The sequence below is a fragment of the Hyperoodon ampullatus genome, assembly GCF_949752795.1.
Source record: "Hyperoodon ampullatus genome assembly, chromosome: 7".
NCBI classification, from domain to species: Eukaryota; Metazoa; Chordata; class Mammalia; order Artiodactyla; family Ziphiidae; genus Hyperoodon; species Hyperoodon ampullatus.
This window is the reverse complement of record NC_136920.1, coordinates 25,583,777-25,655,125: the sequence shown is the minus strand read 5'-3', so window position 1 is coordinate 25,655,125 and position 71,349 is coordinate 25,583,777. Positions and strand designations below refer to the sequence as shown.

The 71,349-nt window shown below is 48.2% G+C and overlaps 1 protein-coding gene across 1 annotated transcript; it reads left to right on the top strand.

The window, feature by feature from the left end:
* Positions 1-17,472: 17,472 nt before the first annotated feature.
* On the top strand, positions 17,473-69,072 carry PRR5L (proline rich 5 like; the record flags this gene model as incomplete). The annotated part of the gene is made up of 8 exons (XM_079708360.1): positions 17,473-17,636; positions 19,537-19,617; positions 34,367-34,415; positions 46,323-46,380; positions 51,840-51,931; positions 55,621-55,761; positions 59,936-60,062; positions 68,678-69,072. The coding sequence occupies 8 exons, from the start codon at positions 17,473-17,475 to the stop codon at positions 69,070-69,072; spliced, it is 1,107 nt and encodes a 368-aa protein (XP_079564486.1).
* Positions 69,073-71,349: the final 2,277 nt, after the last annotated feature.

Sequence of the window (71,349 nt, the reverse complement as noted above, 5' to 3'; positions counted from 1 at the left end):
CTTGTAGTGCCAGCCCGTTCTGGAGATGTCTTTCCTTTCAGGGCCTCAGTTGTTAATTAGATCATCTTATAGTTGATTAACTTGGTGGCTTTTTTCTTTAAATGTCACATAATATCACAGAGTGGCTCAATAACTGAAAAAAATAATCCCAGTCTTGTCTTTAGAAAACTATCACACTGCTATCTGAAAATTTCATGCTGGAAATCCAGAGCTAATGTCATAATCTTCAATTCGTTCATCGACAATGTATGTGCAACATTTAGACCATTCATCTGTAGAAAATTGAAATCAGTAAGGGCTTTGTGGATTTCTTAATGATTTCTCTATCTTAGGGAATTTGTAGGTGTGCATGTGTATAATCCGCTGTGGTCATTCCTTTTGTATTGCCCTTGTACAAGGTAAAATATACTGAAATCTTTCTTGAATTGTAGCCTTTTTCATGTTCATCTTTTTTGCAGAGCTAGACCAATACAGAATTGATTTGAGAAATAGAGTGTGAGGCCCTATGAAAGATCCCTACTGTGTTTAGCATTCATCATTGAAAGTTTATTCCCTAGAGTTGCCTCTGTATGTGCAAAATGTAAATGCTTGCTAAAAGCAATGCTTATAGAAAGTATCATTTGTGAACAAGTCAGTGGGAATTAATATTTCAGTTGCTGAAAGTTGGGAATAAAATATTTTGTGGGCTTTGTATGGGGAATGAGGTTAGTAATTTTGGAACAGAGACAGTGGTACCCCGTTAAGCAGAAGGTACTGTTTTACAAGGGAAGATTCCCCTTTGGAGCTAAGAAGGAGGTTGGGAGCATAGATGATACAAAGCAATAATGCGGCATCAGAGGTGAACTTGAGTTATTTACGCTTTTGTCAGGGGCTGAAGATCCAAGGCAAGGTTTACCTTGAAACTGGTACAGTTAAACGAGCCAACTTATTTACTGAGCAATAACTGTAAGCCAGGTCCAGCCATGGTAATGTTATTTGAACCTCCCAGCAACTGTGCAGGTAACTATTCTTTTCTCTATTTTAAGATGCGAAAATAAAGGCTCAGAGAGGTTAATTACTTTCCTGATGTCACACAGCTATTAACTAAAGCCCCTTGTTCTTTCTAGTTCATTTTGATATTTGCCCTTGAAGGCCTTCCATGAAGAACCCAGGGTCCCAAGTACTCAAGAAGGTCCTACTTGTTCACATGGAAGTTTCTGGAAGTTTCTGGATCAGAGCAGTGTGGTAGCACTACAATGAGGGCACAGGAGTTGGGTGAACAATGGAGGAACTAAAGGGACAGTCTGGATAATTCTGACAGTAGTTATCCCATGGAAGAAGGAAAGAGGCCCAGAAGGTATTGTGAATATAAGAATTACTGGCATTGGTCTGGCAGGGGATGGCTGTCACATTGCTGGGCAAGACCTGGCGATTAGCCTGCCCGACAAGGTGCTGACGGGGGAAAATGGGGGAGGAAGTACTGCCACCTCCCTTGGCATGGCTTCTGTTGTGAAGAGGCCTTGTTAGAAACCCCAGGTTATAGTCGATATAAATTAGGGAGTCCATGAGACCTGTTTCCATTTTAATTGGACTTGGCTCTTTGAGGTAACAGTCTCCCAATCTCTCTCTTTATTTTTTTCTTACGTTTTGCCAGTTTATGGCCTTTGTAGATCAATCCTTGGATTTCATTTAGAGGCGAGAGAGAGAAAGAGGAAGAAAAAAAAAAGCAAAGGTTATTGATTATCTAAATTGGATTAAGCTCTGCCTAGCAGCCGTTTAAAGAAATACTACTTGCTCTCTAATAACCATCAACTAGGAATTTAAACGGTCTATTAAATTTAAGCTGACTTTCTTTCTTTCTCTTTTTTTTTTTGGCCCTCTGATAGTTGCAGCTTTAACATATTCTGGAAGTTTGGGGGCTTTTTATATATTCTTCAAATGTGTGGAGGACATTCTCTGCCTCCTCCCTTTAAAAAATATTACATTTCGGGGCTTCCCTGGTGGCGCAGTGGTTGAGAGTCTGCCTGCCGATTCAGGGGACACGGGTTCGTGCCCCAGTCCGGGAAGATCCCACATGCCGCGGAGCGGCTGGGCCCGTGAGCCATGGTCGCTGAGCCTGCGCGTCCGGAGCCTGTGCTCCGCAGCGGGAGAGGCCACAACAGTGAGAGGCCCGCGTACCGCAAAAAAAAAAAAAAAAAAATTACATTTCTGTAACAGGATAATAAATGATATTATTATATACTGGCTTGGTTAAAAAGCAGAAGCTCATAGCCAGGTTCAGCCAGCTCTGGCTGGCTGGAGAGCGAGTCAGTTAACCGAGTTCTTTGTCAGAAATGTAGAGACACCTATGTTAGGCTTTCAGGGTGGAGTATGGCTCGCTTATTTTTTCTCTGTAGTAAAAAGTTAGGCTTAGAATCAAAATCAGCCACCTTTACTCTGTGTGGAAGCTTTGAGTCAAAAATATGAGTGTTCTTTATCAAAGTGGGTGGTGTGTGTGCTTTGGGGCTGGGACTAAGGTGAGGCGAGTGAGGCACCGAGAGCGGGGCCGTGAGAGAGATGCCTCCCTCGCCTCCCCCTCTTCCCAGCCCTGCTGTGCTTATGGTGGCCTGTGCCCAGAAGGGTTCTGGAGAGCAGTGGAACTCACCAAAAGATCTCTCTCCCTCTTGACCATGGCCTATGGAAAAGCCAGGTCAACAGCTACCCCTGCCACTGCCCAAACAGCCTCTCATAATTATTTGTACAATTTATTTTGCATATAATCATACGTTACAAAAAGCATGTATTTACCTCTAAGCTTTCATTCTCTTTCCCTCACCTCAATTTTAGGGTGTAAATATGAGATTTCTCTCAGGCACTCATCAGTGTTCTGGTTTCACTTTAGCTGATCACCAAACACGAGCAGCACCTCCAATTTCTTGCTTCTCTCATTTCTTACAGAACTTCCTTCAACTTTGCTGGTTCTTTTGGACACAGGCTGAGTTCTGTGTTTTTTTTTTTTTTTTTTTTTTTTGTGTGGTGCGCGGGCCTCTCACTGCTGTGGCCTCTTCCATTGCGGAGCATAGGCTCCGGACGCGCAGGCTCAGCGGCCATGGATCACGGGCCCAGCTGCTCCGCAGCATGTGGGATCTTCCCGGACTGGGGCACGAACCCGCATCCCCTGCATCGGCAGGCGGACTCTCAACCACTGCGCCACCAGGGAAGCCCTGAGTTCTGTGTTTTGTTGAAGGCATCTGTGACAGTGGTTAGGTTTCTAGCAAATACTAGGATTAAGGGGACACTTAGGGGCTCCCTTGGCCATTCAGGAACTAGAGTATATGTCCGTTTAAGCTGAGCCTGGGAGAATACTTGAAGGAATTTGTTTTCCTCTTCTTCCCAAGGACTGGGGGCAAAAATCCAGTAAGGGCTCTGATGTGTGTCTGTATTATTCTGAACTAAGCTGCCTCAAACCCTGTTACAACCTGCTCGTGACCTCAGCTGCGTAAATCCTCCGTGTAAACCCTTTTACGCTTGCTGTTGAACTCTAAATACTCCTCTGGAACGGGTTCAGCATCATTCCCCAGATGTCTTTGGGGGAGACCACGTCAGCTGCTACTGTCATTTTGGAGAACTCCACTACAGCTTGCTGGCCACTGGAGTCCACCACTGTGCAGCTGTATGGCCACTTTCATTGTAAAACAAACATGGTAATCCTTTGCAGTGTTCTGAGATAATTAAAAAAAAAAAAATTTGACCAGCAGGATAATCGATTCCTTTCACGCTTCAGAAAAGCCCCCAAGACACCTCCAAAGGTTGGAATCAAGTCTGCAGAGGGGAGAGTTTTTCAGAGAGGGCATGCATTGGTCCTAACTGGCATCTTGGAGACAACACAGGTCAGGGATTTGAGATCTGGAATCTGATCCCGACTCTGCTGTGGGCAAGCTGTCTGACCCTGGGCCAGTTGCTCAGTGTTCCTCTCTACAAAATAATGAGATTGGTCTCCTGTGAAGGTTCCTTCCTATTCTAAAATTCTGTGATGGCCAAGGAAGTGTGGTTTAGAGCAGTGCTTCTCCAAGTGCATACGAACCACCCGGGGATCTTGTTAAGCCACAGAACTTTATTCAGTGGGTCTGGGATGGGGCCTGAATGACTAACAAGCTCCCAGGTGATGCTGATTCTGCTGATTCTCAGGTTGCTGGTTAAGTAGCCAGGCACTAGAGTCTGGACCAAGGTCTCTCAACCTTGGCCCTATTGACACTTGGGGATGGACAATTCTTTGTTGTGGGAAGCTGTCCTGTGCATTGTAGGAAGTTTAACAGCATCCCTGACCTCGACCTGCTAGATGCCTGTGGTACCCTTCACACCTCCCCAGTATGGCAGCCAAAAAAGACCTCTAGACATTGCTGAATGTCTCCTGCAGGAGGAGAGGAGGGCAAAATCACCCCTGGTTGAGAACATTTGTTCTCCCTAGAACAGTGTTATCAATCCTGGCTGTACATCAGAATCACCTGGAAGATGTCTAGAAAATACAATAGTCTGGAGTTCTTCTCTTAAATTCTAGAAAAGTACTAGTCCCAGACTTGAGTCGTGGTGCTCTTATCCTTCTATAGCTGTGGGACCAGTTGTTCCTCTGCCCTCCGAACCAGAAACTCTTCACTTCTAAAATAGAGGTCATAATGATGCCTACTTCCGAGGGTTGCTGGGAAGATCAACTGAGATGACATGAAAATGAGCTTTAGAAACTACAGTCATCCCTCAGTATCTGCAGGGCACTGGTTCCAGGACCTCTCCCCGCTTCCCTATACCGAAATCCAAGGATGCTCAAGTTCGGCCCTCTGTGCCCGAGGGCTCAGACCCCGCAGATATGTAAGGCTGAGTGTATAAAGTGCTGTGCAGATGTCAGTGGTGAGTGTTATACCACAGGCCCCTGGAGTTTTATTTTATTTGTTCAATTACTTTATTTATTTTTCCCAGGACTGGATTCATCTTCCCACAGGTCTGCCTAAGTGACCTCCACACTTTTTCCTCATTATTCCTCCAGCGCTGGCAGTTAGGAGCTGTGCGTGTTTTCCTGCAGTCAAAAACTGGCAGCCCAGGAGCCAAACTTTGGCATCAGAAATGTCTTGTTTGGTTTGAGTCATGTTTTGAAAAAAAAAAGATTCTTTTTTCCAGTATTTAAAAATTGGGAGATTTGACATATAAACACAGGTTTCCAGCTTTTCTTTAAAAATACAAAAAGAAGACTGAATGTTCTCTTTAGTTTGGTGTGGTCCCCACCTGGCCTTCTAAGCGTGGTTGTGTTTTCTGCCTTGGCCCCTGTAGGCACTGAGTTTGCCATCTCAGCTTTAGGCCTTCCGGTGTTTTTCTTTCATCGTGACCAAATTACTATTCCTTTTTTCTCTTTCCTTTATTACTGGTAGGACAACATCTGGCTCATCTTTGCATCCTGGGTAGTGGGTGCTCACTAGCTATTTATTAAAATGCGATATTTTGTCCCATCCTTTTCTGTCACAGATGAAAAAAAAAAGGATACTCGTTGAGCTTTACCTATGAAAGCTTGTTTTTCCTTCCCCAAATTTCCTTTCCAGTGTCCAGCGCCCATATTCTTTAAAGAAACACAAGAAAATGGAGAGCATGTATTTTCGGTTGACCTTTCATTAACTTTACTTTGTAACTGGAGAAGGTGATTTAACCTTTCTGCGTCAATCTTGTCTCAACTGTCCATCTTCAGTTACAGCCCTCAGTGTTGACTTGCATTTATAGCATTACTTCTGAGTATTTCCTGTGAGCCCCTGAGCCCCTTGGGGGCAGATACTTTATTCTTTGCCCCATATGGCTTCCTCTACTTAGATCCTGGCACACAGCGGACCTTCTAACATGTGGTGGTTGCATGAACTTGAATCGAACTCATGACCTCCCTGAAATGATCAGATCCCCAGAGCCCCTTCAGGCTTCTGACTCTCTATCCAGTGCTGTTTACACTTGGCCCCATGACATAGGAAGAAGTGCCCTTTCCCTTCATCTCCTTTTCTTACGAAAAGGCACTCCATCCTGTTTCTGCAACAGGAGAGTGAAGCTAATTTTTAATAAATCGCACATGTTAATCTAGAGCACATTTCCCCACACTGAAAACTCTTGTTGGCTGCCAGACAGTAGCTTTTGACCGCCCTGTCACCCCCCAGGGGTTTATGTATGTTCCATGTCAGCAATGTAATTGCTGACATCACGGTCGGTCTCGGCTACTGCTGGTGTCTAGCCTTTTGGTTTATCATCTGGGAGGCACTGCAGAATTGCTCTAGATGGCATTTATAGGCCACACCCAAACAACTTGCACTCCAAGAAACTCCCTCCTCAAAGTGGGGCTTATAGAGGAGTAGATAAGATGTGTGGTTATTCCCCACAGTTTTGCTTGACTTGTATCACAGGAGGGGATTTTTCTGGTGATTATACTGTGGTTTGCAGGCCTGGGTGATGATGATGATGGGATGAAATAATTACTTCTAGATGGATCTGAATTGCCAGTGCTCTGAGTCCTGTGGACATTTAGCCAACACTTTGAAACAGGGAGAAACATGCGCCTGCATCCTGTTTGTGCCCATATTTACTCTTGCACAAATTCAGACACCCAGACTCTTCTGTCTGCGCTTGGTTTCCAGTGGAGTGCTGAGAAAGTTGCCTCATTCTTCCTGTTGAGCCTTTTCCATAGTCCAGACTTGACCCTTAACATTTTCTTGTTTGTGGGAGTGTCTGTCTCTCGGCTGTCTTTTGTCTCCTCAAAGTTGCGAAGTTTGGTCCTTAATCCCAACAAGTGTGCTGTGCTCTGCAGCAGTCACCTTCCTCTGCTGTGTTTGTAGGATCCACTGACCAGCATGCAGACCCAGGACTCTGTGCCCGCGTGACCCAAGTCCAATAATGCTTAGGCGGACCCCAGTTCAGGCAGAAGGAAGGGCATTTTTCTGGTCCCCCAGAAATGGGAGGGCTGCTCTTTCTGCTGGCTTGGAAGTCCACATTTCATCCCATCATTCAAAATGATTTACTGGGCACCTTTTATGTGCCCAGCACTGTGCTCATAGCGGGATACAGCAGTGAACGAGACAAGCAAGGTCTTACAGGTCTTTAAGGAACTTACGGGCTCTCAGGGCCAGTTAGACAGTGAACAAGTAAACACAATGACTTCAGCTCGCTCGAAGGTACCATGAAGAAACGAAGCTTCCTTCCTGTAAGGGACAGAGCATACAGGCTGCCTGAACCTGGTAAGAAGCTGTTGGTGATGGTTGAGAAGGGAAGGCATGGGTGGTGACTATATGGCAGACGGGAATGTTGTTAAAACAGAGGGTTGGGAGTTCAGGCCCTGGAATCAGGTAGGATTTGACTTTTGGTCCCACTTAGTAGTCTTCTGACCTTGGGCAAGTTAATTTCCAGGCTTCAGTTTCTTCCTCTGCAAAATGGGAATAACAAAACCTACTTCCTGTAGGTTGGTTTAGGGTGGAAATGAACTAAGGTGATAGATGCCCGTAGAGGCTCGGCACCATCCCACCGTCATGACCAGCCTCTGATGATGGTTAGTATATTCTTAGCAACAACAGTAGTAAAATCGGCACGGTAGGCAATTGATTTGCAAAATGGTCCCACTGCTCTTAAAAACCTACTTCTGACTTGGTTTCCATCCCATGGGCGGAGGCTGGGTAGTTCAAATCTGGTTTACTAGGTTGGCTTAGAGGGTTCTGTTTGGTGTGTGTTTCTTTTAGTGAAATCCCAGGTGCTGCTGGCTCTCCTTGGTGAGAGTATACCTGAGTGTGTATGTGATATGGGGGTGGGGGGTTGCTTGTGGCTCTACCGAGGAATCGATGATGGGGTAAGAGTGAGATAAGAGAGAGAACTGGTTGGTTAAAGAGGCTGGTCAACTAGATGATGTGGCAGGTGGGAGTTGATACATCGGCTGAGGGCTGGTTCTGTGTCAGGATCTGATCCCCCTCCAAGTCTGTCAAAGGCACCCAGTTTTGTGTGGCTTACAGGGTAGGTACTGAATGCATGGCTGGTGATGCTGAGAGGTTATCATGGCCATCAGCAAAGCCAAACTCTTAATTAGCTGAGAAGCCAATAGATTTAGGGAAGGGAAGTGACTTACCCAAGGCCACAGTGGCTGGGTAGTGCTGGCTTATGTTACACCCCCATTAGGCTCTGGGTAAAAGGTGAGAAGGTTTGGTGGTCATAGCTATGATGGGATAAAATAAAGGTCACCAACCTATATGTGAGGCCCCCAAAGTGTTAGCCGGCCTGGTGAATTAGTTGCCAATGCTTATATATCAAGTGATTTCAACATTTTAAAAAGTCTGGATTCGGGACTTCTCTTCGAAAATTCAGATCTGGGACTGCTGGGCTTTTATACTGAGATGGCAAAAACCAGACTGGATTGAGCAATGGCTGGCTCCTTTAGCCTGGGTTGGTCCTGCCCAGTCTCTGGGATGTTCCAGGCTCAGCCCTTTGGGCTTGTTTGTGATGCATGATGCAAAGACGGAAAGAAATTGGTTCTTCCTTTCATCTTCTTTTCTTACCAGGGTGTATTTTCTGGCCCATGTATCCCTAACAAGGCAGCTCCTTTTAAGAGTAAGTGTGCTGAATAAATAAATTTGCGTTGAATGAATGAGTGAATGGATAGTTATGGATAGAGGACTGCACTGGGGTCCGGGAGCCAAGTTTGAATCCTGACTTCCCCCTGATAGCTGAGTGACTTTGAACAAATCATATAACCTCTACTGGTTTTTACTTTTGGAGGAGGGAGGGAAGTAGGAGGCGGTCACTGTTGTTTTTACTTATTAATTTGAATAAGTAATACATCTTCATGTTTCAAAATTCAAAAGGTACAAAAGGGTTTATAGAGAAAAGTGTTCCCCTCTGTATCCCTACCACCCAGCTCCTTTCCTGGGGAAAACCTGTGTCACCAGTTCCTGGTTTGTCCTTTCAGAGATACTTTATGCTCATGCAATGAAATATACAAATACTCTTTTTCATCTTTTTTATGTAGATGGGAGCCTAATATACAAATGATTCTATGTTTAGCTTTTCAACACGCTTCACTCAGAGTGTCCCCTGGAGAGCATCGCTGTCTCGCCCCTTCTTTCTTAGATTCCAGAGTATGGGATACCATAGTTGACATAGTCAGTCCTCTGTTGCTGAGCAGTTAAGGTCTTCCCAAACCATTGCTGTTATGAAGAAGGCTGTAGTAAAAACCCTGGTTCCATAAGCTACTTGACATGCCTGGAATAACATTACTGGGAGTAGACTTGCTGTGTCTGAGGGTACAGCCGTTGTTATTTTGGTAGACCATGTCAAGTTTCCCTCCATAGCAGTTGCCCCAGACTGCTGTCCCTCCAGCAGGGCGTGAGAGTGCCTGTTGCCCCACACCATGGCTGGGTGTCACCTTTTGGGACCTATGAGGGCTTCGTGAAAACCAGTGTTCTATAAAAATTTTAATACTAGCTACAATTTGGGGGACCCCTACTGTGGGCCAGGCCATGGTCTGGGCTGTCTCATTTAATGTTAACAACATCGAGGTGAGTATCACAGTCATTTGACAGATGAGGAAACTGAGATTCAGAGAGGTTGAGCCATTTATCCAGGTCACCCAGTTAATAAATTGTAGAGGCCGGATTTGAACCCAGGTTTGTCAAATTTCAATACCAGGATGTTTTCATACAGTAAAGCCGTATGTAATTTGAGGTGTCGGTATCCTCAGCTGACACTTGCTTATAGTTTCTGGGTCTCCCAGCAATAGTACCTCTCAGGGGGCTGGTTCATTTGCTCATTTATCAAATATCTGTGGAATTCCTGCACTATACTAAGCTCTGGGTATGCACCTGAGAACAAGATAGACATAGTCCCTGACCTTATGGACCTCATAAAAACAATAAGAAATAATTCTGTAGTGATTTATTGAGGTAGATTGTGATACGACAACAAAGGAGGTGAGGAGGGTGCTCTATGGGATGATGTGACCTGATCATGGGGGAGGGGGAGGGGGGGCCTTTCTGAGCAAAGGAAGTTTAGACAATAAAGGGTGTGCAGGTTTGGGCCTGGAGAAGTGAGTGGGAAGTATTTCACACAGAGGGCACAGCATGTGCAAAGGTCCTGGGGCAGGAAAGAGTGGGTGGTATTAGAGGAAATGAAGGAAAGTCAGTGAGCTGGCATGCAGAGTGAAGGGAGGTGAGAGTGTGAGGTTGGGGTTTGGGGATTTATTCTAAGACCTGTGGGGAGCCTTTGAAGTCATTGAAGCAACATCGGCCATAAGCATCACAGGCGCTGGGCTGTTGGGTTCTTGTCCTAAGCAGCACCTCCATTTCCTTCTCTGTAAGATGGGGATGGCGATGGCACACAGGGATTTCCAAACATTTTGAATGTTACAGACAGTAGGAAATACTGGTACATTTAGACTCAGCACGAGTACACGTGTAATATACACATTTCTCCCAAATGCAGTGCACTCTGATATTTTCTGTTCTTATCTATATCATTAAAGGTTTTTGGTCAAGATCCCCTAAATTTATTTTAGACACACCGAGATAATACATGTCAAGTGCCTTCACCTTACTTCACCCTCAGCGAACGTGCTATCATTCTCCGCTCTCATCGTTATAAAGACCTCTCTGGCCACAGTTAGGGAATGGATGGGTGAAGTTGAACGACAGTATCTAAATCCTGATGCTGCTTAAGGACGTTGCCTCTTCATTTCTGTGTTTGTGTCCCAGGGAAGGAGCTCCACGCTGGGCTTCCTGCCTGCAGGGTCTCCTGGGGGCGGGCGGGGTGGTGGGACGTGTCAGATGGGCTTTCTGTCTGGTTTCCCTGGGAACTGGTTTCTCCTCGTTTTCCATTTTCTGGGCGGCCACATCAGAGTGAGTACCCAGTTTTCTTTGACTTCTTTGTTATTTACATTCAGAATGGCTTTTTCCTGGAAGCCTCAGAGTCATCATAAGCCACCCACTTCTTTATTTTAAGTTGTGCCATGGTCCTACTTCCCTTTTCAGAGTCGAGGGTTGGAGCCTTAGTAGAATTCATTTGCATTTTCCACTGAGTGTACCACCTTCTTCTGCCCACTGCCCGTAGGCTGCACCCCCTCCCCGTGCCCTGGCCCTGGAAACTGGGAGGAGAAGGCAAGAAACCACATTCTTTTTCTCCAAGAAACACATTCTGGATCGTGAGTGCAGAGGTTTCCAAAGAGACCCCTGTGCAGTGAGCCTGGGAGAGCAAGGCCAGTGACAGCACCCAGTAACCCTCTAACTGCCTCACGCTTCATGGACACAGGACCCCGGCTTTCCAGATTACTGAAGTGAACGCTTCCAGCACCCAAAACTTAACCCCTTAAACCATCTTAGAAGCACATTTTTCTAAATGTTAATAACCTCATCGGTCCTTCACAAGGGAATATCTACTGAGACGCTGTGGCTTCTGTAACTCAGAGACTTTAGGCAAAGAAGGTTTTGTGGTGGTGACAATGAAGATGGTGGTGGTGGTAGCTGAAGTGTGTCCCCGCCAAATTCATATGTTGAGACCTAGCCCCTAGTACCTTCGAATGTGACTGTATTTGGATAGGGCCTTTACAGAGGTGACTGAGTTAAAACGAGCTTGTTAGGGTGGGCCCTGATCCAATCTGACTGGTGTCCTCATAAGAAGAGAAGATTTGGACACACAAAGAGACACCAGGGGATGCACATACACAGAGGAAAGGCCACATGAGGACACAGGGAGAAGGTGGCCATCGGCAAGCCAAGGAGAGAGGCCTCAGGAGAAACCAACCTTGCTGACACCTTGATCTTGAACTTGTATCTCCTGAACTGCAAGAAAATAAATTCCTGTTGCTTTAACCATCCCATCTGTGGTATTTGGTTATAGCAGACTGAGCAGGCTAATAACAACAGTGATGGTGGCAGTAATAAAAATAAACAATAGGTAGCATATATCAAGCACTTGCTGCATACCAAGACTATTTTAAGCCTTACTCGAATCATCTCATCCAGCCCCCCACCAATCCTAAATCGCCTGCCTTGGCTGGAAGTGGTGACATGGGGCCTGGCTCTGGCCCCTTTGCTCTGAACTGCCACTGCACCTGTGGTAGCACCTGCATAGTTCCAGGAACCATGCCAAGCACCTCGTAGATAATCTTTCTCATTGGCACCACAACTCTCCAAGTTCCTGTGTTTTAGATGTAGAGACTGCAGTTTAGAGTGGTCCAGGGACACAGAGTGAGTATATTCTCTTTCTGTTGGCTGCAATAACAAATTCCCACAACCTTGGTGGCTTAAAACATCAGAAATGTATTCTCTCACAGTTCTGGAGTCAAAAGTCCAGAATCAATGTGTCACAGGGTCACACTCCTTCCAGAGGCTCTAGGGGTGAATCTCTTTTTCTTTTTTTCACAGTATACCAACTTCTAGCTGCATTGGGAGAATCTCTTTCCTCTCTCAGCTTCCTCTGGTGGCTGCCAGCATTCCTTGGCTTGTGGCTGTATCTCTCCAGTCTCTGACTCTATCTTCATATCTTCTCTGTATGTATCTGTGTCTTCTCCTCTTCTGTCTCCAATCTCCTGCATTCCTCTTTTTATTTATTTATTATTTTTTTTGCGGGACGCGGGCCTCTCACTGTTGTGGCCTCTCCCGTTGCAGAGCACAGGCTCCCGGATGCGCAGGCTCAGTGGCCATGGCTCACGGGCCTAGCCGCTCCACGGCACGTGGGATCCTCCCGGACTGGGGCACGAACCCGTGTGCCCTGCATCGGCAGGCGGACTCTCAACCACTGCGCCACCAGGGAAGCCCTCCTGCATCCCTCTTATCAGGATACATGTCATTGTATTTAGGGGCCCACCTGGATAATACAGGCTAAGCTCCTTCTCTCAAGATCCTTGACCTAATCACATCTTTTGCCACCGGAGGTAATATTCACAGGTTCTAAGAACTAAAAACTGACTCTATCTTTGGGGGCCAGTTTTTCTGCCTCATACAGTCAGTGGGTGGCAGAATGAGCATTGACGCCAGGGTTTGTCTGATTCCAAAGCTTCTAGTGACCACGCCTCCTTCAGAACTACAGGCATTCGCATTAATTTTAATGGTATGTTAACTCTTCCATTTAGGGGGTACCATACTTGATTTAACCTCTCCCCTTTGGGTGGATATTTCGGGAGTTTCCAGTTTTTCGTTACTGCAAAGAATGAGCACATCTGCCAGTCTTTGGGGACACGTGACCATGTCTGTAGGGTGCATTCTTAGAAGTGGAACTGCTGGGCCAAAGGGCTGGTAATTCTTAGCTTGCTTCACTCTGTGACCAACACCCACCCCCGCTGCAGCCCAGAAAGAACGCTGCAGGAAAGGAGTTGAGAGGCATCCTGCCTCAATAAATAACATTGTGAGTTACCAAAGACCCTAATGCACTGTGACCACCATGGGAGCTCAGAAGCCTGGCCTGCTCCCAAGTGGAGTATTTTCCAGATGTTTGTGAGGTCGCCATAAGCTAGAGGAAGTGTTGCTCTGTGTCTACGGCTGTCATTGCTTGGAGATTTAGAAATAACAACAAGTTATTTTATTTATTTAACAAGCACTTATGAGGCATTTGCTCTTTGCCATGCGCTGTTCTATCTAAGGGCTTTACAAATATGTACTCATTTTACCTGCATTCAACCCTGAGGTTGTCATGCTAGCAAGCTTATCTCTCGCAGGGGGAAATGGAGCCTCAGAGACGTCAAGAAACTTGCCAAGGTCACACAGGTAGTAAGGGGTGGGGTGTCTAAGTAAGGCAGTCGTGCTTTCTCTTTTCATTTTCTCTCCTTGTGCTCCTCTTGTCCGCATCAAACGTGGTCTTAGAGCTCCTTATGCCTGTTTATCTTCTGGGCATGAGATTTGAATTTTGGTAAGAAATCTTGTGACTAGATGTTCCTGACTAACTCGGTAGCCTCGATGCTGATTTTCTGGCTGCGTTTGGTAGCCTGGCAAAGGCAAAGTGGGGAAGGGCTGTAGAATTAGGCCATTTGTCAGTCAGTGATTTGCCGCTTATTAGCTGTGTGACTTAACTGGCAGGTTACTTAACTTCTCTGATCTTCAGATGGCTTGTGGCTGTATCTCTCCAGTCTCTGACTCCATCTTCATACCTTCTCTGTGTGTATCTGTGTCTTCTCCTCTTCTGTCTCCAATCTCCTGCATCCCTCTTATCAGGATACATGTCATTGTATTTAGGGGCCCACCTGGATAATCCAGGTTAAGCTCCTTCTCTCGAGATCCTCGACCTAATCACATCTTTTGCCACCTGAGGTAATAGTCACAGGTTCTAAGAACTAAAATGTGACTCTATCTTTGGGGGCCGGTTTTTCTGCCTCATACAGTCAGTGGGTGGCAGAAAGAGCATTGAGGCCAGGGTTTCCCTACTGAGTAAGTTTCCCTACTGGGACAGAGCTCGTCTTCACGTCAGGCAGGCAGTGGTGCCTTATTAGTTGCTGTCCTTTCCTTCATTTTTATCTTGAGCACTGCGCTTAGGCTTGAGGTAACAGAGGTGAGTAAGTCCCGATGCCCATCTTCAAGGAATTTACAAATGGCCTAGGTGGGAGTCAGGGAACCTGAGTTCTAGCCAGTCCTGGCTCTCTCCTACCTCAGACACATTGGACGTTTCCCTGCTCCTCTGGGCCTCACTGTTGTCACCTGTAAATGGGGGCCTGGACTGGCCTCACCCCAAAGCCCCATCTGTCTTGTCACTTTCTGATTTGTCCTATTTAGGTCAGGACAAACCCATGTCCGAGGAGGCGGCGCCGTAGCAGGTGGATGCAGGGCGTGTCAGCTTTTCCCTTTAGACCACTCTTGTCAGCACGCCCAGCAGCTTCCTCTGCGTGCTCTGGGGAGTCCTCCTGGCTCCGTCCAGAAGTGAGAATGGTAGAGACCCAGACAGCTTTGGATTGTCTGGATCTGAGGGTGGCAGGTTTTGCCGGGGACAAATGAGTCAGAGGTGCTCCTGGTTGTGTGTTATTGTGGGGCTAATGCAAGGCCAAGGAGGCTGTGGTCATCATCCCTTTGGCTGAAAATTACCCTTAGTTAAAAAGGCCACGTGTGTGCATGGGTCTGCCCATGCGTCTTGCTGGATGCACACATGGCTTGGAGCAGGCGGCCTGGTGGGAGGCGTTAACTGAGAAGTCGGGCGGGGCCGGGGTGGGGACAGGAGCCCACCATGGGACCCTCAGTGTCGCCCAGCCTCCTGGAGAAGTGGTGTTTCAGCAGGAAGCCGGAAGCTGAACCCCATGATCGATCCGTTCTGCTCACCTTTCTACTTCCCTGTACAAGTGCCCCTGAGTGGGAGGCAACTGCATCACCTGGAGTTTAGGATGCTCATAAAAGGAGTTAATAGCCCGTAATTACACAGATGAATTGCACTTAGCAGGCCCATTTAAAGAAGTGCAGTGAAACAGAGCCTCTCTTAATGGTGTGACCTTTACCGGACAAATCAAATCCCAAAGCCGGCTAGTTTCAAGGCTTCCGAAGGGGCTTCTGTGGTTGTATTACTTCTTTGCCTCACTCACTGATTTGCACAGATCTTTCCACCTTCCAGGGGCACTTGGGGAAGTACTGAGACCCTCTGAAACTGAGCGGGCTTGTTACAACTTCCCCAGCATTTACTGGTAAAGTTTAGTCACTATTTGCTCAGTCTGAGAATGGGTCGGAGGGCAGGAGATTGTCAAAGAAAATGGGACACAAGTCTGCTTTCCTTTAAAACAATGTAAGAGGTGGGCCGAGTCATTCCTTTTTTGGCCCTTGATTTTACAAGTTCACTGTCACTGTGCCCATTGTCTGCAGACAGTGCTAGCACCGCCCACACCCTCTGGACAGACGGCCTCCGTGCCCATCTAGCAGCCTCACGCCCCTTCTGACCAGAGCAGCGTGTTTCATTAGAAGGAGGCACCTCGGTTCTGACGCTGCAGTTGGACCTGCAGAACCTACCCCTCCTGCCAACCTGAAAGTTGGCATGTATGGCTGGAATGTCTTTTTCTTTCAGCATTGTTTTCGGGGTCATAGCAGAGTAAGCTGGTGAGAGAGGTGCCAGTGAGAATACTTCTGGGCTGAACCTTAAAGCCTTGGAAGGAAAAAGTAACTATGACCTTGGTGGTTTCCTTCTGTCCGTCACTCTGACCAGTTTCAAAACTCACTTTAAGTCGTCCGTTTGGACTTGAGAATCACTAAAGGTGAAAAGACTGAAATGACAGGTTCACAAGGGCCGAGGAAAGAAGGAGATGAGTCTGAACAGAAGCAGCTGATGCTTGAGAGCCTTGGGTCTGCTGTTCTGCTGGGCATGTCACACCATCTCATTTCCTCTCTCATCAGTCCTGGGAAGTTGGCAGTGCTAACAGGTCTGGACTCTCAGACTTAATGAGTCCAAAGTCACACAGCTTGGGAGCGGCCTTGTTAAGACTCAAACCCAGATTCACTCAAAGTCACTGCCATTAACCATGAAGCCTTAAAGGTTTCCAGGAGACAGTATCCTTGAACCCAACCCTTCAGGGTAAATTAGATTTAGACAAGCAGAGAGGAAGAGGGAGGGGGCTCTGGGCAAGGGAAACGGGAGATACAATCAAAAGCCTGGGAGGGAGTCAGCCTGGCATGGAGCATTGCCTGCCAGTTGTAAGCTCCATGGGGCAGGGACCACATTCTCCAGGGCCACCATTGTATCCCCAGTACCTGAGTGCCTGGAGCATAGTAGGTGCTCAATAAATATTTATTGTGTGAACAAATACATGACCAGTCATCTTCCCATACACCATGAGCCTCTGGAAGGCAGGGACTAGGTCTTAGAAATCTTTGGATGCTCCACAGCTCACATGGTTAATAAATAGTAACCAATAAATATGTTCTGATGGAATGAATGAATGAATGAACAGCAGATAAGAGAGGGTGAGGAGATGAGCCTGAGTGAAGAGGCACTGATGCTTTGGGAAATACTGAGCGATACACGTGGGCAGCTGTGGTCAGGGCATGTCATGGACGGTCTTCAGTGCCAGGACAAGGAACTCTTGTGTTCTCCAGTTTTTAAAAGGCCATCTCTTAACGCGCAGCATCGTGGGGTCTACAGAAACCCAGCCAGCACGCAAACTCTGATGAGCGTGCATGGGAACCACCATCAAGTACAGCTTAGAAATCACTTTTCTGTAGGACTGGCCTCAACCCACTGTCGCTGGCTTCCCATTTTGGGAAGCGACCAAAACTAACAAGAGGCCTGTAAACACTTGTGAATGGGACCCTGCAGGGTATAGATAGTGCTGTGGGGTCCTGGAATTGTTTTTAGGATAGTTTGGCCAGGAAGCCCCAGCCAACTTCCTCCAAGATGGGGTCTGCTCAGCCTAGGCGTTTTCAACAAAAGCTGCCCTCTCTTTTCAGGTGTTGGCTAACGTTGTGGTTTTGAGAAAGCCTGAGGGCCAGAAAGCAGTCCTGGGAGAAGCCCTCTGGGTGGGCAGTCGGAACCTTCAGATCCAGAGGAGAAGCTGTCCCCTCACCTGGACTTATGACCCGCGGCTTCGCCCCCAGCCTGCCTGTCGAGTTCCCCAAGATGGGCTCTTTCCGCAGGCCCAGACCGCGCTTCATGAGCTCCCCGGCGCTCAGCGACCTGCCCCGCTTCCAGGCAGCCCGCCAGGCTCTGCAGCTGAGCTCCAACTCGGCCTGGAACAGGTACAGGAGGCACGGGCGGGCAGAGGGGCACTGCCAGCACCAGAGCAGGGCCAGGGGCTGGCTGAGCTTCAGCATCTCCTGAGATCTCAGCTCCAGAAGGTTGTGAGTATACGGGTGATTGATGAAGAGAGTGCTTTTCCCTACCTCAACTCTATCCATTAGCTTTCCTTTCTTTAAAAATATTTTTTTCTTTTTTTATTGAAGTATAGTTGATTTACAATGTTGTGTTAGTTTCAGGTGCACAGCATAGTGATTCAGTTATTTTTTTCAGATCGTGTTCCATTATAGGTTATTCCAAGATATTGAATATTATTCCCTGTGCTATACAGTAAATCCTTGTTGCTTATTTATTTTATGTATAGGAGTTTGTGAATCCCATACTCCTAATTTGTCCCTCTCCCGCTCCGTCTCCCCAGCTTGCCTTGTTTTAGTAGAGGGAAAGCGGACCACTGGGGGCCTCTGGGCTCCCAGAGTCAGTTAACCAGCCCGGGACAGTTGGATCAGAACTTACAGTTACCGTTCATGCCCATTAGTCACACGCCAATTGTAAGAGGACCTGGGGGTGGGAACATATAAGTAACCTCAAGTCACCTGTTACCCCTTTGGAGAGCTAAGACAGTACCTGTGAAAAGCTAACTAAGCAGCGTAAACCATGGGTGATCCATACCTGGGAGCCACAGGTGGCTGGGAGAGGAGACACTTAGCCTTTGTAAGGCGTCCAGCTGAACTTTTGTGCACCCAGCACTGAGTAGAGACTGAATCCGTTCTATGTCTCACCCTTCTCTGAGCTGTTTTTCAAATCTGTGTGGTTCCTTTTTGGACAAATCAATGCATCATTATTTTAAAGCATTATGGAATTCTTTGTCATTTAGATTATTATGGATTTTTTCAGTGAACGCCCAACCCTTATGATGGGGAGAGAGGAGGTGTCTGAAATGTTTTGACGTTAAATGGAGGCTTGTTCATTTAAAAAGGCCTGGAACCCTTGGTAAAGACAAGCTTGTGATCAGCTCCTTGCTGAAATGTTGGGCTGGGGTCCAGAGAACGTGGAGTCAAGACTTACCTGGGCCCCTCAACGGATTAACTCTTCTGCCTAGACAGTGGCAGGAGTGGGAGTGGAAGGGGAAGTGAGGCCAGCCCCTCTGGGGTTCTCCCCAGAGGGTACCATTAAAAGGCAAGGACAGGGCTTCCCTGGTGGCGCAGTGGTTGAGAGTCTGCCTGCCGATGCAGGGGACATGGGTTCGTGCCCCGGTCCAGGAAGATCCCACATGCTGCGGAGCGTCTGGGCCCGTGAGCCATGGCCACTGAGCCTGCGCGTCCGGAGCCTGTGCTCTGCAACGGGAGAGGCCACAACAGTGAGAGGCCTGTGTCCCGCAAAAAAAAAAAAAAAAGGCAAGGACAATTAAAATCCATATTTGAAATTTTTTTTAAATTAAAAATTAAAAAAGGCAAGGACTTATCCTTTCCTATTGGCCCTGGGTCTCCAGGCTGCCCTGTGAAGACAGGTCTCCTAAGTGAAAGAAGCCCAGACCTGGGTCGGCTCCTGCTTGCAATTAATGCCACTGGGGATTCTTTCAGGCCCAGCGGTGGTGGCCACGCAGTTTCCTGAGAGTAGATCCTACTGCCTGCCCTTCATTAAGGCTGCTCCCCAGCGAGGCTGCCAGCCTGCGAGAAAGTGCGGCGGGGGAGAGGGCCTACTTTTGGGTCCTCCTGGCCTCAGTCTCCCTTCCTCTCCAAGGACCCTCAGATGGAAGTGACGGATTCCAGGGATAGAAAACGTGGCCGTGTTTGTGCCACAGGCTTCCCGGCCCTTCCACCCACCTTCAGCTCGGAGCTCCTTGTGGAAATGGCCCCGGGGAGACAGATCCACTCACCAGGGGTCGTTTCTATTTCCCTGCAGTGTCCAGACTGCCGTGATCAATGTCTTTAAAGGGGGCGGCTTGCAAAGCAATGAGCTCTACACACTGAATGAAAACATCAGGTATGTGGCTGGCCAGGCCGGGACCCTCCCACCGTGGGCCTGAGCTGGGGTGGAAGGAGCTACCCCACCCCCAGGAGCTTTACCTTAAGTTCTGTTTTCTGCTTGGTTCCTATTGCTGCTTCTGTTGGCTTTAATGAGACTCTTGTAATTGTTAAGTTCTGAGGCCCTTATCTGTCTAGACTTCTGCTCCAGAGAGGGCTCGTCCATTTGTCCATGTACATAATGTATGTTTGGGTCACTGGGGTGCAGGGGGTAGAGGGTTGACATCTGGTAGCTGCCATTTATTCTGTAAACATTTCTTGTGCCCTGCTTGATTTTTAGGTGCCATATTAGGCCAGGATGGCCTAGCAGTTGGTATCAGACTGCTTGGGATTTTATTACTATTCTTCCTTTTACTAAGTAGCTTGCCAACTTCTTTGTGCCTTGGTTTCCTCTTCTGTGAAACAGAGATAGGAAATGCACCTACTTCCAATGCACAAGATTCTTGTGAGTTATTGAGTTACTACATAAATAGTCTGTAAGAACAGGGTTGGAACACACCAAGTATTTGGTACTTGGAACTCTTATCATCATCGTTACTGTCATTGCTGTTAGGTTTTGGTGATGAAACCCTCAATAAGACATGGTTCTTGAGTTTAATGTCTTCGAGAATCTTCCCAGTAGTGTCCACTATGTGTTCATTCATTCGTCGAATATATGAGTGCCTCCCTATTAGCCAGGCACTGGAAAGACAACAATGAGCGAAGACAGATGTGGCCCCTGCTCTCCTGGAATTTATATTCAGTTGAGGAGATAATCATTAGTCAACTGATCACACATGTAAAATGTAATAATGCACCTGTGACGGCTACTACAACACAGCTGTTGTGATGAAAGTGTATGTTAGTAGGATCTTGATCTTGCCAAGGAGGCCAGGAATGGCGATGTGATACTGTGCTGTCATCCGAAGGATCGGTGGGAATTAACTAGATGAAGAGGGCTCCAGGTGGGGGCAACTGCACTTGCAAAGGTCCAGTGGTAGCAATGAGCAAGGAACTGAAAGAAGGACCACGTGTGCAGAGTACTGGAGGTTGGGTGGTGGTGCGGTTGGGTTTGTGTTTTGGTGAAATGAGGGTAGAGAGGCAAGCAGGGACCCAGAGCCCCGAGGTCTCCCCGGACAGGAGGTTGAACATCAGGTCTTTTAATGCCCTGGTGTTCATTCCTCTTGGGTGTGTCAAGTGCAGAACATCAAGGGTGAAGACCTTAACCCTGAAATGGGCAGAACATTAAAAAAGGCCATTATTCAGGTCTTGTTTACATTTAGTTAAGACCTGTGTTAAGGGTCAGTGAGGTGTTTTAAGAGCTCTGCTTTCATTAAAACATTTAGAACTTGGAAGCAAACAGAGTTGTGTTAAATATCTAGCCAGGCACTTGAATTTCACCTAATAATTACACAAATATGGAAAGAGACAAGAGAGATCATTTCACCCAAGCCCTCCTTTTACAGAGGAGGAAACTGAGGCCATGAGATGTTGAGTGACAAGGGCAAAGCTGGGTCAGCCAACCCCCCAGCTTGCAAAAGCTGAATTTTACTCCAAGAACTAAGATCTCGATCTTTTCCGTGAAGTTCCTTAGCTCACAATAGACGTATAAATAAATAAAACGGTGACTCAGGAACATGCTAATTGTTCCTCACATCAGGGGACTGATCCTGAAATTGTACTTAAAACCTTTGTGGGCAGCTAGGAAAAATACGGGCCACGCTAGATTTCAACAGCCCTGTTAACCCCGGTCTGCTCACTCAGAAGGCCACAGGTACCCAGCAGGTCTAAGTGGGTGAAGCCGGCCTGGAGAGTGGAGGTGAGAGCTCACCCTCTGTCCAAGGGGATCCCCCACTGCCCAGAACAGTGCAGGTCCAGTGACATACCATCTTATTTCTCAAGAAGAACCAGAAATTGAGATTTTTATGTGAAATTTTCTGTCCTTTAAATGTTGATAAGTAATCCAAATGTCCCCAAACATTGGTACAGGCCAAACAAAACACATCTGTGGGCTGAATTTGACCAACAGGCTGCCCATTTATGAGATCGGCCATAGCGTACATGGGGCGGCACTGCTGATGGGGTGTTGTGTCCCAGATTCTAACACTAAGGACACCCAAGTGGGGGAGAAGGGAACTGACGTGGATGGAGTTGCCAGGAAAAGTGCCAGGCACCTTTCACATACATCATATTCCGCCCTCCGCACAGCCCAGAGAGACAATCATTGTTTTCAGTGCATAGTTTATCCACAAAATGATGGGCAAGAGAAACAAAATAGCTTGTCCAAGGTCACGCAGCTATGAACGATAGAGTCAGGATGTGAACCCCTGTCTGACGTAGGCACCTATATTAGTTTGCTCAGGCTGCCGAATGGTTTTTGTAACCATAGACTGGGAGGCTTAAATGATAGATGTTTATTTCTCACTGTTCTGGAAACTGGGAAGTCCAAGGTCAAGGTGCTGGCAGATTGGGTTCCTGGTGAGAGCTCTCTTCCTGGCCGCCATCTTGCTGTGTCCTCGCACGGCCTCTTTGTGTACACGATGGGGAGAGAGCAAGCCCTCTGGTGTCCCTTCTTATAAGGATGCTAATCCCAACATGAGTGTTGAGGGTCCTACCTTCATGGCCTCATCAGAACCTAATTACTTCCCAAAGGCCCCATCTCCAAATAGTGTCACATTGTGGGTGTAGGGCTTCAACCTATGAATTTGGGGGGTGAGGGGACACAATTCAGTCCCCAGTGGAATCTGTGCTCTTTGCACTATATCGTAGTGTCAGAGAGAGAGTTTCCAGGCTGGAAGAAGTGTTAAGCCAATGGTCTTGATCTTTCTTTCTGCCACTGTTCCTTTCCCAAGGCCTCCGGGACTCCATCTCTACTATGTGCTGTGATTCTTAACACCCCTCCAAGGATCACAGCACTCCTCCAACACTCCTTTCCAGTATTGGGTTTAGCGGGGGCTGTTAGATGTTCCTCTCTCTGTTTTGATCAATTTTCAGGCTAGTGAGAAACACATATGGTTGGGGTTTGAAACTAATTGCCTGGATGTGAACTGAGCCCAGAATAACTCAAAGCTGTCAAAAACCAGAGCTTCGATGACCATGTCCTGGACCGTCTCCCCTCTGTCCTTCTTTAGGATGGTGGTTAGAACGGAGATGGGCTTTCCCAGTGCAGACACTCAGAGTATAACTGAGAACATGAAACACATCCCAGGCATATGTATGACCTGGTCATCCCAAGTTAAATAAAGTGAACCCACGTCTGCAAGAGCCAACATGGGAATAAACACAGCTGCCTTTATTTCAGTAACTAAAACGCCAAAACAGACATACTACTCTCTGGTTACATTTAAATAGACAGGTTTTGGGTTTTCTTCACTCTCTTTTTTCTGTGAAAAGACCTGTTTGCAGAACACAGCGGCAAACTCGCCAGCATTGAGGCCCGACCAGGTGGGGTGAGGAGCAGAGGCGGTAAGGATGAGGGAAGAAGATGCCAAAGGAGAGAAGGCTGTTAATCTCAAGCCCATTTTTCAATCAATTATGACAGTTCTATGTGCAAGAAGATCCCTGCCAGATTCAAGAGAATTGTTTAACTTGTTAGGAGAGTAGCTTTTGGATTCAGAGAGACTAGGGGTCAAGATTAGACCAGCTGTGTGACATGGGCAACTTACTTCATTTATCAATCTCTGTTTTTTCTTTTATGAAACAGGGATAATAATAACACGAACATCATAGTGGTTGGGAGGTCTGAGATAATGCTAAAAATGTCATTATTACAAGGTCTGGTGCCAAATAGATGTCAGCCATTATTATTCCTATTATGAAAATTGAGCAATAATAAAGTGATAAATGCTGGCTGAGTACCATGCGTGAGAACACAGGGCAGTGTGATGAATTGCCCCATAAACAGTACTGTATACAAAGTTCTCTAGCTGTTTGGATGAGGTGAGCTGACTTTGAACTAGAGAGGTCTAGGACAGGCCCTTCCAAGAATGTGCTGGCCTGGAAGTGTGGGTGAGGCTAAGTTCTTACAAGGAGAGCCAGCTGTTTCTCCTTTCTGCAGAGGAAAGAACAAGAGGAAATGACTCTCTCAGTTCTTCATTCTACTCCAGCCAAACAGTAATAAACTTTGATGGATTATCCAAGTCCAATGTCAAAGCCTAAATCAGCTTTCCCGGGTCACCCCAGCCAGCCCTGGCCATCTTTCTAACTGTAGAGTTAGTGTGTTCCCTGGGAAACGTGAATTCATGTAAATATTAGCCAATGCAATGGATGACCAGGGAGGTAAGTTTTCTATAACTGGGTTCTGAAATGCAGTCGTTACAAACAATTGATCTTTTCTTCTAAGACGTGTCTCCATGTCTTAAAAATGAACTTCCGTTTAAACTTAAGCAGATAGACTTTGGGGTATCTCTGAGGAGGAACTCTGAACTAAGGATGTTCAACTTCTAAAACACATTACTAGATCAAGAGAAGGGTGCGGAGACCTTTTTTTTTTTTTTGAAAAAAAGACTGGAAAGTGTCCAGCCATAGTTTGCATTTTTATTGAAATGAAAATTATTGGAGGTACAGAGATAATGCCTTTCCATGCACTTGTGTCCACATTAATTAGCAACTTAAAGGATACAATATGCTTGTGTATATTATGTGTTTTAGAAAACAAGAAGACTCCTTATATAGTGTTCCTCAAGCTAACAATGGAAATGTGGTTCTCACGCTACCCGTTATTATTGCCAAGAACAGATATGCTTCTGAACATAACCCTGGAAGTGGTGGTCTAATCTCACTGGTATATTTATATAGCTGTTGAAAGAACATAACAGAATATGCTATTGATACATTGTCCACACCCTATGGATGGAGCTAAGAGTCCTTCACTATTGCCTTTGCTGTTAATTGCACATATTTCTGGATCACCAAATTTACTCAAAGATTTTTTACAAAAAGGATAAATTAAACAGGTTAAAAAAATAAGGACATTTATGATAACATGCATGGTAATTATGGTAAAATTAGCAGTCTGAAATTTCATGCTTTTTCTTAAATATTAATTTAAAAACAACTTTTGCTCACAGTGAGCCAGTTTACCTCCTGATGCAGAAGCCAGGATATAGGATTTTTGTCATCTAACTCCACATGATCTTAACCCCATTTCTCATTAGCATTTATTTTCTCATTAGTTTTTTGTGGGTTTTTTTGAATTTTATTTATTTTTTTATACAGCAGATTCTCATTAGTCATCCATTTTATCCACATCAGTGTATACATGTCAATCCCAATTGTCCAGTTCATCACACCACCACCACCACCCCCTGCCGCTTTCCCTGCTTGGTGTCCATACGTTTGTTCTCTACATCTGTGTCTCAATTTCTGCCCTGCAAACTGGTTCATCTCTACCATTTTTCTAGGTTCCACGTATATGCGTTAATACACAATATTTGTTTTTCTCTTTCTGACTTACTTCACTCTGTATGACAGTCTCTAGATCCATCCACATCTCAACAAATGACACAATTTCGTTCCTTTTTATGGCTGAGTAATATTCCATTGTATACATGTACCACATCTTGTTTATCCATTTGTCGGTCGTTGGGCATTTAGGTTGCTTCCATGACCTGGCTATTGTAAATAGTGCTGCAGTGAACATTGGGGTGCATGTGTCTTTTTGAATTATGGTTTTCTCTGGGTATATGCCCAGTAGTGGGATTGCTGGATCATATGGTAATTCTATTTTTAGTTTTTTAAGGAACCGCCATACTGTTTTCCATAATGGCTGTATCAATTTACATTTCCACCAACAGTGCAAGAGGGTTCCCTTTTCTCCACACCCCCTCCAGCATATGTTATTTGTAGATTTTCTGATGATGCCCATTCTAACTGGTGTGAGGTGATACCTCATTGTAGTTTTGATTTGCATTTCTCTAATAATTAGTGATGTTGAGCAGCTTTTCATGTGCTTCTTGGCCATCTGTATGTCTTCTTTGGAGAAATGTCTATTTAGGTGCAGAGACCTTTTAAGAACAAATTCATCAGAAATGTCACACCTCAATCAAGTGGCCAATTTTCCCCAAATTAAAGTCAGGGCTTATGGTCTGTCAATATGAAGACCATAAATCAGAATCTTTTCTATTGAAAATGACCCCTCAGAATAGACATATTCTAGTGAAATCCCTCGTCATCACAATCTATAATTCTGCCTGCCCCCAGTGTCCGTCTGCACTGGTGTGGGCTGGACCTGAGTGTCTTCTTGGTTTAAATTCTCTATGGGGCATCGACGTGGTTTTGAACGCCCCTCTCCAGCCTCAATTCTAATGTGGCTGCATTTTGGCAGTGGGCACAAGTCTCTGTTAGAGGTTTGGGTTTCATGAGCTTTCCCAGGAACAAGAGCGGCCAAACTCTGACACAGAAGCATCCTCTTGCTAAACATGCCTTTCGGCAACTATTCCACTGATGATAGAAGGTTCGGAAAGCGTGAGAAAGCCATGATTTATTTGTACTGGTTCTTATAAGAACCTATGCAAGTAGTTTCTTAAAAGTGCTTTCACTTTTTGGTTGGCTGGTGGGAGTGGGAGGGTACGTGTAGAGGGAGGGGTCATTGATGCTTTTCCTCATTTAATCAGTGAATGTTTGTGGACTCTGCCAGGTACTGGGCCAGGTTCTGGGGCAGCCATTGAGGTGGGTTGTTCTTGCCCTTGGGGGACTTACGGCAGAGTGAGAGTGGGGAACTGAACAGGCAGTTATCATATGATGTTCTAAGTGGGGTGGTGGCTGGGGAATGTGAGGGGCTGGGCACATGATTAAATTTGGGAGAAAGCCATGCCCCCTTTGACATCTGCAGGATGAACAGGTGGGAATCAGGTAGAAAGGGCAAGTGAGGATATAAAGATCTTGCCTCTCCATACCCTTTCACCCCTCCTTCTTTCTGGGGGGGGGATTTTTTTTTTTTTTCTCAGCAGAAATAAATGCTCAGAGATGAAGTTTCCGGAAACCAGAGATGAGTTATCTGCAGCTGGCCTGAGGCAGGAAACTCACATTTTCCTTCTCTCTCCAACCACCCTGCTTCTGTTCTTGTTGGGAGGGAAGTGTCATGAAGGAAACCCCAGAGATTTTCAAGGAAAGAGGAGCTTCCAAGAATTGAGCTCGGTCTCTTGACAGGTCGGAGCTGAAACGTCCTGGTTCTGAGTCAGTTGGCTGTCTGAGGCCCGGAAGGGAGCTCCACCTCAGATGCTTCCAGCTCTGTGAGGGAGTCTGTTGACTGTACTGGGACCCACAGCTGTGGGCAGAGCTGGGAGGGGAGGAGAGGAGAGGCCGGATGGAGCCCACAGGCTGGCAGAAGGGACCAGTCTGAGTCAAGATTCTGTGCGGTAATGATAACAGTAGACGTCAGCAGAACATTTATTTAGTGCGTGCCAGGCTCTGTGTGTTAACTCTTGTAAAACTCACCACACCCCTGTGGGCCGGGTGCCACTGTATCCCTGTCTTACAGATGAGGAAATAGAGGCACACAGGACTGGAATAACTTGCCCAGAGTCGCAGAGCTAGTTAGTAGCTGACCTGGGACTTGAACTTGAGCCTCCCACGTTCCTCAACACCCAGTAAGTGGGCGGCAAGAGGCACATGCCTGGCATTGTCCGGATTTAGGCCTGATGCCCCTGGATGTAGATTCATGAACAGATCATCAAATGAGTGGGGCATTGTCTTCTGAGGACCCGCGTTTGGGAGGCCTGCAGGCGAGATCTTCTCTTTTTGGCCCAGGTCGCTCTGCCTGGCCGTGTGTTGATACCTTGTGTCTGCTCTAGTTGAGAAACAGACTCATCTCTGGGGACAGGAAGAATCGTTGAAGGGAAGTAGCGAATCAGAGACCTCTGGAGTTGGCCCATGAAGTGGTCGGCCTGCACAGTGTTTGGAAATCTGGACATCCCACCTAAAGATCCAGGCCTCTCTGGAAAGTCTACATCGGGCAACGCTGCATCTGGAACTGGTCAGTGGGAGCAAGGCCTGGCTGCTGGCTTCAGTGGAGTTTGCTGCAGCCCCGCTGTCTGTGCCCGTCTGCTTCCCTCACTCACCTTACCTGCCTGCCCCTGTGGGGATGGGGGTACCACTGCCTGATGTTCAGGTGGGCCTCTGTTTGAGTTGGGATCTGCCAGTGTATGGCCTCAGGGAAGGCTCTGAGCAACAGTCGCCTCATCTGCAAAATAAATTCCTACCTTAGAGGCTATTGGAGAATTCAAGATGCTTTGTGCCATCTGCTTAGCACAGTACATGTGACATAATTAGGAGCTCTGGAAATGCTTTTTGTTGGTTTTCTCCATCTTTTTCACTGTCCCCACTGCCACCCACTGGGGTGCAGAAAACAGAGAGGTGTGAGAATCCTAGAATTTTATCTGAGTTATGCACACAACCTTTGATGGGTCCCCATAGAATGGGCCAGCAGAGGAAAGGGATGTTTCCCTGTGTTACTGCTTAAAAGACACCACCTCCTTGAAACGTGTCCTATTGCAGAAGCGAGGTGGGTGATCTCAGGAGGATTTAATGATCATGTTGGACAGGCACTGGCTGATGAGCTCTAGCGTCAGGCACAGGACCCTGAGGCCCCCTGCTGTTCCTAGACTATGAGGACGTCTGGCTAGATCCCCCCAAAAGGCCTGGGTACTTGCGGCAGCCCCTGATTGCCAAATGGCACAGAAATACTTCACAACTGTTATGGTTTCCCCACTTGTGCTGGCTAAACTTTAGCCCTGTGGCACCTGTCTCCAAGCTGTTGCATTATCCTTTGGGATTTTGCTGCCTTGGGGCTTTCCCTGTGCACAAGACAGATCATGGCTCGCATCTAAGGTAATTCTCTACACCATTTCTGCCACTCCATATGCCCTGCCTGCCACCTGGTCCTCCCTGTACCTCGTGACCAGCTAGAATCCAGCTTGGGCTGTGCCTCGTTTACCTTCAAGCCCACAGAAGTGGGAAGTTGAGCTGACAAGATGGTGCGGGGTGAGATGATGGTCTGTGTAATAACAGGAAATCCTGTCATCTGGGGTGGTGTCTCACCCAGTCAGCCTGGAGGAAAAGGGGGTGAGATAGTACAGATCAGTGTGTGAGTGGTTCCTCATTTCTCCTTATTACTGTCCTTTTGGCTTCTGACTGAACTTCATGCCCCATTTCCCTTTTGAGTCCCACATAAGCATTCACTTCCCATTACTCTCAGGTCCCCACTTCCTTCTCTTTCTAGCTCAATGGCTGATGGTGGTGACGGTGATGATGATGGTGCTGGTGGTGATGGTGATGGTGGTGATCATGGTGGTGGTGATGGTGGTGGTGGTGATGATGGTGATGATGGTGATGGTGGTGGTGGTGTTGATGGTGATGGTGGTGGTGGTGATGGTGATGGTGGTGGTGGTGGTGGTGGTGGTGGTGATGGTGGTGGTGGTGGTGATGGTGGTGGTGGTGGTGGTGGTGGTGGTGGTGGTGGTGGTGGTGGTGATGGTGGTGGTGGTGGTGATGGTGATGGTGGTGGTGGTGGTAGTGGTGATGGTGGTGGTGATGATGGTGGTGGTGATAGTGGTGATGGTGGTGGTGGTGATCATGGTCATGATGGTGGTGATGATGGTGGTGGTGACACTTGCCGAGCCTTGCTGTATGCCAGGCACTGTTCTAGGAACTCACCGTTCAAGGATTAATTCGTTTAGCCCTTGCAATAATCCTGTGGAGTGGCTACCCTTACTATCCCCAAATTCCAGTTGAGGAACAGGTACAAGGGACTAAACTGTACAGTTAACGTGCAAAGTTACTGCTGACCACAGGCTTCAGACCCAGGCAGCTGCCTCCAGACCCTCACATTCAGTGAGACGTCTCTCCTCTCCATCCTGAGCTTGCTGCATGCCCTCCTCAGTAACCTCTGCGGTTCCATTTTCTTGTGTATAAAAAGCGGTTTTGTTTTACGCTTAAATGAGGAAATACATATACATTGTTGACAATGGTGCCTGGCACTTAGTAAGTACTCAGTAAACTTTAATTGGGAAAAAAAAGCTAGGCTCCATCCTAGGAGCAATTTGTTTTTGTTTATTATTATTATTTGCTCCAATATGTAATTACTTTCCTGTTTCCTGGGAAGAGACCCTAGGAAAGGATGGAAAAAGTGGAAGGAAGGCTGCCGGGTTCTGTGCCTCTGTGCCCAGGAGGAACATCTGTCCTAGGTTTTGGGAATCAGGATTTCCATCTCTTCCGTATCTAGGGAACCACAAGGCACAGGCTCTTCGATTCTGTTGTCTTTCTTCTGCTTTTCTCTTCTTTCTCGTGCTTTACAAGCTAAACTGGCAAATGTAGTGAGGAAGGATATAGGGTGAGTGGTCCCTCTGTGAATTTAGATCTGTGCATCCCTAATGCCTTGACACTTTCCATTCTTTGGACGAGATGGTACCCCTGCCTCCTGAGAGAGGGGTCCCGATGGGCAGGAGTCATTGTCTGAGCTCTTGCATCCTTCTCTCCTAGCACCTCACACCACATCTGACACAGAGCAGGTTTTCAGTAGACGTTTGTGATTCGATGAATTAACTCATGGGGTCCCGATGTTCTATCAGTCACCTGTTCCTGTTTTGGAGGGAAGCTACTGATGAGTGCCCCCTGGAGATGGTACCTCAAGGTAGAGGGACAGAAGATCCCTTTCTCTCAGTTCAGCTAAGACCAGGGTAGAGTTTTTGAGAAGTACCCTTTCCTTGTAAACCAAGTGCAAGCAGAGTAAACACAGAATATAGACATAGATGGTGGATCCCGCACTGTGACTCAGCGGCAGACTGTCCTCAGCTTGGCTGAGCCAGCTCGGTCCTCTCCTCACCCCCCTCTCTCTGCATTAAGTTCTCGGGTTACCAGCCTGGGGTGGGTTTGCATTGGCAGATTCTCAGGACTTGTGGGATTCTCTGTTCCCCTAGGACAGTCTGCTTCCTGATATTGTGCCCTTGATGTGGGAATGCACTCCCACAATTCCTTCTTGGCCTCAAGCCATCTGTTGGTAACCCTGATGGTGGTTATTGTTAATTCAAAAAAATTTTTTTAATGTTTTTGAGTAGGATGTGTTCACAGTGTACTAAAAATTTACATATACAACAAGATATACATTGAAGAATCTCCCTCCCTTGTACTCCAGAAACCCAGATCCTACTCCCCTGCCAAAGATAACTTTTATCACAGTAGTTTATTGGTTATTCTTCCAGAGGTTCTTTACGCATATATGAGGAATATTTGTGGAAAATCAGCTGGGGATACTTGACACTTTATACGAGGTCCACAGACTGGGGTCTAACGAGGTGGTTTGGTGTCTCTAGCACAGCGTTTCCCAACTTCAGGGGATAAAGTTTGCTAAAGTGTTTTGCTGCCCTACTTAATTTCCAGTAACAGCTTCAACCTTCTCCAGCCTCCTACTTGGGAACATGGAGAGGAGGAGACACAACCCAGTGCATTTATATATAATTTTGAAAATGCATGTGTGTTTTGTGTGTTTAAAAATTAAGATACCGAAAAAAAAAATCAAGGTACTGTATATTTCAGTTCAAAGGGCCTCTTGGAAACCAAATCATAGCTATGACAGAACAGCAAGTTAGAACAGATTTGACAAGTGAATTTGTTGCTCTCGTGTAAATAAAAAATACATATATTTTCTCTTCCCTTCTCACAAGGTAGCACATTATACACACTGTTCTTCATCTTGCTTCTTTCTGACTTAACGTAATGTAGATATTTTCATATCATTACTTAAGAGCACTTCCTTATTCCCTTTTGTTTTTTTATGGCTACTTAGAACTTCACTGTATGAATGAACCAGGTTTTTATGAGCACTTTATTGGTGCACATTTACGTTGATTCCATATTTCACTGCAGCGGAAGTGCTGTACATGTATGTATTGACCTTGTCTAACTCGTAACATGTGCAGACAGAAATAAGACAGGATTTTGTAAGGAACAGGGTAGCTTACTAATTTACCCACCCAGGACAATAGAATGTTGACTTAAATGATCAGCTAGGGTCTATTCTGTTCTGATAATTCTGTACAACAATACCTAGTAGAGAGGGTTTTGAACATGGAATTCTCTTACAATACCTGGTTATAGTCTATTACATTTAACATATATAAAGCAGATTGCCACACCTGTGTCTGGTTCCGCTTCAGTAAAGGACTGAGGACCACTCTTAATCAGTGTGGTGGAAACACCTCTTCGTATCCTGCTTCTTTATTCTTATCCATCACCATCTTGCTACCCCTGGTATGGCTGCTGCTAGCTTCTGGGTCCTTTTTGCTATGCCTTTGTCTTGGCAGTTGCAACAAGTTCAGTCCTTTATCAGCTGATTTCTACCTCAAGCTTTGTCTTCCTGTAATGCTCTGCAGAATTCTGGCCTTGGCCGGGGCTTGCTGCAGTTCCGGCTGTAACATAAGGGTGATGTACCGTTCTTGTCACTGCAGTCTGCAGCCTTTCTGCCCTCCCTGATAGGTAGAGGAGGAGATCTCTTGGATTCCTCAGTTGTGTAGCATCACGACGCTCCCAGGGTACCACCTGTCTAATCACATCCAGCCCCAGTTCACGATTGTTACTTCTCTACCTTGCTCCCAGTGGGTTTCCATAGCTCTTGACCCTGAAGGCTTACCTGTACTGACGACCTCTGTCTCTCTTTCCATTTTACCTGAAGCGTCTACATGAACACAGCGTCCTCCCAGCATGGCTTCCTCGGGACACCAATTCCATAGCCTGCATTTTAGTCTCAGAACCGTGTTGACCCCTTAACATTGTAAGTGCCCAAGATAATGCTTAAGAAACTTTGTTAGTAGTAGCCCATTATGACTTGTTTTTCCACTTTTTTTTTTTTTGCGGTATGCGGGCCTCTCACTGTTGTGGCCTCTCCCGTTGCGGAGCACAGGCTCCGGACGTGCAGGCTCAGCGGCCATGGCTCACGGGCCCAGCTGCTCAGCAGCATGTGGGATCTTCCCTGACCGGGGCACGAACCCACGTCCCCTGCATCGGCAGGCGGATTCTCAAGCACTGCGCCACCAGGGAAGCCCTGCTTTTCCACTTTCTGATGAAGCTTGGCTTCTTCACTTATGGTTTTGAGACTTCCCAGTGGCCATGAAGACTTTGTTGGGAGGTGCTTCTCTTTCCGGCAGCCAGAAGCAGCCTCCCTACCTCTTCCTGTTTCAGGGCCTCCCTCTGGGGCTGCCCACTTGATTTCTGTGTCCCGTCTGAGCGACGCCTCTGGCCTCGAAGACCAGCCATGACCCACCTGCTCTTGGCCCAGTGACCGATGAAGGCTTCCCTGTCTCTGTCAGACCCACCCACATCTGGGTGAACGCCTGGGTTCTGTGGATGGGATGGCCTTCTGAGAGCCTGCCATTCGCTTGGATCTCAAAATGCAGTGTCCACCACAGATACATTTTCTGTCCTGGGAAAAGGAAGGTATCTTCCTTGCTCAGCATGAGTGTTCAACTTTCCAGGGCTCTTTCTGGTGCAGAAATTTAGATCATGGGTGTTTCTTCTTGTGACTCAGTCTTATTGTGTCTACCTTCTGCACCTTGTGACATCTTGTTGTAACTTCCTGTTTATCCTACAGCGACACGTGAGAATGCATTTTTTGAGGAGTTAAAACCCAGCAGGTGTTGTCAGAAGCTTGAGTGTTTGCTCTTCTGTAACCGGGTCCGGTGGGATGCGTAAATGAAATTATTGGAAGTCCTGAAGACTTTTTTCCCCTGGATTCTTGGTTTTAGCTTCCTCAGCTTATTTGGATCAAATTAAAGAAAGAGCAGTAGGGATAGTCCCATGATTTCTCTCAGGGAGAAGGAGGTCTGGTGCCAATACCGCCATTTTTTATTTTTATTTTTTAAGCACTTAAGACTCTTTGCACTTACCTCGGGAGTGTATCGATTAACCTGCTAGCTCTCCACACCCCTCCCCCCAAGGATGTAAGCTTCTTGAGAGCAGAGACCTCGCCTGCCTTGTTCACTTCTGCAAGCCTGGTGCTAGAACAACGTCTGGCTCATAAAGAACAGCTGAATAAATGTTTGTGCTGGATAAGTAAAGTCGATCTGTTCTCCTTTGAAGGACTCTTAAGTCCCTTTGGGATGGGCAGTAAGGCCACCGAAACCATGGCACCGAGTTCAATGTCTCCGATGGATTTGGAGGCGAGACTGGGTAGGGTTATGCAGAGAGATGTTGAATTTGCAGAAGGTCTGGGTTTGAATCTTAACTCTGCCACTGACTTATTTGGGAGACCTCTCTGAGCCTCAATTTCTTTATCTATACATGAGAGATAATAACTGCTCCCCAACACACACACACACACTTTATAATCCTTGGATGAAGAATGTATGAAAAATGCATTTTAAACCGTAAAGCCTGCACATGAGGGGGAATTAAAAAACCATGGCCTTTCTCTTCCTTATTTTTTGCTGCACGTGAAGCCAGGTGCCCCTGCCTGCCTCCACCTCTGTTAGAATTGGGATCTCCTGTGGCTGCCCTCTTGAGATGCTTTATCTGTAAAAGTGAACTAAGGAGCAGATGCCTTCTAGGAGTTCCATCCGCCCCATTCCCTAATGACCTTGGTGGGGGTGGGGTATTACTGGGGCCTAGGAAAGCACACTTCCGGCTCAGGCCTGGCCTCAGCCCCTGTGCCACTGGTGAGCACAGCAATTCACCACGCATCTGTGAACTCCAGGAGCTGTAGCATCAAGGGCTGCTTGACAGTTTTTCTCTCTTTCCAGGCGGCTGCTGAAGAGTGAACTTGGATCGTTCATTACAGACTATTTTCAGGTAAGCTGTGTGGGTCTGAGCATGTATTATATTGTGCACATGGGTACATGTACCTAAAGGGGTGACCGATACTGTACACCTGGACATGCCTTCAACATCCAAAATTATGTATCCTGAGTTCCTACTACGTGCTGGGCATTGCAGTGCAGCCCTACTACGTGGTGGGCACTGCAGTGCAGTGGCAGTGGAAGCATACAGGGCAAGTGTGGTCCCTGCTCTTATGGAGACTGTAGCCTCAGACAGCGGTTCTCAGGCTTTTTGGTCTCAAGGACCCCTTTACGCTCTTAAAAATGATCATTTATTTGGGTTATCTCTATGTATTTTCACCGTATTAGAAATTAAGCCTGAGAAAATTTACTGTGTGCCTTAATTCATTCAAATAATAAACCTACTACATGTTAGCATAAACGGCATTTTTATGAAAAATAACTTTCTGAAAATAAAAAGATAGGAGAGTGGTATTGTTTTATATGTCTGCAAATCTCTGCCTGCAGACTGGATCCTCATATCTGCTTCATAGTCAGTCTATTGTGATGTTGCCCGTCTGGAAAATATTGCACCTAGTCTCTGGAAAATTCGACAGTACACTCACGGAGGATGCAAGGCAAATAACAGCTTAGTGTTGTTAAGGAAATCGTTTTGACCATGTGGAAAAGGTCTGGGTGATCCCTAAGGGGACCCCAAACCACACTTTGAGAACTGGTTTCCTAGTGCCATTCCCTCCCACTCCGTGTATGGTACCTAATTGAGTGTAATGCTATGTCCCTTTAGCCAAGTTCTTTCTTGTCACTAAGCCTCTCTGTTCTGTTAAAGATAGAATTGAATCAGATAAGCTAACATCCCTCCTGCCTAGACACTGTTGTTATGCAGCTAATGAGTTCAAGATTCCAGGTGCAGTCAGGATGGTTTCTAATCCACTGACACGAGATGCCTTCCTGACTCCATCCAAAGACACGTGGTGGGAAGTCCCCACACAGATTTTTTCAATAGTCAATACTATAGTACTGCAGGATCCATGGTTGGTTGAATCTGTGGATACAAAACAACCTCAGATACGGAGGGTCAACTATAAATTATATGCAGATTCTCGACTACACGGAGGGTTGGTGCCCCTAACCCCTCGCGTTGTTCAAGGGTCAACTGTGTACATATTTGTTATTCTAAAGTGTAATCCATCCCTTTTAATGGGAAGGTGACATAAAAGTCCATACTAAATTGGTTTCAGGTTGGTGATATTATTCTGTATCCCAGGTGAGCATACTTTTAAGACAGTTTAAAGAGTTTTTAGCTTTTAAAAACAACACAGGCATCCTTCCATTTTCTTTCCATAAATCAGGAAGCTTAAACTTTTATGTGCACTTTAAAAGAATGACAAGTGTCAGTTGTTTCTCTCTCACATGCACACACACACCCACACACCCCAGAAAATGACCACTTGGCCACTCTAAATCTGGACAAAGCAAGACCCAGCAGAAGGCTGGAATTCAATCAGGTCAAATGTCTCAGCTGCTTGAAAGAAAACCCCTGTCCAGGGAGAGACAAACAAAGATTAAAAAAGAGATAATTAGTCACAAATGTGAATCATTTCAGTTGCCCTTGACTCAAAGGTCAGTCTTGTCCTCACTCTCTTCTCTTGCTGTCTCTAGTGATTGAGTTTTAAATCCAACTACAGAGAAGTGGTTTTTCAATCCCTCCTGGTGAAACCTGCCAGCCCAGCTGCCTTCCTCATTGACATTTAAAATAGACAGGGTTCTGTGTGGTTTCGGTCAAGTTTGAAATGTCAGTCATGTCTTGGCTTTGGGGGCTACCCCTCGGATGGGTGGGGAAGGGCATTTGGGTGGCGATTTATTTATCTGGAAAGCCCTGAGGTTTTGGGGGCAGTTAAGTGCTGCTTACAAAGTATGCCAGACACTTAACAGCCGGTAACCACATGTCATTTTTTATCGAGTGCTTAATCAGAGAAACTGCTTGGTGAATATTGAGTCTCTTTCTGGGGGTGTGGGGTATGAACTGGTTTTCACAGTTTTGAATCTGGGTTTTTCCTTAGTTTAAGGTGTTAGACTGGAGAAAAGCCTATCCTAGACACTGTTTATTAAACTGTAGGTTTTAAGTCTCATGTGGGCACAGAGCCTTTTTTAAAATGTGTTTGGTTCTCCAGTCCCTAGAAATTACCTAGCACATAGTAGATGCTCAATAAACTTTATTGGGAGAGAGGGAGGGGTTGTCCACCACAGATACATGAGAGATTTTAGGAGTTGCGCACAATGGTATTAAATAACATTCGCCTTTGTGGTGTTTCCTTTCCTTATTTTCCTTTAGCACTTCTGATCGTGCCAGAGAGAGTCTTGGTTTGTGCCCTTGTGTCTGTTAAACTTCTGCAAGGCTTGGTGATCTCTTATTTAAGGAAGAGAGAGCAGGTTTCAAAATTAGTGTCTTCAGCTAGAAGCAATGTCTAATTAGGATTACATAACATCATTTTGTTGACACTGAGTTGATCCTTGAGTTGCATTCTATTTATGGTAAATGGTGTTGCTCTGGTTTCTTTTATAAACATATTTATGTTTTTAAAAAGTGGATTGATTGAAGAAAAATAGTATACAAAGAATAATAGTGTATGTGGCCCTGGCTGTGACCAAGTGGTGAAGGTGGTTCAAGAGAGACTCAGGTTTGGAAAGTCCTTCCCTAAGCACCCTTGAAAATGGGCTGGTTTCAAAGCCACACTAAGAAGAGCTTTTCAGATGAAGAGGGAAATCCAGGAGGCAAGGCTGATAGAGGTGACCTCAGCCTTCACACTCAACTATCGGATGTAGTTTCAAGAGGGAAAGTCACAATGGGCTCCAGAAAGAACATTCCTCCAGCAAGGAGGAGGGAGGAAGGTCTGGGGACAAGTGAGGAACAGAACCACGGTGGGGGGGACAGGTAAGACCCAAATGCCATGGACGTGGCTGTTGGGGAAGGTGATGAGTGGGTTCCTCCGTGTGAAGGATGAGATGGCCACCCCCCGCTCCCCGCCTGGACATCTGGACTCAGCAATGAGGTCTGTCTCCTGGGACCCAGACCCTCCACCCCAGAGATTACTACTTGTAAAAGCCATCACCGGGCTTCCCTGGTGGCGCAGTGGTTGAGAGTCCGCCTGCCGATGCAGAGGACATGGGTTCGTGCCCCGGTCCGGGAAGATCCCACATGCCGCGGAGCGGCTAGACCCGTGAGCCATGGCCGCTGAGCCTGCGCGTCCGGAGCCTGTGCTCCGCAACGGGAGAGGCCACAACAGTGAGAGGCCTGCGTACCGCAAAAAAAAAAAAAAAAAAAAAAAAAAGCCATCACCGTGGCTCCGCTTTTGAAAGTGAACATTCTCATTTTGCAGCTTTGAAGAAAGACTCACAGAAAGATTGTCTTCAGTGAAGAGTAATGAAAATGACCCGAGGTGAGGGCAGGAACAGAGCAGGCGGCAAGATGGTGCTTATCTTGTGTCTCTGCACACAGAGGAGACAGGCTGTTTGACTGACAAAAGCACAGATAGATTTCCATAAGACAGCGGCCAGAAAAATCGTTGATATTTCCAGTATTGATTTTCCTTTTTCCTCCATCTGTTTTGAATTGCACCCGGAAGGAAAATTGGGGTTTCCCACAGGAACTCTATATCCTAGAGACAGCTCTGCGGGGATAATTGGTTCCTTTTATCTTTGGAAATGGTTGACAGGAAATGCTCTGCATTTTTCTCTTACCTGATTAGGTGCCTTGGTGGTCTGGGGCCTGGGGATGGGAGAGGTGGCAGATCATACTTTCTGTGCTTCTGCATCTGCTGGTTGTGTTGTGTCTATCGAAAGCTTTTCCCCAAGCCCAGAAAGTTAAATTATTTTTGGTGGGACTAGAGTTTCGCTTGATACAGAGACTCAGTGTGTAGTCAGTGGCTTTGAATAAGATAGTACCTAAGGGGAAATTTGGCCACCATACTTGTCAGTAGGGCACGGATAATGTAAAGTTTGATGTAAAGGTTTCCATCTACTGCTCATATCTGTGGCAGTCACAAGAGGCCACTTTCCCCTTAGCTCATCATTATCAGAGAAGATTCATTAAGGGCGTGTGGCACGTGGCAGGGAGCTGAAGGGGAGACCCACGGAAGCATCCTGGTCACCATGGAGTTTGAAATTGGAGTGCAGGGAGGTAGATGCATCCGTATAGGGAACACACGGCATCGTGTTAACCGAAACCCTGAGTGGATGGTAAAGGCTTAAAAACAGGCCCAGTATAATCTTTACTATTCTTTAAGATTATTAATCTTTATTATTAATAATAATCTTATTATTTAAGATTAATAATAATCTTCTTTAATCCACCTGGGAAGGCTTCTAAAACAAACGGGATTCCCAAAAGGGGAAAAGAGATGATTAGGTGAGCAGAAGGTAGTAAGACACAATTCCCATATACTCTGCTTTGAAGGTAAAATTGGGGCCAGTATATAGAGGGGCTTTGAACAAGAGGACCTGGGCTCCAGTGAGAAGACAAGCAAGAGGGGAGAGTCTTTAGGTGAGAAGATCGTTAGAAGTTGCATCTTGGATTTGGCCAGTACTTGGAAGAGAGGCCTTGGGGAGTCTGTGAACATTGGGGTAGCTTAAAGCTCCCCTTGTCTGTTGAGAGGGGAGAAAAAAGGTGCTAGTCTGGGGGCTGCCAGGAGGACCCCTGGATGCTTCAGGCTGCCCTCTTTGCCATACTTAAGCTCCTCGGCAATTACTTGAATTTTATGCAATTATTTGAATATATTTATTGGACTTTCCTGCAATTTTATGAAGATAAATGGAAAATGAGTCTTGAAATTGATAACCACAGATCTTAATATAATTGAGAGAAGGATGGAAATCAATGGGTATGCTGAAATGGCAACTCTTCAGCCTCATTGGACCGAGGTTATTACACATTCAGTTGTTAAGGAGGGAACATGTAGGTACCAAATGCTGCAAATATATCACCTGAAGACTAGCTCTGAAAATGAGGTGTACCTAGGGATTTTATCATCCTTTTTGGCTCTGTGGGAACAGAACTCCCCCTGATATCATGTAAGTGTCTAGGTCCACATGGGTATGTGTTTTCAGGAACCCACTCTGGATGAAATTGGGTGACTTCCAAGTAGACTAGGCCAGAAATGGCAGGAGACAGGTTTAGGGAACCATTGGGGGAAGGGATGGAAGGCAGGGGTAGATGCTGGAAAAGTGGAAACATCCAAATACATGGAAACATCCAGCAACTCAGTGACCATAAGACGTAAAGACCGAGGTGGGAGGTCTGAGAAATACTTGTTAGACTTGGAAAGCAACAGGCGACCTTTCTTGGAGGCTGTTTCACAGCTATAAGGAAGACAAAAACAACCATCATTGTAACAACAGCTAATATTTTCAAGCATTTATGTGCCAGGCATTGTTCAACAGTTCTGAGCGGTTGGTTCTCAAAGTGTGGTCCCTGGACCTGCATCTTCAGCATCACCTGAGAATGTGCCAGAAAAGCAAATTCTCAGGCCCCACCTCAGATGAACTGAGTCAGAAACTGAGGGGACTGCGGCCCAGCAGCCTGTGTTTTAGCAAGTCCCCTGTAATTCTCATGTGTGCTCAAATCTGAGAACTGCTCTAAGCATCCTTCCTGCACTAAGTCATGTATTCCTCCTGACAGCTGATGAGGAAAATTTCATTATTACCGTTTAGCACATCCTGCAGCTGAACCTGGGTAGAGGAAGGTTATCCACAATCATACAGCTAGTAAAAGGTAGAGCAGAGATCAAACCCAGGCCATCTGGCCACAGAAGAAAATCTTTTGGATTATACTTTAAATGTTAAAAATGCCCTGAAGATATCCCCTGAAAACCCCAGAGAAGTTTCAGTGCTTTTAAATTTTATTTTACTTTATTTTTTTAGTATCCAGCAAAACAGACATGGGACTATTTTCCTGCTTCCTTGTAAAATAACTTTGATAAAAGCCCCAATTCACCCTTTTAGTGAATTTTACCCTTTTACCAGTGAAATGGTGCTAAATGAAGATTAAACTTGTACCAAGTTTCAAATTTTCTTCATTCCCCATCTGGGGCTTTCTCCCTGGTCACATCACACCCACACACACACACCCCAGGACTGGTTTATTAAGAAGTCTCTGGTCCTGGGGGTGAGTTGTATTTATAAGACTTTTTTTGCTTATCTAGGAAGGCATCCAGGTTCACAGGAAATGTAGACATCCTAAGAGATGATGGCTGTACTTTCAAAGTTACAGAAGAGAAAAAAAATGGAGGTGGCCCATGATTTCCATCACTGGCTTGGTGCCAACAACAGCAACTTTTGCAGACATTGCTATCCCCAAAAACAAATGCCTAGAATGGAATTATTGGTTAATACAAGTTCTCAGTAGGCAGTGTGACATGCTGCCAGACACCTCTGGGATGGGAAAGAATGTCTCCTGTGGGAATAGCATCCACCTGGGAGCCAGGTGTATGCCTTGCCAGACATCACATATGGTAGTGGAGAGGGAGACCCCAGGAAAGTACTTTTGCAGAGGCGGAAGTTGAGAAGCTAGTAGCAGGATTGGGCAGCAGCAATGACCCAGCTGGATGGAAGCTTTGGTGGAACCCAGTTACATGGCCTGAAATTGCCAAGCCAGCTGCCCCCAGTATCTGAACAGAATGGATCTCATCTACTTTCCCTTGTGGGCAAGGGCATTGAAAACCTCTCCAACTGATAGGGCAGAAGAGTGTGATGCCTACCTAAAAGCACCAGCCTTTCTGCCAGGAAGGTCTGGATCCCAGTCCTTGCTAGAAAACTTACTGGCTGTGTGACTGTAGGCATGTTACTGAACCTCTCTGAACCTGAATCTTCTTAGTGGTAATCTAGTTGTAATCACAGTACCTACTTCAAAAGGTTGATGCAGTGACTAGATGAGATGACGTATATCAAGTGCTTTGTACGAAAAGTGAGCCGTGAATGAATGATAGCCGTTCACCTTAGTATTTTTTTAATCACTGTTGAAGTAAGCCAGAGTAATATCCTGGGGGAAAGATTCGGGCTTTGGATTCCAGCCAACCTGGGTGCAAATTCTGGTCTCACATTTGCTCGTTGCTTCGCTGAACCTCAGTTTCTTCATCAATATAAAGGGGATAAGTTTGTGGCAAAGGTAGAGCAAGATAATGCATGAGAAGGGTAAAATACAGGGCCTGACAAAGAGTAAAAACCAATAAAAAACTCCACCGTCCTTCTTTGTATTCTCATTATTATCATCACTGCTAAAGCATCAGAAGCGACAGGCGGCTAGCAGCCTTAAGCATTTACAGAATTCCTACCTTGTGTGGGAATAGCATCATTCTCCTCACCCCCTAGCTTGTTGGTTCCCCATTTTCCTGAGTCCTTCTGGCCGGGTCGAGGAGGAGCCTGCTTGACTGGAGATGCATGTGGTTGACACTGACAAGCCCTGCACTACAGCGGCTCACCCTCTCCTCTGCCTTCCTCGCCACGTCCTGCCCACCCTCCGTGATTACCCAGGATGAGCTCGGTCTTTCCAACCCACTGAAGGCTGCATGGTTTTGGATGCCTTTCCACAGACATCCTTGTTTTTTGCATTTTTCCTTTGAGCCTTGTTCTTCTGTTGGCAGCCCATTTTCGATGTCTTAATAAAAACAAATAGGTCAGCTGTTTTTTACTTCCGGATCCTCTGCCATTTCCTTAGAGTGCTGTGTATTCCCCGTCCAAGTTCATTTATGGGGGCTGCATTAAGTGACAATGGGCCCATTTCCTAGGTGGCTGCTATTGAATGTTAACTAGTAATGTTAGCTAGTTACGTTCACTAGTAATGTTAACTTGTAATGTTTTTTTGGCTTGAAGCCTTTGGGCTGGGGAGGTGATGCGGTTGGTGCCATCAGGCAGGGAGTGGAACAAGAGAAAAGTCAGGATCTTCTCCAGCTTTGTTCCCATACATTTTCTCAGCACCTTCTAGAGTCAGGCGTTTGTCTGGGGCTGGGAATACTGGCAGGTGAGGCCAGAGGGAACAGACACTTCGAAAGACAAACAGTGCAAGATAGCTGTCTAAATCGAGGCTGGTTTTCTTTTCTTTCTTTTTTTTTAGGTCTCAGCAGCCTTAAACCCCACAGATGTCCAGCTGGCGTGTCCTTAGGTGAAGTGACCAGCAGACAGGGTGGGCTTCGTAATTTGCAGGGCCCAGTGCAGAATGAAAATGTGGCTCCCACCAGGGTGAGGAAGGCACTCCCCTTCCCATGGACCTGTGGCCACAACCCGTCGTGGACAGGGGGCCCCCAAGAGATTGTAACCTTCATGCTCTCGGTCCATAGCTCAGGGGTGGTCGAGAGGCCCCCAGCTGAGTCATCAGCACTCAAGCCAGAGCTCTGCCAGCCCAGGGCAGGGAGGGGGGGCTGCCACCAGGCCTCTCGCCAAGATGCCACAGAGCACCAGGGCCTGGGCCCCTGCCCACGCAACCCTGTCACCACCTTGGGAATAGAAGGATGGCAGTGGTGGGGTAGGGCAGGGGAGACCAGCAGGGTGGAGAGCAGCAGGCGGGCGGGGGGAGCAGGGGCCTGAAAACCCCTCCTGGGGTGACTGTAGAAGGCAGGGCCATGAGTGAGCTGAGGCTGAGCCCCCGAGGTGTGTTCCGTTTCCCCAGCAGGCTTCACTTACAAAATGCAGATTCAAAGCTAAAGCTATTAAGAAGTGAAGGTGGCAGCTGCAGAGCATTAAACCCCAAGCATGAGGCCCTTCAGAGCACCGGGCCCTCAGGATTACAGGGCCCTTTGGGGCATAGGGGGCCTGTGTGACTACAGATTCCCAGGGGAGAAAATGATTGGCTCAGTTTGAGACCCAGGTGTGGTGGAGGGCAGGCACCAAGCCAATCAGCTAAGCTGAAGATGTAGGCTGGATTCAAATGGTTCGAGCATGCAAGATGGGGCACAGCACCACTGCGTTGGTAGCGGGCGATTCTCCAGAGAAGTGGGGCTGTGAGCCAGGCTGGTCCAAAAGATCCCAACTCACTTAGCACGTGCCAAATAAAAGATGGAGACCGTACTTCTAGCTGCAGTTTATTCAACTGTAAAATAAGAGCAAAATCTACAAAGCGTAGGGGTATAAACATTTTCAAGATGCTTTTGAAAGGTGCTTTAGCTTCCTGGAAAATATGTCCACCTAAAAATTATGGAAACTGTATGTGACCAGTTGATTTGGACCACAGGGCTGGGGAGAAGGGAGAATGACTAGATGATTCTTAAGGCCCCTTTTAAGTTTTTGTTACTGTTACTTTGGCCTAAGCTACAGAATTTCTATGCCGTGTATCATGAGAAATTTTAAAATGAATGTTTTCCATTTCTCCATAGTACACAAATAACTTCTTCTCCTTGAAAAAAAAATTTTTTTTGCCCCAAATGTCTCCTTGAAGGGGGAAAACATAGAAAAGAGGAGGAAGGAGAACCTAGGCCACTTTCTAAAGTTCATGTCATAAGATGCAAAGTAGTTTTTATCAAATGAAAATAAATGCCATTTGTAAAATAAGAGCAAGATGTACAAATGCATAGGGGTATTAGAATTTTAAGGACCTATATCACTTTCTCTCCTCTTACAAATATTCTATCTCTTATCTTGATTTCTTAAAACCAAAGAATGGTCTGTAGCATCAAAACAGGCAATATATACTCAATATTTATTAGCTTCTGCTATGTTCTACACACTGTTCTCAGAGCCAGGAGGACTAAATTAAGTGGTCTTCACTCCTAAGGACCTAAAATCCTAACACATAGGATATAGGGTTTGAATTAATTTCCATTATTAACTCATGGTATAACCTGGACTAAGCTTTTATTTCTCTCAGTGCATTGGTTAGCCCCCCATACCTTTAAAATGTAGATAATTACAGTGATGGAACAAAATTATGAAGCCTGCATCATAGGGAGGAGTATCTCTTACATTTGTAGGTGCATCTCAGAAACATGAAATTAAGGAGGGTTTGTAGATGTTTTGGAAGAAGGCTGAGGTGTCAGTGTTGGCAGCAGAGGTGGTGACAGAGAACAATGCATCAGGAGTCCTGGCACGGAGTGCCAAGGGGACTCCCTGAGGCCCTCATCTGGGCCAGTGAAAGGGACCCGGGCAGACACTTCAGACCTCAACTGGGATTTTTTCTCAGAACCATTCAGGGGGAGTGACTGCCATCTGGAAACACCTCCGCCATCCATTCCTGCCCAGCTCAGCTGGCACAAAGTCTTGATTTGGATTGTTTCAGTTTGGTGCTGTGGTGTTTTCTTGCTGCTGGGATTCGTGTGTTTGGCTAGAAGGTAGAGAACACAGAGTTTCACCTTAAGTACCTGTCTGTTCCATGATTCCTAGTAAAGGAATTGATTTTTTTTCCCTTTAACAGAGTCGGTAGACTCCTATAGGATGTCACTCTAACTTTGAGTTGGGGTTCCATCTTGAAACTAAATGGTGGCCAATTACTTTTTAAATTAGGTTATAGCTTGTGAATTTTGATAGGATCTATAAAATTTGGTGTATATGTATTAGTCACAGGAATGTGATAGTACCTTTGATCAAATGCTTTAATATATTTGATGTAGGTCTATTCATTACTGACTCTCTTTACCTCCCACTCCTTTTGTGAAGATAGTTGGGCTAAAAGAGCAACGCTTGTCATCACTACCCATTTCCACTGATTACTGGGAACATAAAACACCGTGTGTGTTTGTGTGTGTGTGTGTGTGTGTGTGTATTTATAATGATTAATTATTATAAGAACTTTATGATATTGCTGTTGTGATGCCATTTTGTAGATGAGGGACTCAAGACTCAGGGAAATGAAGTCCAAGATCACACAGCTAGAAAGTAGCTGAGCTGGGACTTGAACCCCTGTCTGATGTCCAGGTTCTTTCTTCTCTGCCATGTATGCTCTCATCATCACTGTAACAGGGTTTTAGGGTTTTATAAAAGAGAGTACTAAGAAATGCATTAGGTTTTGTGGAGGATATATACCACTGTGTATCCCCTACCCTATAAGCATAGGCCTTTGCTAATCTAAAGATGTAAGGTGAGTGGGGCGGCAACCTTACTCTCTGAGCTTCTGTGACCTTTGGAGAGGCTGCCCATGTCCTGTGGGACCAGCTGTAGCCTTCTGAGGGAAGGAGGGGTCTGGGTGTGAAGACTTGCTGGAAGGCAGCAAAGCAGAGTGGGCAGAACATGGCTTGTGGAGCTAGGAAGACCAGCTCTGTGTCCTGTGTTCCAGCCTCTTCCCCGACCATCAGTAAAGTCAGGGTAATGGCACCAACTTGACCGGACTATTGGGAGGGTCAGAATTAGATGAGCTGAAGAATATAAATGCTCTGATACATGCAAAACACTCAGCCATTGTTAGTTGTAACTGCAAAGGGACTTCCTCTTATTCCCTCTTTCCCCAACTTTCCCACGCACATGCTCATGGACGGACACACACTCACTGCTGCTTAAAATCTTGCGGGCAGTCTCTTTCATGCTAGCGTGAGAGATTTATCGTTTTTATAAAAAATCATTTTTATAAAAAAATCCATGATTTCTGCATAATTTCCCATTGCCTCCACGCTCTGTTTTCTGGTTTTACACGAGGGGCTTGAAGGACATTGGGTATCCACCCTAGTCCTTCCAGAGAATTCAGCCATGCTTGGGGCAGCCACTCCCTGGTCGGAGGGACGGGGATGGCACTTGGGTTTGGCTCTCGTCTCCTTCCTTTGCTTCGGGCTGTCTCACTGATGCCTCCAGAAGCCTCGGCCTTCCTAGAGGATAGAAGGCTTCTTCAGCCTGGAGGCATGAGCAGCGCCCGAGTGCCTGGAACCCTGTGCCCTCACCCACTGGGAGTGGATCTGGGTTTGTCACTTGGTGAAGTAGCCCAACTCTTGTGTCCTTTGTTCTCTTTCGGCAGAACCAGCTTCTAGCAAAAGGACTGCTGTTTGTGGAGGAGAAGATTAAGCTGTGTGAAGGCAAGTACAAGGCAGCCCCCGTCCGGCGGGCCTCTGACTCAGCCTTTGATGCTTGGACAACTGGAATGCTTCTGGCCAACAGAGGCAGGGTGCAAGCGCATGCCTCACCCCGGCCGCCCCTTCTCCAGCTAGGGGGCAGCATTTCCACCTGAGTTCGCCACTCCCAGCAATGCAAGTCAGACTGTGTTTTGGGAACTGAGGGGGAATTAGGGTGGCCTCTTTGGAGACCCCCGTTAAGGGGGTTTTTCATGGGATGCATGCTGGTGGTCTCCTTTGAAGGGACAACTGATACTGCAGATCCTGCCATGCTGTTCCCTCTGGTTTGATCCAGGCTATTTCCTATTGGCCTTTGTGTAATACTGTTTCATGAGGTGGTGCATGTCAGGAGGCCAGCCCACTTGAGGGACAGGAGGCTGAGCAAGCACCTACTCAATGAGGGGTGATTTAATAAGCAAAGAAAAGGGCTTCCCTGGTGGCGCAGTGGTTGAGAGTCCGCCTGCCGATGCAGGGGATACGGGTTCGTGCCCCAGTCCGGGAGGATCCCACATGCCGCGGAGCGGCTGGGCCCGTGAGCCATGGCCGCTGAGCCTGCGCGTCCGGAGTCTGTGCTCCGCAACGGGAGAGGCCACAGCAGTGAGAGGCTCGCGTACCGCAAAAATAAAAAATAAAAAAATAATAAACAAAGAAAAATTTCCCAGCCTTAAAAGATGTTAGAGTCAAGCTGACAGGATAGAAAGGCATTGAATGGATCTGGGAGGTGGCCAAAGGCAAGAGTCGGCCGACCCTATGGCTCCACCAACGGCTAATCTCAGCTCCCACCAATGTGGATCCTGATGCAGCTTACCACCTACTTCTTGGGTGACTTTTGGCAAGTTTCTCGTTTCTATGAGCCTTGTTTTTTTTTTTTGGTTTTGTTTGTTTGTTTTGTGGTTCGCAGGCCTCTCACTGTTGTGGCCTCTCCCGTCGCGGAGCACAGGCTCCGGACGCACAGGCTCAGTGGCCATGGCTCACGGGCCCAGCCGCTCTGCGGCATGTGGGATCTTCCCGGACCGGGACAAGAACCCGTGTCCCCTGCTGCATCGGCAGGCAGACTCTCAACCACTGTGTCACCAGGGAAGCCCGAGCCTTGGTTTTTTAAAATAATTTTTAAAATGATAAAATGGGACTAGGGATCGTAGGGAGTATAAGAAGTATAACTGGTGTAGCTCCATACCTGGCACATAGTAGGTAAGCAAACTGGTTCCTTCTTTTTTTTTTTTTTTTTTCCTATTCCAGCCTAGAGACCTCCATCTGTAGGTCAAGTTTACTTCTAGATTCAGACTTATCAGGCAGTAGGTCATTCCTTTTTTCTTCCCCTTCCCTGGGAGAGACACTTGTGTCCAGTGAAGTGTCTCCTAGAAAGACAAAGTAGGAAGAAAAATGAGAAATTGACACTGGAAGGTCCCAGTGCCCAGTGCACAGTGAGTGCTCCCCAAACCTTTGGAAAATGAGAGGTTTGAAATTAACCTCTGTCTATTCAAGAATTGACTGAACCTGCAGCCTTGTTTCCCTCAAATGCAACTATGTTGAGATTTTTTCAACCTTAGAGATACCCAGTAACCCGAGGCCTTAGTTTATTTATTTATTTATTTTTGCGGTACGCGGGCCTCCCACTGCTGTGGCCTCCCCCGTTGCAGAGCACAGGCTGTGGACACACAGGCTCAGCGGCCATGGCTCGCGGGCCCAGCTGCTCCGCGGCATGTGGGATCTTCCCGGACCGGGGCACAAACCCGTGTCCCCCGCATCGGCAGGCGGACTCCCAACCACTGCACCACCAAGGAAGCCCCCGAGGCCTTATTTTTGAGTGCCTGGCTTTGACAAGAGCTTCGTGGCCCTTTTGCATGTTGGAGTTAGGCTAGTACACCAGTGTGAAAGGTGGCTGCCTGCCTGGTAGTAAGTCATTTGGAGGTATTCCGTGCTCCTGGAAATGCGGAAGGCCAGCATTATGAAAGAGATGCTGAGCAAAACCAGAGCGTCAAGGACCCTCAAAAGGGAAAGTTGACTGTCTGTCGTCCAAGTGACACTTAACATAGCTACGTTCAGAGTGAAAACTCAGGCACAGAGCTAGACGGGATAAACAAAGGGCATCCAAGGTTCTGTGTTTCTGCCCCAAAGCACGACTAGAGAGCAGTGGGCCGGGATATTCTTGCTGGGTTCCTTCTTGTCCTGGGGTCTGGGTGGCAAGGTTCTTTCTGCACAGTGAAGGGCCAGGTGGGAACCTGTAAGGGTCTTTCACATCTTTAACCAGAACATCTCTACGTTTTCATTTTGTGTGTTATAACTCCAAGAAAGATTTTATTTGGATAAAAGGATTCTTTTGCTATAAAATAGAGTTTTGGATCCATCCTATCACTGAACAGCCTTTGCTTTATTGACCTGGCTTGTACACAGCCACTCCACCTGACGGCTGCAGAAGGAACAGAGGTAGCCCCTCGTTATGTGGTGCCCTTTCGTGGACAGAATACGCCTTGTTACTTTCCGTAATCTTTTCTAGAGCTTTAGTGACCTTGGCTTTAAAGAAGTTTCTCATACCTATTCTATATACCTCTGGTGATCTAAACTTCTATGGCAACTAGAGGACAGTTTTTATAGGACAGTCATCTAGAACCTCCCATCCAAACCCCTTTCATCTTTGCAGGGGGCTAAGGCCTTGACTTGTGGGCTGTTCTTGGAGATGGAGTCACCTCCTTTCTTTAACTCTTTCTTCCCGGGGCTGCTCTGTTTTGTTAGCCTGTGTCTCTCTGATGTTCTTCTCTGAACACTTCCCAAAACCTCCACTCCTCTCTGAAATTTGCAGCAGGCAGTTAGACCCAGGTTCCCAGGAGAGGCGCCTTCCTGCTGCCCGGCTGAAGGATGACTTCGTTGCTGATGAGTATTCCATCTTGGAGGTGAAGGGGAGTAAGTCGGCACCAGCACTGAACAGCAGGCTTCTCTGTCACTTCCCTCCAGTCGGGAGGGCCTCTGCTTGTCTTTGTGATGGAAGACTTAGGATAAGGGCCATCAATAAAGGAGCTGGCATAGCCTTTTCTCCTTTGAGATATACTCTCCAGGTGTTGGGATTCACCTTGGTTTTAGGTACCAGGATGCCCTAACATTTCAGACCATCCTTTTGACTTCCTGACCTCTTCCCTGCAGTGAACTAGCCTACCTTTCAAAAGAGAATGGTGATTGATGCATTCATTCAAACATTTATTGATTATCTACTTTTTTTTGGCTGCGTTGGGTCTTCGTTGCTGTGCACGTGCTTTCTCTAGTTGTGGTGAGCGGGGGCTACTCTTTGCTGCGGTGTGTGGGCTTCTCATTGTGGTGGCTTCTCTTGTTGCAGAGCATGGGCTGTAGGAGCACAGGCTTCAGTAGTTGTGGCACACGGGCTCAGTAGTTGTGGCTCGCTGGCTCGAGAGCGCAGGCTCAGTAGTTGTGGCGCACGGGCTTAGTTGCTCCATGGCATGTGAGATCTTCCCGGACCAGGGCTCGAACCCGTATACCCTGCATTGGCAGGCGGATTCTTAACCACTGCGCCACCAGGGAAGTCCCTGATTATCTACTGTTTACCAGGTACTTTGCTAGGTGCTGGGGACACAGTGGTGAACAGAACTTCATAGGATTACAGGTCCTCGAGGCCCTCACTACCTGGTAGTGGAGACGGGTATTAATCAAATCACCATCAGATATAAAACCCCAACTGGGACAAGTACTAAGAATACAATCCATAACAGGGGGATTTGGCCAGTGGGGGAGACTTTCTTGTGGAAGTAATGCTGGAGTTGAAAATATTAAGATAAACAGATGTACATTAGGCAAAGAGAGGAGAGCGAGAACAGTCTAGCCAAAGGAACTAGCACGTGCAAAGGCCCTGTGGCATGGAGGGGGGGGCATGGGGAGCATGAGGGGCTGAAATAAAAGTCGCACACAAGGGGAATACAGAAGAGGATGAAGACACAGAAGAAGGAAGCAGACTCTCCCCAGCCAGGTTGCCTATGCTGTGGTTTCTTTATCTAAGAGCAAAGGAAAGTGCTGGAGCTAGCTATTAAGTCCTGCTCTGTCCTGTCCCATGGGTTAAAAGGTAACCTCCTTCCACTCACCAGCCCTAGTGTCTGCAAAAACCTATGCACTCAATACTTGCCATTCATTCATTTAAAGATTTCCAAACATTGACTTACTGATGTGTCTGGCTAAGTGCTAGAAATAGAATGGTGAGCAGGACCGACAGGGCCGGGGCCCTCACTCCCATTTTAGTGGAGGAGACAGAAAAAGAAGTAAATGAGCGATTCCAGCAACGTGTAATTAGCACACGGTGAGGGAAAGTAGAGGGTGCTGTGGGTTTGCATTTCTCTCCAGTGTATTTCACTCTGACCTTTCAAAATCTGCACAGCTTTGGCCCTGCTAGCTACTAGTCATGCCCTCGTTCTGTTTTCTCTCCCAGCCACTGCTTTTGTTGTCCATTAAATTAAGAGATGGACAACACTAAATGAATCTTTCAAGATCAATTCAGTGGAACTGGCCGTGCATTGCCAGACGCATCTCTCAGGGTCTAATCTTGGCTGACCCAGTTTCCCTGCCTCAGCTGAGCAGAGATAGTGCCCAGTCAGCTCTGTTATCTAGGTCATTAAACAGCAGCCACCGTGCAGGCTCTGCTGTGCCAGAGCCTGCCTTTCCTGCAGGTGCAAAGTCCCTCGAACAGCCTTCTGGTGGCGTTGGGTGCCCTATGTCCATCTAGCCTGGGGGTGGCGCTTGGCCAGGGCTCGGGCTTCCTGATCCGGGGGGTGAGGGTAGGCGTAGTGTCAGGAGGTGGGTCCTGTGTTTTACAGGTGATTGTTCAGAGAATGATGCCCTGCCGGTTACAGTGGGTGGAGTTGATAGTTTCTAAGCCCTCTTTCTGTCTCTCTCAAGTGACAACTCAAATCTAGACTGAAAAGCCAGTGTCTTAGTGATTATGAAAACCAAAATAATTTATAACTGTGCACATGATCTTTCTGGATTATATGGGCAAGAGCACGGGTTCTGGAATCCCAGCTTGGTCTTCTACCTGTGTGACCTTGAGCCCAGATACCTGGCCTGTCTGAGCTGTAAAATGGGGTAATAGCATCTACTCATGAGAGAGCTTATGGATAAATAATCTAGCACAGGGCTGATAATGTAACCATTCTCGTGACAATAGCAGTTATGGCGTGCTTTTCAAAATTCAGCTCCCTTTTCTGGATTAAGGGAGAGAAGGCATATTTGCATATTTTCGGTCGAGTTTTCCCATCCAATCCCATGTTTACTGTAGTAACACTTCTGGATCAAAAGTAGGTAATGAGCTTCCTCTCACGACCATCCCATGCTCCATTTGACGTGGAACTGTCTCCTGGTCTCTCCTGCAAGTAATGACCAAGTTCTTTTCTTTCTTTCTCCCCTCCCATCTTCTCGCCCTCATGTAGGTGAAAATCGCATTGAGGTTCTGGCTGAAGTCTGGGACCACTTCTTCACTGAGACTCTCCCCACCCTGCAGGCAATATTCTATCCAGTTCAGGTCAGTCTTATTGGGGAACATCCTCCTGCCGGTCTGGGCAGTCTGTCTTATTCCTTGGCCTTTTCCCCCTGGGGCCTGCCAGCAAATGGGGGAAAACCAGGGGATTGGGCACTGCCTGAGCTGGCTCAGGACCTCGGACATCTTTGGAAGGCCACTCTGTTCTATATTCAGCATCTAACCTCAAGCAACAAACAGTGCCTGCATACCTAGCAATTTGTAGGCGCTCTCTTCCCTCTTGGTTTTGAGTATGTCTGTATATTCTTGGAGTGGTTTGTTTCTTCTTACTTTTCAGAAGTAGGGAAGATGGGGGAAGGAGACTTTTTCTTTCCTTTTCTTTCTTTTCTCCACCCCCTTCTTTGAAGCACAATTTTCCGGCGCGTTTTCTGGGGCTCCCAAATTGTGGGAAAGGGACAATGTTCCTTGCCCTTTATAAGGGATTCCTGAATACGAGAAGGCCCATGATGTCGCAGAAAGAACCGGGGACCTGGAATCAGTAGCTGGGTTTGGGCAAACTCATTTCCTGTTTCTAAGCAGAGCTCTGTTTCATCTCCTGCAGAATGAGGAATTTAGAGTCAAACCGAGTAACATCTCTTAGGCTTCTTATTCTGTGAGCTCCGCTCATTCTACCACATGCGTTGGTTTCCCTCTACCTTCCTGAAGGGGCTAATAGCAGGACTGGTCAGTGCCGGGTCAGAATGGACAGCCCCTCAGGCAGACTGACCAATAAATATTCTTCTCCAAAATATATGTCTCTGTCACATGCTTAGGCTGCTGTGTGCTCATGAGCGCTCCTCCCACGGCGGTTAAGACATCATATCTAATCAGGTTTGTTGAAGTGCAGGCGTGGGCCCTGCAATAATACAGCCATTAGCAAAGGTAGGAATTATCTTGTACCAGAGGTAAGGGCCCATGTGCTTTGTTTCCTCTGAGTGGTATTTTAAAGGAAGTTGGAATTCTTTCAAATACATGTCAAATATTTAAAAATTGGGAGGTTATGCCTTCAGAGTCCATTTCCCAATTCAGGTTTGCCCCTAACAATTCCAGGAGAAGTGTCTGGCCTGCAGCGCACTGCTCTTTTCATCTCATCTTCAGCTCCACCCTGCACCCCTGCGAGAGGATTTGAAGCATTTATGTGGATGGTTCACTCCCTGTGTCCACAGACTTCTCCCTTCTCTGCAATACTCACTCCTCGGCCAACAGTGGGTCTTAAGAAGACACACCAGGGAGGTAGGGTTGCCAGATTTCGCAAATCAAAATACAGGATGCTGAGTTAAATTTCAGATAAACAATGAATAATGCAGTATTTGGTATATACTTATGCTAAAAAATGATTCAAATTTAACTGGACAGCCTCTGCTTTATTTGGCAGTCCTACTGGAGAGGGGTGTAGACCTAGGTCCCCCTTAGGGCCATTTGGGCAGGGAACTCCAAGGTGCGGATACCCGGATGGATTTAGAATGGGGAGGGAGGGATCTGAGTGGGCATGGCCCCGTACAGTCATTGGAGGGCCAAGAGGGGCCCTCTTAGCCTCACATCCAGGCAGGAGCCCAGTTGCATGAGTCGCAGGATGATACTGTCCTGCTTCTCTTGAAAAATTCTAAGATCTGGCGAGAGTTGCTATTGCCCCTGTCTGCCCCTCCCCCCTACAATTTCCCAAGTGCTGCTGCTGGTCCAGACACCCCACTCTGAGAACCCCTGAGCTAGGGACTCTTACTACTGGTAGTAACACCCCCAGAGGTGTCTGTTAGTCCAGCTGGGTCCTTCCCACAACTCGCTGTGTAAATGTCTGTGTGAGACCTGCTTCCTCACTGGACAGTGTGTTTGCGTGCCCACTGTGTTCAAGGGTGTGGAACTTTGCCTGCCTTTTTCTGTCTTGTAAAGTGAAAGGAGTCCTGGCGATGAAGCCAGGGCACAGATACCTACGAGATAGAAAGTCAGTGCCGAGTGCTGGGATGTGGTGCAAAGAATAGAAACTGTAGGACCTTGAGAAAAGTGGGGGGACCACTGTCATTGGAGGTGGTGGGGGAAGGCAATCAAGGGGTGGTTAAACGGAGCCTGTGAAGCATGGGTGGCGTGTCTCTCTTGGGACTGGAGGGTAGGGAGATGCGGGGATGGCAAAACCACTCTTGCCCATGTTTCTGTAAAACCCTAAGGAGTTGCAGGAAGTGCAAAACTTCCTTAAACCTTGGTCAACGTGAGGGATGGGAAGCTATGTCGTCTTTGGGGGGATACCCTAGTGATACCTCACCTCTACCAAGGTGATTTGTGTTGGGTGCTGTATGTATGTGTGCAGAGGAGAGTCCAGGACATGGGTCCTCCTTTCCCTTTCTGTTTTGGGAAACTTCAGGAGCTCTAAAATCAAATAGTTTAGGTTTGGGATCCAGCTCTATCTTGGGTACATTCCTGTCACTCTGGGTGTAGGGTTTTTCATCTGTGGAGCGGGTTTTAGAGTAGTATCTATCTCAGAGGTGGTCGTGAGGATTAAATGTGCCGTTTACATCTAGGATATTGAGAATCAAGCCTAGCACATGCTCAGAGCTTAGTAAGGGTCACAGCTCTTATGAGGATTAGTTACTGTTTTCATCCTCTGCCCCCAGCCTACATGGTTGAACAAGTTCCTTTCTTCTACTTTCCCAGTGATGTTTCTTCCTGTGTTTCTTGCATCTGCAGAAGAGTCTAACAGGTCTTATGTTTCCTTCTTTGCCTGGCACATGATAGGTGAGCAGGTATTGAATGGGTGAAGCTGAGGAAGCAGCCTTGACCGTAGGGAGGCGCTGTCGATCTTCCCTCTCGTTTCTCCTCGTCTTCCTCCTTTCTGACCACTAGCACACCACGGCCCCCACTCTACGTGTCTTGTATCACCTTTGGGTCATCTAGGCAGGTTGAGTCACACCTTATCTGAAGTATAATTGATTTACAATATTAGTTTGCAATGTTGTACAGCATAGTGATTCAATGTTTTTATAGATTATAATCCATTTAAAGTTACTATAAAATATTGGCTATATTCCCTGTGCTGTACAATCTATCCTTGTATCTTATTTATTTTATACCTAGTAGTTTGTACCTCTTCATCCCCTACCCCTGTGTTACCCCTGCCCTCTTCCCTCTCCCCACTGGTAACCACTGCTTTGTTCTCTGTATCTATGAGTCCGTTTCTGTTTTGTTATATTCATTAGTTTGTTTTATTTTTTAGATTCCACATATCAGTGATAAGGTACAACATTTGTCTTTATCTGTCTGACTTATTTCACTAAGCGTAATACCCTCCAGTTTCATCCATGTTGTTACAAATGGCAAAATTTCATTCCTTTTTATGGCTGAGTAGTATTCCCTTGTGTGTGTGTGTGTGTGTGTGTGTGTGTGTATTTATATACACACACCACACCTTCTTTATCCGGCGATCTGTCTATGACATTTAGGTTGTGTTCACATCTTGGCTATTGTAAATAATGCTGCTATGAACATTGGGGTGCACGGATCTTTTCGAATCAGCGAGTCACACCTTATCGTAAACGAAGCTTTTGTTCTGCAGGACAGGGGCCAAGTCTTTGACTGTTTGACAGCCCCCCTGGGCCTTGCAGACACCTCGTTCCCCCGACCATCCATTTGTTTTGCTGGCCCCCATGTGGTTGGTGGCAGATCCTGCCAGCTCTCACCTCTCAACGCTGCTGCTTCTCTCCTGCCAGGGCCAGGAGCTGACCATCCGCCAGATCTCCCTGCTGGGCTTCCGTGACCTGGTCCTGCTGAAGGTGAAGCTGGATGACTTGCTGCTGCTGGCCCAGCCCCAGCTGCCCTCGTCCATTGTCCAGATGTTGCTCATCCTGCAGGTGAGGCCGGGCGGAGCCATCACTGCAGGTTGAGGGGGAAAGGGCCCTGTGGCCAGAGCACCCTGGCTCAGTTTAGCGTCCTTTAGTGTCATTGGTCACGTTCCAGTTCATTTGTCCATTTGCTGTGTGTCCACTGTGCACTGTCAAGGTCCCTGGCGCTGTGCTGGGTGCTGGGATCCCGGGGGAAGCCAGAGGAACACTGCCCCGTCCTTCAGGGAGTGGACACCCTTCTCCCCGATCCTGTCATGTCAGGGAGCCTCGTGTTGTAAGTTACGACCAGAACCCACTTCATCCCAGCTCAAGCCAGACCAGGAACCCACAGGAAAAGTCCTCAGGGGCTACAGCCACAAGTGAGACCACGTCAGGCCACAAAGCTGCCAGCCTCTCTCCACTTACTGGTCTCTACTCGTGTCTGGTCCACCTGGCTTCTCTGACGCTGCCTCTTCTGGCCTTCTTGGACTTGGTCTCTCTCTCTCTCTCTGTCTGTCTGCAGAGTTGCATTCAGTGCTTCGGTTTGCACCGACAAACGTGGCATCCCACGGCTTGCATGTTTCCACCAAGAGATGACCCAGGTGGCTGCCTAGCATCTCTTAATCTCAATTCTAAATCAACGATAGGAAGATGAGCTAACCCTGGCTGGTTCCTGGCTACCTGCCAGGCATGGGCCAAGGACTTAAAGTGTGTTGCTTTCTGAATCAAATAATCCAAACCTTATGAGCTGGACCCTGTTGTTAGTGCCATCTTACAGATGAGGAGACTGAAACCCAGGAAGTTTGTGTGTTTGCCTGAGGTCCCGCAGCACGAGGTAGTAAGATTTAGAACTGTGTACGCTCAGGGGAAAGACTGATTGGCCCAGCTCGGGCTACGTGACTCCCTTTTGTGCAATCGGCTATGACCTTGAATAGGTTCACATAGAATAAACATGGCCTCCGTGAGCCCGGTTCTGTGGATAGGGGTGCACAATTCCAAGAAACAAGGCTTGTGGCCTGAGGACATCCCCAAAAAGGTGGCTGCTATGCCTCTCCGACCTCTGTACCAAGTTCAGATGCTGCAGCCTCAGCTCTGAGCCCGTCCTCAGGGTAGACAGTTTCATTCTTGGTCAGGCTGGTGAGGATCCCTGGCTGCCGTCTCGGTAGGGGTGGAACGTCAGGTGTGGAACCCCTGATCTCTCCCTCCCCACCAGCTGCTGTTTTCTTCCGGTTCTCTAGCTGGGCCATCCTTCTGGGCCTTATCCCCCTTTCCTGAGGTCAGAGAGGAGGAAGAGTTACCTAACAGAATGAGAGGGGGTGTCCTTGGCTAGAATACCAGGTCAAGTATGTTTCTGAAAAGGAAGGAGAAGGAATGGGGATAGAAAAGCATGTGTATGCAGCTCAGGTCTGTGAAGCATAAAATAGGGCTTGGGTCCTGAAGAAGGAGTCTAGAAAAGGAGGCCTTTGGGATCCAGAGAGGAAGATTAGGAAAGGAAAGTTGGGCTTCCACACTTCCATTTCCTTTTATCTTCTGGGAAGTTGGGCAAGGACACAGTCTCTGTTTTCCCATTTCACAGATGAGATGGGGGTTCAGAGAGGTTGGCAAACTAACTCAGGGTCACGTACTGATGTGTAAGAGAGCTGGATCTGTCACCCGTTCCTCAGCTCTTGCTACCGGCTACCACTGCCTCCCCTCCCGCAGTCTCCCAGGGTACTTGGAGACGCCCCATGAGCTTCTGAGATGGTCTCTTTAACACAGGACATTTGGCATCATTTCCCCGAGGGCCTCCTGGGACTGGTTCCCTGGTCCATGATCTTCTACACTCTGGGAGCTAGGAAGCCGGAGGCGGGAGTGTGACAGTGACAAAGGCAGGTTTTTCCCCAGTCCAGGTCCAGCTCCTTGGGTGGCAGGGGCGGCAGCTTCTGCATCTGAATGGAACGTGCAGGTTGTACTACCCTGGGACCATTCCCACTGCAGGAAATTTAGGCCCCAGTAGTTAGAATCGCTCTACTCTCTCCCTGGGCCCCTACGTCCCACAGCGCCATGAGATCTGGGGCTGGTTTTTCCCTGCCTAACTCATATGGAGAAAAGAGCCACTTTTCAGGCCATCTCTCCCTTTTCCAGTGCTTTTCCAAAATGTCCCTGAACAAACCCCTCCCTCCCCAAAATATACAAGGGGTTCAAACTTTCCTACTGTGGGCCATGAGCTCCTGTCCTTAGGCTGTCCAGGAAGAGGCTGAGCCGGAGATTCTGACCACTGTGGAGATCTGGTTCCCCCTGGCAGGGGCAGACAGGTCTAAGACCATCCTAGAATGGTCCCTTCCTAGGGGACCTGCCAAGCCAAGCAGGTGTGCTCCCTGCCCGGCCGGCCCCCAGGGCCCCCAGTCTCAGCAGGGCCCCGTGCTTAGTTTAATTGTCTCCTGTCGCCATGGGGAAACTCTTAACAATTTTTGAACCAGGAACCCCACGTTTTCCTCTTGCACTGGGCCTTGCAGATACGTAGCCCGTCCAGCGGCCAGGCCAAGGGCTGAGGGCAGCTCCCTCCTAGAGGGCTGTGTGCAAGTCAAGTTCTCAGCCCGGGGAGAAAACCATCCAGCTCCGAATCAATGCATTTGTTAGTTAAGCATTTTCTTCCCGCCTCCTTCCTCTTTTCCGTATTCTGCCAACCCTCTCTGTTTAGTGCTTAGGACTTGTAGAGGGGGAGAGGCTTAGGGAGAGAAGGCAGATGTGAAATATCAAGGCATTAAAAAAATGAGAAAAAAAAGTTTCCTCAGCTCTGAAACCCAACCAAGGTGGTTTTGGGGCTGAAACTGGTCCGCTTTTGAGGCCGGGAGTGGGTCTCTGGGAGCCTGAATAAGGCTCCCCTCTCGCTTCTACTGCCTGGAGGATCCCCTTCCATGTGGGCAGATTTGTGTGTGAAGCATCTTATTTCCACCGCTGGCCTTTCCCAAAGCTTCAGCTCCTGCTAAGCAGTCTTGGAACCTGGGGGCGTGAAAAACCACCAGGTTGTCTCTCCATCATCACCCCCTTCAAGCGCCAGGCAGCCCCACTTGCATTTTCTCTTCATTTCTTTTCCAAGCCCTTCCCAGCCCTAACTCCCAAGTCTTCTGCACCATAGCCCCTCCTCAGCCTCCTCTGTGTTTCCTTAAGCTTCCCCCTTCCTCCCACTGCCCCCAGCCACCTCCTTCACATGGTGATGGCGCTGACGAGGGACCACGTCAGCCAGTTTCCTTGGGGGCTTACACCTCACCCAGCGATCTCCAGCCTGTAGGACTGGCCCTTCCCACTTCATGGCCCAGCCTCCAAAACTCCAGTGCAGTGGAGAGTTTTCACTTTTCAAGTGAGGGTGATATAAAGTCTCTTCCGTGTTGAGAACTTGATGGGACAACCCTTTGGGCTGAGCATAGCCCCCGCAGAGCCTTGTCTCTTCTCCCCTGCAGCCCCTCAACATGAGCACCTGGCTTCCAGGCCTTTCCAGTGAGAAATTGAATTCCCTTGGAGTCTGCTGGTTTTCTAGAAAACCTTGGTGACTTTCTGGCTCCGTGTAGCTCTGAGGACTCCTGTCGCGCTGGGCTTTTGAACGGATCGTTCATCTTGGTGCTAAATGTGTGTCTAGTTCCACAATGACACTCCCTTTCTTCTACTGTTCTGGACTTCTCCATATTCTGTTCCCCTTTCTTTTCTAGCTGATTCACAAGGGGCAGTAACATGGGCTTGGAGCCAGACAGCTTGTGTTCCAGTCCCAGGTTTTTGCCACTTTCCAGCTGTGTCTCCCTGGGCAACTTACATGAGCTTTCTGGGTCTTACTTTCCTCATGCATAAAAGGCAGATGATGAGGGTTGTTGGGAGGCCTCCGTGCTCTGATACACGTGAAGTGCTTATATAAAGCGCCTGTGTGCCAGGTGTGAAACAGTCTTTGTGACAGCGAGGGTGAGAGTGCTATGGTTGGAACCACTCAGACCTCAGCCCCGGAGCTGGGGTGGGGACAGTTCCCACGGGCCCTGCATCGGGGTGGGATCCAACCGCAGAGGCCACGGTGCCGATCACCGCCACCCACGACAAATGCCTGAGGCTTCAGCCCTGGCTGTCCTTTCTTTCAGCCACAGGGATGCGGCCTGCCTTGAATATACCAGGAGGGCAGTCAGAATCAGCTGGCCATCGTGACTTTGACTGACCTTTGTCTCTCTTGGGTGTTTATTTCCAGAGTGTTCACGAGCCCACAGGCCCAAGCGAGGGTTATTTGCAGCTGGAGGAGCTGGTGAAGCAGGTCGTTTCCCCTTTCCTCGGCATCAGCGAGGACCGCAGCGTCTCAGGCCCCACGTACACACTGGGTAAGGGGCACGGCTCTCAAGCTGCCAGGAGCCTCCGTGGCAGTGATGCCAGCTATGTTTTACTGAGCCCCGATTATACCCCAAGCCCTTTGCTTCCCATGTGGGTCGTGCAAATCTCTGCATGTCCATTGCTCATGTTTCCCGCTGGCCTGTGTCTTGGTAACCTCCCCTCTTGGCAATTCCTCCCAAGGCACTGTTACCGTACCTCCGTGGTGGCACTTGTTGGATCCGCATCTTTGATCGGTGGCTTTGATCTTGTTCGGTGTCTGCGATGTTAATTTTCCTGTATCTCATACCAGAAACTGCCTTACTGCACCCCATCCCCCCATGAGTGGAAAAACCACCAGCGATGAATTTCCCTTTGAAAGCAGCTCAGAATGTGAAGCCAGCTCATTGTGTGTGTGGCTGGAGATACAGCTGCTGGCTGCCCACTACCTTTCTATAGTTACCACCAGGGCCTTCACACCAAGGAGAGGGGCTCCTAGACTGGGGGACAGATCCCGTTGTGGCCTTTTTCAGCGGCTGTAAAGCTAGCATTCAGGCTCTGTACTAGTCACCCCGGCGAATCTAGAGATGAACTGGGTCTGTTCCTTCTCTCAGTGAGACCACGGCCTAGATGGGAAAATAGCTACAGAATATCATAAAAGGTATGGCTCAGTTACCCTCTGAAATGAAAATCCCCCAAATGCATGAACATTGGGTTCGTGGTTCTATCTCCAGCATCCAGAATGGTGTCTGGCATACAGTAGGCACTCAAAAAAATATATTTGTTAGATGGATGGGCTGTGTCTGTACCTGGGGCTGGGGTGACCAGCACCCACAGACAGGTGCAGAGGCGGAAAGGGATTCCCCAAATTTGGAACCTTTTGCCCCTCTTCTTGCTTGAATGGAGACCTAGCTGAGCTTCAAAGAAAAGCGGGGGAGGAGCAGCCTCTAGCAGGCTTCCCGCCCCTTCCTGGGCCTCAGGACTGCAGAAAAAGGCAGGGCCAGCCACAGTTTTCAGGCCCTCTTTATGCTTCTCTGGAGACACCAGTATAACCACAGCCACCACAGATCCGAGGGTGCTGGCCCGAGCCTGGTCCTCCACACTCCCTCCTTCTCTCCCTCCCTCCCTCATTCCACCCGGCTGAAGGAAAACAGTCCCCTGCCCTCCCCGTGAGGAGGCCTGAGTGCCACCTTCCTGCTTTGGCCCAGCAACTGGCCCCCGAGTTTTTCGGGCAGGTGTCAAGATGCCAGCGGGTTAGCCAGGCCATGGCACGGACCCCACCATCCGCTGGGCCTAGAGCCGGGAAGAAGAATAGATTTGGAAGTTTGTTCAGTGAGGACTTGCTCTAAGAAGGGATACCTTCAACTTTTCGGCTATAAGAAGACTAAAACATACTTTCATCAAATTATAAACCAAAGGCCTGAGGTTTTATTCTTATACCAAGGACAATCCTTTTCTCTGGGGCGTTGTCACAGTAGGGGCAGAGAGGGAAGGAAATGACCTTCTTTTGATTATTTTTTTTATTATATTATTATTTCAGCAAATGTGTACTGAGACCCTGTCCCTGGCACCTTGTGAGGTGCTGCAGGTATATCTGTGACAAAACTGACCCATCCCTGCCCTCTGGGACTGGTGAGGAAGTCACAAGCAATAGACGATGACTCATCAGTGTACGAGTGCTCTGAGTGGGGAAGTCCAGGGCCCACGGCGGGAGGACTTCACCTGGACTGGGAAATCAGGGAGGACTCCCTGGAGGAAGTGGTATCTGCAATGGGACCTGGAGGATGAATATGAGTTAGCTGAGTAAACGGGAAAGGAAGACTGTCCCAGGCAAAGGGAAGGATCTTTGGGAGGGTTTTGGAGGTGGGGGGAGGAGGGCGGAGAGCAGGAGGGTGAAGCATTGGAGGAACTGAGAAGGCCTTAGAGCTGTAGAGCGGCTGATGGCAGGGGAAGCCCCGGGACACAGACCACATCCTGGGCACTGTGCGGGTGGGCTGGATACCACCTTCCCACGCACAAGGGAGGCGAATGAAGGTCAAGGTCGCTTGGCTATTGGAGACAGGCTTCCAAAGGCCCGAGCTGTTTGTACTTTACCAGCTTTTCCCCACACTCCACCCGCAGCCCACCCACCCCGTCAACTCCTAGGAGGTGACTGATTTCACTGAGGGACAGCGGAGCAGCCGGTCCTTCCCTCGCAGTTGTCGACTGAAAAAAATATACAACCTGAAAGTTGAGAATTATGTTTTATTCGACTGACAAACTGAGGACTTAAGTGCAGACAACAGCCTCTCAGAGAGCTCTGAGGGACTGTCCCCGATGAGGTAAGGGAGGAGGCAGGATATGTAGGAGTTTTTGCAACAAAGACCAGGTAGTCGGAACATTGAAAGAATACTGTTAAAGAAAAACAGACGTCTCAAGTCAGTGAATTTTGCGCATTTCTGCATATGGGAAGATGCAAGAGTCTGGGCTCATTGAAATCATTCCTTTGATACCCACCTTAACTCTCTAGGGCCAGTATCCTGCTCTTCTCCATCCTGAATCCCCTCGGGGGCAGCTTCTGTGGCTGACGGCTTGATGGCCACAAACCCTTTGTTTACTGACACAGCAGCCAACATTCTCTGTCCACACACTCCTTAGCCCAAGAGGTATCCGAGGCCGACCTGTCATTCCAAACCCCTGGATACCAAAAAGCTAACACGGCCACGAAGGTGCCCTTCCTTATGGAGGACACCCCCTTTCTAGATAAAGAGAGGAGGCTCTGGTTCTCAGTCTTCCCCTCGGTCAGTTGGGGGCAGTGACATTTCTCCTGCCTGTGGAAGAGGCAGCTGCCTGTTACGACGACCGGCTGAGGTAAAGACTGAGGAGATGGAGTGGACGTGAGAGATCCCTGGACCCTCGGGAGGGCTCTGCCATGGCCGCTCTGGGCCTGACTCGGTGGGAGGGGTCAAGGGCAGCTGGGACCGTCATCTCCAAAGCCACCCCTTATCAAATGCTTGTCACCTTCCAGGCCCTGAGCAAGGGCTTGGCATGTAATCATCCTCATGGACTGCTGCGAGGGTGCCTGCTGTCGTGACCTCAGACTCAGCGTTGGTACGAAACGCCCCCCGGGTCACATGGGGTAGGTGACCAGAGTCAGAGAAGTGGTTTTCCAGGGGGCTCCCCACTGCACACCCACGTGCCCACACAGGTTGATCTGGGGACTCAAGGGCAGGCCCTCTTCCTACTGGCCAGGCCGATGGGTCTGAGAGTTAAGGCTCACCCTGCAGATGTGCAAGGCTCGCTTCAGAGAGAAAAGATGAGTCCAAGGCCGTGATGGAGTGAGTGTGTGTGTGAGTGTGTGTGTGTGTGTGTGTGTGTGTGTGTGTGTGTGTGTGTGTGTCCTCCCTGCCAAAGCTGTCACTTTTCTCGGGCAGACGGAGTGTGGGGAGTGTGGGGATGAGGAGGAAGATAATGAAATCTTAAAAAAACCCAAGAAAACAAAAAAGACCAGGCTGATTTGTCAGAGGCCAGGCCCGTGTTTCTCCCTTTCTGGTTTCCCAAGTTTCCAGGCTGCTGCCCTGGCCTGGGTAGTGCGCGGTTTCTCCCACACGGAAGCCTGGCCTCCCAGCCATGTGTCCCCATTGTGTCCTCCCTCGGGAAGGGCCCTTTTCCTCAACATACTGTAACTCGTCCCCGTGACCGGTAGGCATTCATGGGCTTTCAGGTGCCGGGGCCTGAAGAGAGACGCCCACCGTGGACGTGGTGGGCAGGGATCACAATGCCTGCCTTATGGGAGCCACTCCGGTGGGGCCCGGCCGGCGAGCCTGGGAGATCAAAGGCCTGGGAACTGAGTCCTCAAGAAAGGACCGCCTCCTCCAGGCTTTGCTTCTCTCTCGGGGGTTGAAAGGAGCTGCCATGTCTGGCTCCGGAGCAGAGGGATGAATGCCAGGGCTCAGTGGGGCGCCTGCGGAGTGAGGGGGGAACAAAGGCTCTCCTCGCCATACCCCATGTGACAGGCGGGAGGAAGCCTGGCAGTGGGTACAGGAGGTGGCAGGGCCCAGCCCCTCTCCGTGCTCCAAGGGCCCCCTTGCAGGGAAGGGACCAGTTTTTAGGCCCCAGGGGAGATCCACAGCTTAGTCAGTCCCTTAATGGAAATTTCCTTCTCTGAGTGGCAGGGCCCAGCTTTCCCTGATGCAAATAAGAAAAAGAGGGAAAAGAGCAAGCAGCCACAGTGTGGGGAGGCCACTATCAGCTCCAGGCCTACTTTTCAGTTTTAAGGCCTCCCAAGGGGCCCTAGTGGGGTCTGACCTCACCGGGGACACAGCTTGGCATATACTTGTCCTGGGGTTGGCTCTGGAATCCGGTGGGAGCTTCGTAAGGACACACTGTCTGCCCAGGGGACTCACACAGCCCAGCGGCCCCTGTGATCTCGGCTGTGCCCACACCCAGTCTTGGGAGCCAAAACATTCCACCCAGAAAGCAAGAGGAAGAGCTGGAGGCCTCTCAGTCAGCGTCAGGGAACAGCCCTAAGGAGAGGGGTGAGGCCAGCCGCGGAAGGAGCAGGGCCCTGGAAACCACAGGGGCTGGGCTTCAGCTGTGTGCCCTGGAGTAAGTTACTTAACATCTCTGAGCTGCAGAGGGCCGAGCACAGAGGAGGAAAAAGACGCCCTGTCTCAGGGCAGGGCCCAGGCAGAGCTGCCACCTGCTGTATTATGGGCCCCAGATAGAATGGCCTGGGGCCTGTGGAATCACCCCAGATGAGGGGTTGTGTGTGCCTCCCCTTCCCTTCTCTGGACCCCAAACCACATTCTGGCCCTTGCCATGGTGTGTAGTCATGGCCTGATTTTTTTTTTTTTTTTTTTTTGCGGTACGCGGGCCTCTCACTGTTGTGGCCTCTCCCGTTGCGGAGCACAGGCTCCGGACGCGCAGGCTCAGCGGCCATGGCTCACGGGCCCAGCTGCTCCACGGCATGTGGGATCTTCCCGGACCGGGGCACGAACCCGTGTTCCCTGAATCGGCAGGCAGACTCTGAACCACTGCGCCACCAGGGAAGCCCCTGGCCTGATTATTTGTTGGTCTCCCCCTTAGACCGGGCGCTCGTTGCATGTGGCTCACCTGTATCCCAGGCCTGGCATAGACCTCTCCTCCGAGGGAGGGGATAAATGAACCACCAGCTGGGGTGCAGTCTGTCCATCCCTCTCAAAGGAGCAGGCCCATCTAGAACGACCCCTCTTCATGACTCCTCCTCTGAATCCCCAGAGTGCCCTGTCTGTAGCCCTGCCCTGCCATTTGACACTGATGTGTGTGCAGGCCTCCCAGAGGTCAGGAGCAAGGGCTGTGCTGTCAGCCTTGGGTTTGAATCCCGGTTTCATCACTAATCGTGACTGTAAAATGATTTAGCATCTCAACCTCAGGTTCCTTTTCTGCAGGATAGTTAGCAGGAGATCATGTCAGTGACGCTTCTCCTTTTTTGATACAGTGCAGAGTAGAGGCTCAGTTAATGATTGTGCCTGAGACCCTACCCCTCTCCAACGCACGCACCCCCTGCGCTCCAGCCCCTGTGCAGGCCCCATATCAGATTTACATTCCTCTTGCTCTCAGCAGTGCGCACAGCATCTTGCACGAAGTTCAAGATGTGTTTGCTGAAAGAGGGGGCAGGTGTCATGGGGACCCCCTCCTCCAGGCTGGCCGCCCTCCCTCTGGCTCCACCTCTCCGCAGCAGCCCAAGTGGCCTGTCTTGTCAGTTTGCTGCCTGTTGAACCCTCCAGGGCCTTTGGGGTGCTGAACTAACAGTGTGAGAGATGGACAATGCCCAAGCCCCCGTCTGAGACACCTTGCTAGCTCGTTCTACTATGGAAATCATCAAACGAAATCTTTCCCCCAGAGCTTCTGTGTGTGTCCACCATGCACATCTGTCCCCCAGGCCCTCACCTCATCCCATGTCCTGGGCCTGGGCTTTGTCCTAGCTCTTTCCTCCTCCTGGATCTGCATGTAGTAAATGCTCACCGAACAGTCCAGCCCAGTCTCCTGCCAGGCTGGTTGTAGGGCCACAACCTGGGTTTTGCCACTGCCAGCCTAGAGCGTGCTTGATTTTAACAGCAGCAGGAGAGAAATGAATTGTTTTCAAGGGCATTTTTTAATGGATGGCTCTTTAATGAGGTCCCTGCTTCTTTGAACTCTTCCGGTGCTTCTGCTTTATAGTTACTGATTTTTGTGATCATAAAAGTAATACATGGTTACTGTAAAAATGTGGGAACCTTATAGAAATATGCGGCTTGGCACGTACAAGCACCCATGCTTCAGAGAGGACCTCTGCTGACGTCTGGCATCGATTCTTCTGTCCTGGTGGCTCCTTGGCATTCTGTCTCCTATTCATTCTTCCCCAGAGAAGGGGCTGATGACGCAGCCTCTGTCTGGTACTACTGGAGGCCGTGTTTGCTGTTACCTGACCTCAGAGAGTGGGCCGGCTCAAGCGCAGCGGCGGAGCCCTGAGAGGCAGTAGTGTGTAGTGGGGAGCGTCTGGGCACTGCCATTTAGAGCCTCAGAGGGTTGAGCCAAGTCTCAGTCTTCCTCATCCGAGCAATGGGGATGATGAGAGCCGTCCTAGTGTTTCAGAGGGAGATTGGGACTCAACAGTGAGACGGCAGATGGGAACACTCTCAGTAAGCTCTAAATTCTATGTATTATTATTTGGTTTTGAGAAATATCAGTTATTGCTGTTAGCACCAAACAGCTCCCTTGGGGCTCTGAGCCAGTAGTCTTGGTGAACTTAGTCCTAAGGGTTAGGATTTCATTCTCTTGTCATTGTTTATACCTGTGTGTGTGTGTGTGTGTGTGTGTATACATATAGACACACGTATGTATATACATATGCACATATACGTAAATACATATGTGCCTATATGGACATGGAAAATCATCCAGTGCTGGGAACTGCTGAGAGCTTTGCAGATGGACATGGCAGCCTCACTGCGATGCCCATCTAGGAGCACGTGCTGAGAGCATGTATCAGGGCCTCCAGATCCATGGGAAGAGCTGACACTAAACTAGAGCAGCATGGGCCGAGTGTCCCCAAGGCCAGTGTGTGACCAGCGAGCACTGTCTGCTCTCCCTTTAGAGACTAGTTTCCCCCCTCCCCCTCTGTGATCCTGTCAGGGGTGGTGGGAGCACCAGCGCAGTCAACCCTTCTTCATTTCTCCCCACAGCATCCCCTGCTGAGGGAGGGATGTGTTAGGGGTCTTTGGGGTCTCAGGGATGAGGGAGCTGGGAAAAGCAGTGACACACGCAATGGGGTGGGCGGTTGGAAGGCTGGGAGACGTGTGCACTGGCAGGAAGAGGGCCAAAGAAAAGGAGGAAAGGCTTTGACCAGAACCCACCGCTCCTCAGCCCTCCATCCTCACCTCCTCTGCCTCGCTGGGGTCTTTCATCCAGTTCGTGATGCAGACGCAGTGCCTGAGCGGGAGAAGAGGACAGTGCCTGCAGAGGAGGCTTCCCTGGGACCTTGGGGATGCAGGCTTACCCTGGTTCCTACTCCGGCCACACTGTAGGTCTCTGGACTGGCCTGGTCCTTGTGAAGGCGGGAGATGAGAGGCCCTCAGAACTGGGTGTTGCTGGTACACATGCTTCCTCCTTTGGACTTTTCCTCCCTGGATTTGAACCCCATGTACCTGGCTTGTCCTTCCCACGAGATGCTCAGTCTGCTATCACTATGTGTACTTTGTGTGGGCAGCTTGCAAGAGTGAGGTCTGGAGTGAGACAGACCTTGTTTGCATCCCAGCTTTACTACATTCTCTCTGTGTGAGCATAGGCTAGTTACTACCTCTCTGATATTCATACTGTCTCCCACTTTACAGATGAGAAAATGACCATAACTTAGGTTCAGTTTAAGGAGGATTCAAAAGACAAAAGCATGTCGAGGTTGAGCATATTTTCTAGAATGTGGTGAGAATTCAAGAAGCAGCAGTTTTATAATAATTCCTGTCCAGCCCTCTCTCTGTCTTCCTCAATGGGGCCATCCACGCAGCGTCATCCATTCTTTGGTGCTGTGAAAGGCTGGTTGAATCCAGAGTATTGACTTGAACAGAACACGGGTCTCAGACCACTGACCTGCTGGGAGCGTTGATAGTCCTGCTTCAGGACGATCTGGAGGACGTCCCACTGCCCTCGCTTTGATAGCTGAGCTCCCCCCACTAACCTGTTCCTCCGGACTTAAGCTTATGAGGCCTTTTCCACTTCCTCTGCTGACACTGCTGAGGGCACGTCATGCTGAATAGAGCCGAGGGCTTCTTTTGGCAGCTGGTCCAGCCAGTGGCCGGGTCTTCCGAGGAGACTGGTTGAAAGGGAATTGAGGGCAAATCCAATGAAGCTCAGGCAGCAGCGGGGAAAGTGGGGGAGACTCCCTTGGACCTAATCAATCATGGAAAGTCCTATGGTGACCCCTACTGTGGGGGACAGTGTCAGGCATAAACAAGTAAAGTTACAACAGAAGCCTTTAGACATAGCCGAGTTCCTCCTCTACGTTTCAGGGCTTCATCTAAAGCTCTCTCTGAAGGTGGAGCCACCACCTCCCTCGTCCCCCAAATTCATTAGGAGTTTTTGACTCCCACTATCCCCTCTGCAATCACAACCTTCGCTGGTCTTTCTCTTGCAGCCAGGCGCCACTCCAGGGCCCGGCCCAAGGTCACGCTCTTGAACTACGCCTCCCCGATGACCACCGTCAGCCGGCCCCTGAACGAGATGGCCCTGACCCCCCTGACAGAGCAAGAGGGGGAGGCCTACCTAGAGAAGTGTGGCAGTGTCCGGCGACACACGGTGGCCAATGCCCACTCGGACATCCAGCTGCTGGCCATGGCCACCAGGATGCACTCGGGCTTAGGGGAGGAGCCTGGCGGCGAGGACAAGTGCCTGCTTCTGCCACCCAGCTTCCCGCCACCCCACCGGCAATGCTCCAGTGAGCCCAACATCACTGATGGCCCCGATGAGCCGGAGCAGGTGGCAGCGGGCAGCCAGGAGGACTCAGAGCTGAACTGTGCATCCCTCAGCTGAATGCCCACCTCGGGGACCTCCCAGCTCCTGCCTGGCCACCAGGATGAGGGCGGCTTCATCCCCGAGGACCGCCGAGGGGAGCTCTTCCTTTGGGCAATGTCACCTTATGCCTTTCCAGGTACAGGCTAGTCTGAGCGCCCTAGGGAAAATCCCTGTCGTGAGCCTCTCCATTTTCGTGACTGTGACCACCTACCTCTTGGCGGCCACACAGATTCAACTGCCTAATGTTCACCTTCTGACTTTCAGCCTTGCCTGCCTGACTCAATTCAAATCCTCCTCTCTGGGCTTTTCCCCTCAGGTATTGGACTATCTGATCCTCCCAGCCCTATATTGCAGTGCCCCTGGCGTTCCTATAGCAGGAAGTCGTCTGACCCACACACACAGCCAGCAAGGATGTGTTGGCGTGTGGAGTTCCCCTTGAGGGTCCTTGTGATGCAGAGGCCGATGGGTGAAAAGAGGCAATAGAGAGGTACCTCTTCTCTCCATCTTGTGTGGAGTAAAAGTAGACTGCAGCCCCTCCCAAGCCTGACTCTGGGAATGCAGCTTTCATTTAAGTTTCAGAATTACTGGGAAAGAGTGGCCCCACTGGTGGGTGAGGGTCCATCCTCACCTATATCCAGACCCTATGTGCAGCCTTTGGCTTTTGGTCCAGGAGGGCCACAGTGCTGGAGGAACCCCATCTTTGATTAAGCCTCAGCATTCCCCTCTCAGGCTTTCTCCCCGATTCAAGGAACTAACCTTCCCGGTGGAGTAGCTGGTGCCTTCCTCCCTTTCTCATTTCAGAAACCGACCCTTTTCCTATTGTGGGGAAGGGGCGTGCTGATACCAACCAACCAGTCTGTTCCTGGATTTGACTTGAATTTTTTTAATGTGCATCATTTCAAAAATAAATTGCTTGCAAGTATTTGCACGTAGGATCTTGCACCACTCATTTCCAATGGGGTGTGTCTTCAAACTGAAAAATAGCAAACCCCCTAGGAAAGGAGACTGGAAGTGGTCCAGGGTGAAAGTGATCCGTGGTGGGCAGGGCTCAGAGGCCGCAGAGCTCTGGAAGCAGCTGGACTTGAATCCAGTGTGGCCTGTGTTTGTGAGTGTTGTGGTTTATAGGAAAAGCTGCATTGAGATAGAGAGACTCAGCTTGCCTCATGAGCAGAGAGTTCTAGTAAATGGGATGTCTCAGTGCTCTACAGTGCAGGGAGCTGGGAAAGATGTGGGCAGGACCTTTTGGAGAGACGTCCATTCCCTGTGATTAAAGAAGTGCCTGGAATGTATAACCTGTGGGGCCTTGAAATGTTTTTTGGGGCAGCAGGCTTTGGTACTGTGCTATATATATCCTCAGCACTCCTCCCTCCATCCAGTTCTGGGCTTTTTATCTCCTTTGACCTCCCTGTTCTTTTTGTATTTGCCTGTTGGCCCCGCTGATAACAGCTCCAGAAAAAAGAGAAGGCCCCTGGGCCCTTCTGACACCTTCTAGGTATCCTGTTAATCTTTGGAAACTTTGTTTATGAAATGTCAGAGACATGAGCCAGTTTGGCTTCCAATATGGCAGGAGGTGGCCGGGAGAGAATGAGGACAGTTTAAGCTGCCAACAGAGGAGGAAACCTTCTAAGCTCATCTAAGCCTTGACAGCATTTCCCCTCTGGGTGAAGATTTGAAATATGACTAGAGTCATGCTTTTGATGGCTTTTGATTTGGAAAGTTTGTTTAAAAAGTTGTTTCGTTTTCATCCTTTTAAGAGATTGATAGAAATGTCCAAAGGAGATCTGCTGAGAATTTCAAACAAAAAATAATCTGTGTATGTGTTGGATAAAGTCCACAAATTCACTAACAGGTATCAGTAGGTAACAACATGATGATTTATTTAACTGATGGCTTCTGTCCTTATTGGTACACTTAGCACTTGGGACTAGTATTTATTGATCCAGGCAAAGTAATTAATCATGCTTGGGTTTGCTTTTTTAGTTTACAACCTGAATGATATATATGTCTTTAAATGCTTTTTCCACACACTAAATGCCCCGATGGGGACATCAGTCATCAGTTAAATATGTGAGCTCTTAGGTTGAGAATGGGAGTGTCAGTACAGACCCAGTGTACTTAATTGCTAATAAATGTTAGCCAGTTTACAACTTTACCTTTGATGTACACACCTGATATTTGTACAGTATTTCACACTGTACATATAAAAATTGTGCTGATGTCTATGAGCATTCTAGCCATCAGAGCTATTGCAAGAGCGACAACCGTAGTGTTGTTTTATGTTGTTGTTTTTTTTAA